The 72,089-nt window shown below is 45.9% G+C and overlaps 1 protein-coding gene across 1 annotated transcript; it reads right to left on the reverse strand.

Moving 5' to 3' along the window:
- Positions 1-10,960: 10,960 nt before the first annotated feature.
- On the reverse strand, positions 10,961-31,450 carry LOC142583321 (uncharacterized). Its single transcript, XM_075693745.1, has 3 exons — positions 31,278-31,450; positions 25,643-25,808; positions 10,961-13,860 (listed from the first exon to the last, which is right to left on the reverse strand). Coding segments are annotated over exons 1-3 (2,691 nt in total). The 5' UTR covers positions 31,280-31,450; the 3' UTR covers positions 10,961-11,337.
- Between the last annotated feature and the right edge of the window lie 40,639 nt (positions 31,451-72,089).

A 72,089-nucleotide genomic window follows, 5' to 3' on the forward strand; every position in this document is an offset into this window, starting at 1 on the left:
AAATTTCGCAAGAACAATGGAATTTGCGCATCTTCCCCTCAGTGCTGAGGAGTAAAAAAACTTGAAGTTATCTTGTGAAATTGTTTTTTAACGAAAGAACAATGTTCAGACAACGCTATACCCATAATTTTGAAAAATGCGCTAAACGGCCAATTTCGCAAAATATCTTTCTTGCACCTGGTTTTCCATCATTCCGTGAAATTGAAATGGCGCTCATAATCATCATCATCAACAGCCTGGTTGCGCCCAGTGCAGGGCAAAGGCCTCTCCCATACTTCTCCAACTACCCCGGTCATGTACTAATTCTGGCCATGTTGTCCCTGCAAACTTCTTAATCTAATCCGCCCACCTAACTTTCTGCCGCCCTCTGCTGCGCTTCCTTTCCCTTGGAATCCAGTCCGTAACTCTTAATGACCATCGGTTATCTTCCCTCCTCATTACGTGTCCTGCCCATGCCCCATTTCTTTTTCTTGATTTCGACTAAGATATCATTAACTCGCGTTTGTTCCCTCCCCCAATCTGCTCTTTTCTTACCCCTTAACGTTACACCTATCATTCTGCTTTCCATAGCTCGTTGCGTCGTCCTCAATTTAGGTAGAACCCTTTTCGTAAGCCTCCAGGTTTCTGCCCCGTACGTGAGTACTGGTAAGACACAGCTGTTATAAACTTTTCTCTTGAGGGATAATGGCAACGTGCTGTTCATGATCTGAGAATGCCTGCCAAATGCACCCCAGCCCATTCTTATTCTTCTGATTACTTCAGTCTCATGATCCGGACCACCGTCACTACCTCTCCTAAGTAGATGTATTCCCTTACCACTTTCATCGCCTCACTACCTATCGTAAACTGCTGTTCTCTTCCGAGACTGTTAAACATTACTTTACTTTTCTGCAGATTAATTTTTAGCCCCACCCTTCGGCTTTGCCTCTCCAGGTCAGTGAGCATGCATTGCAGTTGGTATCATCAGCGAATCGCAAGTTATTAAGGTATTCTCCATTAAATTTTATCCCCAATTCTTCGCAATCCAGGTCTCTGAACACCTCCTGTAAACACGCTGTGAATAGCATTGGAGAGATCGTATCTTCCTGCCTGACGCCTTTCTTTATTGGGATTTTGTTGCTTTCTTTATGGAGGACTACGGTGGCTGTGGAGCCGCTGTATATATCTATCAGTATTTTTACATACGGCTCGTCTACACCCTGATTCCGCAATGCCTCCATGACTGCTGAGATTTCGGCTGAATCAAACGCTTTCTCGTAAACAATGAAAGCTATATGTAAAGGTTGGTTATATTCCGCCCGCGCTCACGCGGGCAAAAAAAGTTTTTCCCGTGCAAAACATTTGGCGGAAGTGCTGTTCAAGTAGCGCTTATATACGTGTCATTTTTGAAATTTTTTGTAGAGAAATGATTTTTCCCGACCGACACGGTTGAGACAGTTGGTGTATAATGACCCAAATGTGTACCACGCCTTGCTTGAATGTTGGGAACTTGAAGAGCAAAGAAAAAAGAAATTTGCGTTAGCATACAGACAACGCCTTCTGTTATATATGGTAATGTTTATCGGCAAAGGTCCGCTCTTAGACATGAAATCAGTCTTAGACTTTTTAAATCATGTTCGTTTACAAAATGTTATACACACGAGTCATCCGTGGCGCGCCCTCTCAGTAGAAGCCTATGCCGGGGCATTAGTATCGATAGCACACGCCTTCGGGCCCTTGCGCACAAAGGTGATGCAATAGTGCTGTTTGGAATCTATGAATAATTGAGTTTTAAATATATATCATTTACATACATAGCACATCTCACTGCACTCATTGTCATAGTTTTATTGTAATATACAATATACAATACACAATATACCTACTTAACGCTATTCATCCATCGATCACTCTCTAACATTTCTTGGCGCTCTTTGGTCATACCTGGCCATTGTGCCACCAAACACTATACATCATCATCAAGTTATCCTGGGGAATATTTTATACAATACTGAAAGGAAGCTAACGGGCCCTATAATTGTTAAATTCTTTAACGTCTCCCTTCTTATGGATTAGTAAAACGTTGGCATTCTTCCAGCTATCTGGTACAGTTGAAGTCTTTATTCGTTGCGCTAAAAGGGCCGCAAACTTTGAAGCATAATATCTCCTCCATTTACGAATAACTAAACTGTTATACCATCTTCTCCTGCCGCTTTTTTTCGGGCCGTGTCTTGCTCATTGTCACTTGTATGAGGAGCCTCTGTATGTTGTTCAGGACCACTGCCAGTGAAGGCAGCACGGCAGCGCTAGGTACTGTACAAGTTAGTATAGAATTCTTCTGCTGCTTTTACTATATAGTCGAAATTGCTGATGACATTACCCAAATTTTCTGCCAGTGCCTATATCGTGTCATACGCCAAGTTTTCTTCTTGCTTATTTCATGCTGTTGCTATTTCTTACTGCTTCCTCAAACTTTTTCGTGTCGTAATTTTGAATATGCCTTACTTTCTTCTTGTTCATAAGTTTTGACAGTTCAACGCATTCGATTGCATTTGTTCAGTTACTGCACTTTCGTGCGTTGCTGTTTCTTTATTGTGTCATTTGCTACTTGAGAGAGTTTACCTACTGGTTGTCTTGGTATCTTACTTCATACTTCTAGCGCTGCCTCGGAAATAAGTCTAGTTATGGTTTCATTCATTACCTGTATGTTACCTTCATCTTCCTGCTCTAAAGCTCCATGTTTGTATTCGTCGGCCTTTAGAATTACTGCGTCTAGATTGACCTGCTTCTTCTTGAGTATTTCTATCTTCAAATTGAGAGAAATCATAGGCGTCACTAACCTATGGTCACTACCTTCTACCCAATTTAACACTTCTGTATCTTACACTATCATGGGATAAGCAGAGAGTATGGGATCCAAGTAACTTCTTGTTTCTCTATTAGGACTTTTCGATGTCCACTTTCAGTTACTGCGATTCCTGAAAAATGTATTCACTAATCGGAGTCTATTGATTTTCGCGAATTCTGTCGACATCTATACTCTAGTGTTCCTAGGGTCGATGCCGCAGTTGCCAATTGCTTGTCCCCTAGCCTATATATTGCATTGAAGTTGGCCATGGCTACAGTAAACTGAATTTGCACCTTCCTCATTGCGAAGTCATCTTCATAAAACGCTTCTAGTTATTGATCATCATGACTGCAGGTTCAAGCGCAGGCTTGTACTACCTTTAATGTAGATCCCTAATTTAGCTTTATCACGACAACTCTTACCTTCTCATTCACGCTGTAGAATTTGTCTATGTAGCCCGCTATGTGCTTATAGATTAGAAATCTTTACCTGTATTTACTTTTATCTCAGAGGCCTCTTTAGCAGAGGACGTGGCGTTACTCAGCACTGTATAAGCCTCTTCAGTTGCTCTAACCTGACTAAGGCCAATAATATCCCAGGCAATGCCTGAAAATTCTTCAAAGAGCCGCGCTAAGCCATCCTCACGCGAGACCGTTCGCGTGTTAAACGCAGTCAAGTTCAGTTTCCAATGGCGGCCCGTCCGGATCCAAATATTCTTAGCACCCTCTGCCGCGTCGCCGATGTCACCGCCGCCTTGTTCAGGTGCCCCGTAGCCACTGGAGAATGAAGGCCTTCGGTGAATTTCAAAAGTATGAGGGAGGTAGTGGCCGAATACTACACCAGGGAGGCCAAGTCTGGTTCTGGTGAAGGAGCGTCGCCGTTGAAGCTTAGTGAGCCTTCCCAATGTTGTTGCAGATGACTACCAACTGGCTTCCGGCAACTTTTTTAGCCAGTGTCAGGCACTGATACAAGCCTGAAAATGTAGCTGACTGCTTGATGATTCAAACTTACCACTTCCAGGTTGAATTAGAGTCAACAATAAATCTTCCTAAACAAACTTGGTGTTTGTCACCTTTCCACTGGGAGCGCATCCGTCTACTTTTTATAGTGACAGTAACTATATGGACTCTCCAGGTGAATTTCCGTTACAGTCGTCACCGTCGTCACCGCCGTCGTTGTCGGCGTCGCCATGATGTTCCGTGTAAAATTCATCTGCGATAGCGTCGTGGCAGTGCGCCGTATGCTGTAGGCTTGAGCGAAGGCTTGCGAGGGCGAGCCGAAAGGGATGCTGGTTTTAGGCAGCGGTGTTTTCTCGTGCTCGCAACGGGAAGAAGTGAGCGCGCGAGGAGGGGAGAGGGAAAGGGGCAGGTTAGTGCGCATCTCCTCTTCTACTGCGGCGGCTTAGCCCGGCCGCGTGCGTCCTATCTTGGTGGCAATCTGCACTGGGCTCGAAGGCTAGCCTACCTGACAAAGCTGATGATTCCGTGTACGTTGTGTTTTTGTGTGCCTAGTTGTAGTGAAACGAGATGCAGTATGAAGGGGAATTCGCTCGCTACTGCTGCCACTCTTGGTCACTCTAGCGCTCTGACAGCGAGTGTACGCGGTCATCCACTGAGATGCGTCCGTGTTTGCCTCTGAGCGCGTGACAACGTGCTTGTAAATTCAGTTAGTAAAAGAATGTTTGCGGAACGTTATGGAGCTCATAAAATCACTAACCTCACTTAGTATGGCTGTCTAATGATTTGCTATCGCAATCAGTGCTTCACCTGTCGGGCCAAACTATAACTTTATTTACCAAATAATCCGCAGCGCCATTTGAGCATTACATACATAAACCTTACGCACAGTAGAATCCTCAAATTGTAGGATTATATACAAGGCACTCTGAAATGCAAAAGAAAGCAAAGGAGAGGAACAACAGCAAATAACTAGGAACAGTAATAGTATATTTGCAATTTAAAATTTCAGGAAGTGCTTAGGAGTTTTAGTAAAACGACAATGGCCTGAGCAATACAATGGCCTGAGCAACACTGAGCAATACAAGAGCGCTATAACGTAAAGCTATTACAATATGTTTCTATGCAATGTTCCTCGTTAGGTCACCTTGATTTGTCAAATATTTTAGCGTCTACGCCCACTTCACCTGTCTGTCACGAGACAAACCGAAAACCTTCGAGAACATCTCGTATAGGGATTGAACAAAAAATCACACTTGTTCCGATGGTATACCTTTGTGAGCGTTAGCCTCCTGCGAATGGCCAAAGTGCTATCAGGCCATGCCTAGATGGTGGGGCCACGCCTAGTTCGCCTGCTGGTCACGCGGCGTCCTGAAGCCGCTGAAACTAACCACCCCAAAGTGACGTCTACGCACTAAAGACGCATTAATAATCCGAAGAAGACCGAAAGTGTTTTGGCGTAACCGGAGACTATCCCGCGCCCAAAGGAATAGAAGATGGTTGTCCACTGTTTACTCCAGCTGTGTGTAATCAGAACTGATTGCGAAAATCGATCTCAGTGAAACATTTTGAATAGCAGCGATGCCTTGCCGAGCCCTTTCGGCATACATATGAAATTGCTCTGCCAAATATTTTTCACTAACATTCGTTTTGGAAGCACTGTGAACGCACCGTTGCACGAAGCTGCGACCATTGACAGCCCCCGCAACCTAAGCAATTAAAATCGGACCAATCGCAGAAGCCGGCGCCGCTCTCTTCATCCAGTGATCTACTTTCACCGCGCTAAATTGGCCCCTCAAAACCTTCTCCTCTTCTGTGCGGGCTCTTCGCTGCTCGTCAGCCAGTTAGATAAAGGAAACACGTGGTGGTAGGCAATGCTATTCATTTTGAAACCAAACAACAGTTATCTTCTATAAACTAGGAGAGAGGGAGTTTGAGCGTCGCCGTTGAAGCTTAGTGAGCCTTCCCAATGTTGTTGCAGATGACTACCAACTGGCTTCCGGCAACTTTTTTAGCCAGTGTCAGGCACTGATACAAGCCTGAAAATGTAGCTGACTGCTTGATGATTCAAACTTACCACTTTCAGGTTGAATTAGAGTCAACAATAAATCTTCCTAAACAACTCCAGTGCTTTCGTGGGTGGTAACATAAATTTGACGACACGGGGTTTGAATGAAGTCAGATAGGTACAACTTTATGTCGTAGCACCCGTGGATGATGTGCTAATATACTACGTTCTTCTGAATAATTCTTTAAAAATAATAACGGTGAGATAAATTAACTATTTCCTCTTGATTTCCTTTACCATAAAATACTAAATTTGCAAATGAAGGAATATAGTAATTAGATAAGTAAATATGCATATTAGACTAATTAACATTGAAGGCATAAGATACATGTCATTGATCTTAACAGAAGATTTGAAGCGTGCCATCCGATGAGTTCAGATCCGTTTCCATATATAGAAAGAAGTTAACACTTCTGATATTGATAGCACAGTCAATTCCGACAAAGTTCGCACTAAATGGCGAAACTGAACAGCCGAAGGGCACAACTTTCCCGATGTTGTTAACGCCCATGAGTGGCGTGATTGATGGTACCTCTCAAGTATACCAGGTGTGTGAGCATCAAGCTAGCTTTGTTATCAAGCCATGATCCCTGTCGCTTCATGCTCGCCCGCTGACGAGGCGCAGGTAACCACGTATTTTATAGGCATCTACGAAGGGCGTGTCAGTTGCGTTCTTTGGCAGGAATTCATTACACTGTAAAATTTGGCACCGTTAACTTTTTTTTGTATTTGCTGGAGACGGATCAGAAAACAGAAGGTGCATTTTGTCTTCTGTTGGGATCAATCGCATAGTTCTATGAATTAAAAAGTTAGTCTATTTAGGCTAACTACTTTTCTAATTACTAGACGAAATCTTTTTGAAGAATAAGACCGTATTAACGGTGATGGTACACGTTTAAGGTTGGAGGATCTCGGCGTTTTATATGAATGCACAGAAAGAGACAACGGCCGAGCGAAGCGAACGCGAGCACCAACAACCGTCTTCCTCCTCTTCGTATTCTGCTAGCGCCCGCATTTCTACCTGCAATCACTCCCCAGCAAAAAAGGAGCCATCCTGGCGACCTATGGAACAGGCAGCACTGGTGGGTTGTAGTGCGGGTTCAGTCTGTTGACATGAACAGTGTCGCGTCCACGACGCCGTTGGTCCGTGGATGGCTGAATAGGCTCGATGACGTAGTTGACCGGGGACGTCTGTTGTAGAACCCGGTAAGGGCCGTCATACTTTGAGCTGAACTTTGTAGAAAAGCCAGGAGTAAATGAGGGAACGCGGAGCGTTACCAGCGTTCCAGGTGAATATGATGGAAAAGTCCAGCTTGCGTCACTGCCATGTTTCTGGCTAGCCTGGTCTTGCGCGGTAAGCGAGTGAGTGATCTGACGACATTCTTCGGCATAGCTGGTTGCTTCGGAGAGAGGCGTGGATTCGGAATCGTCGGGATGATACAAAAGAATTGTGTCCATCAACTAGGAAGGTTCGCGACCATAAAGAAGAAAGAAGGGAGATAATTTCGTGGTAGACTGAGTGGCGTTATTGCAAGCATACTTAACAAAGGGGAGGATGCTGTCCCACTTAGTGTAGTTAGCGGAGACGCACATGGCGAGCATGTTGCCGAGAGTATGATTAAAGCGTTCAGTCAAACCATTGGTCTGCGGATGATAGGCACTTGTAGTTCTTTGGATAATGTTGCATTCGCGAAGGAGGGCTTCTACAGCTCCGGATAGAAATGTACGATCACGGTCGCTCAGTAACTCGCAAGGCACACCGTGTCGAAGAACAAGGTTGCGAAGGATGAACAAGCCGACTTCAGGTGCTGTGGCCGCCGGGAACACTGAAGTTTCGGCGTATCGCGTGAGGCGGCGCACGGTGAAGGTGACCCAGCGGTTTCCATCTGGGGTGTACGGTAGAGGGCCGTACAAATCAATGCCAATACAATCGAAAGGCGGGGAGGGACAAGGCAATCGTTGGAGCGTCCCACTTAATTCGTGAGGTGGGCTCTTGCGGCATTGTCACTTGGATCACGAGTGAACGTACTGCCAAACGAAGCGGTACATTCCTCGCCAGTAATATCGAATCCGTAGGCGTGCATACGTCTTGAGTACACCGGCATGGGCGCATTGCGGATCCGTATGAAAAGAGGCACAGACATCGTAATGTAAATGGTGAGGAATCACTAGCAACCATTTACGGCCATTAGATAGGTAGTTGCGGCGGTACAGGGGCCCTTCGCGGATGGCAAAGTGGCGAGCGGTGCGACGGAGCGAGCGGTTGGTGGTGGGTGGTGACGGTTGATGTTATATACTCTAGAAGGGAGGCTATCCATGGATCCCTGCGTTGCTCTGCTGGCATGTCGGCGAATGTAAGAGAGACGAGGAATCGTAGCTGGAGACAGGCGGAGTAGCATCCTCATCGGGTATTAATGAGCGCGAAAGAGCGTCGGCATCCGAATGCTTAGGCCTGACCTGTAAACTTCATAGATGTCATAGTCCTGTAGAGGAAGCACCCAATGAGCTAGGCGACCAGATGGGTCATTTAATGACGGCAACCAGCACAGGGCGTGGTGATCGGGCACGAGGTCAGATAGACGGCCATATACGTAAGGTCGAAATTTGGTGATTGCCTACACGATTGCAAGACGTTCTTTTTCGGGGAAAGAATAGTTGTTTCCGCTTTGGTGAGAATGCGGCTGGCGTAACAGATGACGTATTCTTTAAAGCCAGGCTTACGCTGGGCAAGAATAGCGTCGAGGCCTACTCGACTAGCGCGCGTGTGGATTTGGGTAGGGCCGCCCTGGTCAAAATGGCGTAGAATAGGTGGGGACATGAAAAGATGGCGTAATGTGGCGAATGCGTCTTCACAAGCGGTAAGTTCACAAACGAATCACAATGGGAGGCACGCGCCGCGTCTGCCGCTCAGTTCCTCGCAGCAGCACCAGATGGCACTCGCCTCCACGCATCTGCGGCAGCGTGTGCACGGAGGCAAAAAAAAGAACCCCCAAAGAAAAATAGAACTAGACAGCTGGCCTTCGTGTACAGCGTTCACCGTAAGCGTTTCCTGGTAAGGATTGCGGTTGCATAAACTGCAGTCGGCAGGACGCGTCAACTGTAGTATTCAATGCATGGAGTGACGTAACTACACTTTCATATGTAAAAGAAGAACCCGCCTAGCAAGTTATTTCATTTGTTTTCTGTTAGCCCTATGGAAAGGCCATGGATAGTTAAGACTACAGAAGAGCATCGTGAACACGATGAGTGGCGGCGGGAGCAGCAACGGTAATATGCACAATGGCGTTATGGGCAGGCTAGGTTTGGGCGAAGCGGTTCCTGCCCATAACAAGGCACGCACATTTAGGGCGCCTGAAGAGCAGCTCGGATGTATGAGCGACGAAAGGAATAGCATCGCCAATATCCACAACGGCGTCGTGCTGTGGCTCGACAAAACCCAGTTCAAGGCTTCGTTACATTGGTCCATCGGATTAGGTGATACCGCAGCTTTGCTGGCCAACTACCTTCACAGCGTGGACTGGAGCCAATATTTTGTTGTCTAATCGCTCAGTTCAACTTCGTTTTTGCAACAGTGCCTCTCACTGCCGCTATTTCTTGGATCGGCTGCGCCGCATTTCTGCGGGAACTAAAAAAAAATCACAGAGGACAATGAACCCAGTGCTCTGCACCGCACAAGCACTGCAAGCTTTTGCGAACTTGTTTGTTTAAAGGTTTCTATTGGTCTTATTCATCCAGCAACGCTTCATTATTTGGCGTCCTGATTGTCTTGCCCCGTGTACCCGCACACAGCCAAGCCTGCCGCCCATGCTATGGTGATGACCTAGTTACTGAGGACTTATTGAGAGTTATTGTGCAAACGTTGTAATACAATCTTGTGAATTTTGGGTTAGCAAGCACTGTGATCACGTTGTCAAATATGTTTTAGTTCTATTGTTCGCAAGTTATGTCACATTGTACCTAGTAGCATTGCTCGTAGAAAAAATACACGCATCATAGATGACGCTTTTTGGCAGTGAAAATACGATGTATCTCTGCATTGCTTGAATGCTAATTGCATTAGCGTCAGCAGTCATGAGCTTTGTATCGTCGGAAATTTAATGCACTTGACACTCTGTAGGAACTTCACCCAGTGGTGGTATGTCTATTTGTATCTATTTACGAGGATGCATGTACGTCCGTGCTTAAGGTGGTTCTCGTCAACATTGGTCACTGGGTAATCTATCGTCAAATGGGTAGAACATTGGACTGATGTGATGAAGGAACCCAGTTCGAGACCAAATGTCGTACCAACTTGGGTCATTGTCTGTATAACACATGGCATGTGCCGCTCTTAAACGAACCCTTCTGACGCCTACTTTGGTCGCGGTGCAAGGGCCGTTATTTAATGAACCTCTTTGAAGGGAACTTTGGTACGTGCCGCTGTGTATTACCCAACCTAAATGAGAAAAACAATCTCTTACATTTCTTCGGTGCTACTCGGAAGCAAACCAACGTCAGAGATATTGAATCTTGTTTCAATGTATTGTTACTGGGACAAGCATAGCTGTAATGAAGTTTTTAATTGCTGAGCCAATGTGCGTCGAAGCGCGTTAGTTCCAAATCTTTCTCGTTATCGTCGAGAACACAATCCAAGACCTCTTGGAGTCTGGACACACACGCATACATACATACATACATACATACATACATACATACATACATACATACATACATACATACATACATACATACATACATACATACATACATACATACATACATACATACATACATACATACATACATACATACATACATACATACATACATACATACATACATACATACATACATACATACATACATACAGTCTGAATTTGAATTCCTTTTTCACCTGCAACCTCACTCCCCTCTTTTAATGCACATGAATTCCGGTAATTGCGCCAATCTGTGACATTATGTCCTGCAGATATTTTATTGTGTACAAAGAAGAAGGATATCAGGAATTTTGATATAAATTAAAGTGACGTAGATGGCAACACAAGCATAATTTTAGCTCTGAGTGAGCAGCATAGCACGCACGTGTTTAAAGCTGTGACTAAATAAGTAAACAATTAAATATGATGTTAATCTCTGGGCAGCACAATACACAATTTATTGCATTTCTTCAAACAATGCTCGAAGGCCCTGAGCTATCGACTTGTTCAGTGATCAAATAAGCACTGCCGCGAAGCTATACCTATTTCAATGTCGTTATGACATTATGCTTCCCTGAGCAATCTGTAGAGTCTATAGATTTTGGTATTGATACCTACCCTGCTACGCTGACAAAACACACATGAAAATGCTGCGACCCAAGCCAATAAAACTGTATATGTTCCGGCTTTAGCACTTTTCCCGTCAAAATAAATAGTACCATAATAGGAAAAGTAGGGAAAGCAGAAGAAACGCAATTTAAGCGGTTTCTTCTGTCTTACTTCCATATCAGCACTGCTGTCACTCTGCATTCACGTGTAGTAGTCAATCTCAATGGCGTTGCTTCTTGTTCCTTCTTCGTCGACGTCATCGAACACTGCAGGCTGTTCTGTTTCCTCGTATGCGTTGTCGGCTTTTGATTGCTCTTCAGCCACCGCTTTACCGGCGGAGCTTTCGGGCTCAAGCGTCGGCTCGGCGACCTTAGAACCTTGCTCCGCTGCGTCGGTGGGAGCCGGCTCAAATTGAGCAGTCCCAGACGGCCCTCCGCTTGCCTGATGTATTGCGTCCTGATTGTGGGCATTTGGCTCACTGGTACTTGCGTCGTCTTGGTGGCTGAGCGCAGTATCGGAACCTATTTCAGTTGTATTGCCTTTGTGTTCAAGCGGCTCAGGTGCCTTTTCTGACACTGGAGGCTCAGTTTCAGCTCGACTCGTAGGCTCAACGTCATCCTCTGTATCGGAGGCAACTTCTGGATGTTTTGTTTCTATCGATTTGACCGTCTGAATTGCCTTAATCTCATCCGATTGTCCTGCTGGGGCTTCTTCTGACCTAGCTTCTACTGGAGCCTCATTGGCTGAAGGCGAGTGCTCAACAGTGCCGTCTGCTGCTTCTGGTTGAAGTAGCTCGGCCTCAGGTGCTGGTTGTGGTTCCTGAGTTACTTCTGTAAGCTGTGGCTGGGCGTCGGCTGATTTAGGCGTTGCTTGCTTTTCAGATTGGTCGAGCTCTGTAGAAGATTCTACGCGCTCTTGAGTTAGCTGTACCATGTCGGTACCCGAAGCATCTGAATTGGGTGAAGCTTCATCTAGAACAGACAGAGGTTGTTGCGTAGGTCGCAGCTGTGGTTTAATTTCACTTTGCTCAGCCTTGTCCTCAAAGGGCTGTTTTGTGATTATTTGTTCTGGATCAGGCACAGACTGCTCTGACTGAGGTGAAAGTATGGCTTCGTTTTTTGTAGTGTCTGATTCTACTGTCTTTCCTGTGGATTCATACGCAGATTGTAATGGTTCATGTAAAGGCTGCGCTATCTCGGTGGTCTGATCCTGTTGCTCGGGCCCACGTGCAGGTTGTTGCCCTTGGACGGTCTCGGAAGGCTTACGCACAATCCCAACTGGCTCTTCCACGGCTTCTGCCTCAAGTTGAGGGGCTACTGCAGTAGGCTCCGGGGCTGCTTCAGCTAACTCCTGTGCTGGCTCCACAGTTTGCTCGGCTGTTTCCTCTGCCGTGTCGTGCACTACTTCAGATGGTTCATTTGGTTGTTGTGTTTGAGATTGTGCTGGTTCCTCTGTGGATTCTGGGACTCCTTCGTGTCCAAATTCAGTAGATGTGGGCTGAAAATCATCCGATTGCCGTACTGTCTCTGCTGCTGCTTGTCCATCAGTGGGTTGTGGTTCTGGTTGAAGTGTCGCAGCGGCCAATTTTTCGGAAGACGCTTGTTCTTGCTCGCCTGCAGGCTCAACATGCTGAACAGCGGTCTCTGTGTCGATCTCACTCTCGGCTGGCTGTTCCGTTAGGTGCCGCTCAGATTCAGTTGTGGGTGCATTTGGTTCAGCCACAGGTGCCTCTTCATTTTTAGTTTGAATAGCCTCTCCATTAACTACTTTCTCACGTTCAGGTACGGCTTTCTCTTCTGAAGGCCGTGGCTCTGACTCAGGTGCGGACACAACCGACTGTAACGCACGTTCTGTAGTATGGTCAGTCTCATTCAGCTGTTGGGGATGCACTTCCCTCGTCGCATCACCTGACTCAGCTGGTAGAACCATATCCTGCCGTTCTGGCTGGCTTGGATCTCGTGTTGGACGTGGCTCTGGTTCAGGCGTGGAGTCTGTTCGTTCTATAGCGCGTCCGAATTCCTGTTCAGAATGAGCATTTATATCACGTTCAAGTTCAGGTTCGGCTTGGTCTTTTAAAGCCTGGGGCTCAGTTTCATGGTTGGATTCGGTTGGCTCCTGTGAAGGCTCTTGATTTGGCTCATCAATTGACTCAGCTGTGATTACTGTGTCCTGTATTCCCGGTTCTGTTGGGTTTCCTGCCGGCTGCAGCTCGAACCCAGGCGCTCCATTTGTTGGCTCAGAAACAGGTTCTAATTCACGCTCACTTTCATCAGACCTTTCGTTATCTTTTTGCTGATGTTGAGGTTCAGCTTGTTCTTGGGAAGTTTGTGGCTCTGGTGTACCAATAGATTCGAGCGGCTCCACCAAATCGTCTTTATTGACTTGTTCCTCGGAACGTGTTTGCAATGGCTCATCAATCGAATTAGATGGTACCACCATGTCCTGCGGGTCAGACTGGGCTCTCTCCTGAGCATGTTCTGTTTTCAGTTCAGGAGTGAGCACCCCTTCCTCTGACGTTGGCTCAGGCCCTGCTTCATGTTCGGACTTCGCTGCTTGCTCTGGAAGGAGATGCTCAGCTGCAGGTTGAAAGACGGAAAGATTATTCGCCACCGGTTCAGGGTACTGCTGGAGTTCAAAGCAGTTGGCTTGCTCCGGGTAATCGCATACTTGTAGTTCGTAGTTAAATTGCAATATTCCCGGACAAAGGAAGAGCAGTGGCGTGCCCTGCAAAAATAGAAAAAGAAAAACAGATTTAAGCGCTTGCGTTGCTGTATTGCTGAGTTGCTCACATTTGAAACGATGCACCGAACATATTCGGTGCCTCGAAGCAGCACATGACTTGCTACTTGTGAATCACATATTGTGTGAAAAAATATTGTTTGCAGGTTCAAGTTCTGTTTTATTTGCGTTACAACTTTGCGTTACAACGTATTTGCGTTACAACGCGAGCTGCCAGCTGTTGCAGGTGTTGCCTTCATGCTAGAGGCAATGTCTTGGCTTCAGTTCGCTTAAGATGAAATGTGATAAGTTGGTATTTTCGCGTTTAACAACCAACCATGACGAGTTTGCTCTCGCTTGAGAGCAGAGCTAGCAGATAATGTTTCAGGCGTATGTATGCTTTCATCAATATGTGCGCGCGTAGTTGCTGAGGTGACCGTTTCCGCTGTTGGGAGACATCCTATTATCTCTGATGTGCACCTATGTTTTTGCACGCCTATGCAAAATTTTAATTTTCTTGGCGGTGAACGGCATAAGAAATGCTTCATTAGCGACAGTAGGTAACCATGCCGTAGTAGCGAAACTTCTAGAACAACGACCATGATTCCTAGCCGACCAAGACACGGAACAATAGAGAATCTGTTTGTTTATATAGATGGTATTCAGATCGCAATTATATTAAATCTGAAAGACAAAGGCATCCACTACTTAATAGAATTGGATGGATGTCCTGCCCTTTATTTATTTATTTGTTGGGTCTCTTGAGGTGACCGAGTGGTTATGACAGTTAGCTGCTTAGCATGATGTTGCGGGTTTGATTAATGGTAGAATGCCGCATTCGGCTACGTACAGCGCGTAACAACAGTGTTGCATTGAGATTTCTGTGCACATTGAAAATACTAGGCAGTCACAATGATTCCAGAGTCCTCCACTACCATGTTTCGTAAGCGCTTCAGTATTCCGGAGCAATAAATATCATCAGCTAAATTATTGACTATTACATACCTTGCCCACATCTTTAAAACATAAACACTGGTCTCGAAAACTACGACTGCCGTTTCTCACATTTCCGACTCTAAAACAGGAATATAGGTAAAGTCTCGTGCGACTTTTTAAAGGGCCATCACAGGCGGTTTTTTAGCATAAATTATGCGTCGCATGTTAAACCGTATGCGTCCAACAACAAGCTGCCAAACCTCAAGTGCATTCGGTGCGGTAGAAAATTTGTAGTCGAATTTCTTAATCTTGCAGCTGAAGTGACTGATGACGACATGAATTGGCAGCCCCAGAGATGACTCTACTTCACCATATAGCAATCTAGGGGATGAACGAAATTGAAAGTTAGACATAATAAAAATATTCAAGTTTAATAATAAACCGAGCAGCATGTTCCAAAGTCACACAGGCAATTGTTAGGTAGATTTGGTTTATGGTCTGTGTTGTTTAATTTCACTTTTTTAACAAGTGAACATTATTTGACTTTTGAGTCCGTGGTGACGGAGAGATTCTCTTCGCAGTTTCTTGCACTTTTTTTCAACAGTAATAAAAAACAATTCACTTTCTTCAGTATCTGTGGCGCGGTAATGGAAAATGCTTCATTTCATAAATCTCTAGCACCACTGTCTGCGAGTGAAAAGATGCATTCTTTTATGTGAACCGCAATATTTCGCAAGTGCTCCGACGAAGCAAATCGATTAGCTGAGATTTGTGCTTTAATGTCCGAACCATGCTGCGTACAGCACCTGCCCGAAAATGCAAACAAAATGCGCTACTTTTTTCTGTAGGGCAGCTGAATAGGCTGATTTTCAGAGAGATTGTCACCACCAAGCAACAACCTACTTTGACCAGTGCGCTCAAATGAAAGCGGTATTGCGAGCTGCTACTTTGTTTTCGTGGATCGCGGCACACGACCGCAATATTGGGAGCATCCGGGCCATAAATGCCAACCCAGGAAAATGTTTTCTTGCACAAAAGAGTTGGGAAGAAAAGGCAGAATTTCTCTTTTTCTTCTTCCTTTATTTAAAACATCTCTTTCTTTAGAAATATGACTACAGATGTACATGAGCGCCTAACCAAAGGGCAACCAACTCGCGGTCCACGTTGGCCCTTTGTAAAATCTTATAGCCTACAAGCACTTATCTTACCATATCACTCTGCCAGCAGAAAGTGCACAAACACCTTTTCTTTTACGAAGCCACGTATTATTTTTTTACGAGCTGTACGCCTACGCAGCATTCTGCTAACAAAGTTTTAAACGATAGAAGCCATATGCTTACAGCAGACCATAGCTTTCCGCGAACTGGTTGCGACTCCATAATAACGCATAGATTTCGTTATTAGAGAGTTTAAGGAGAGGAATGCGTTGGGGCCCCCTAGCGCTTGGGGCCACGGTGCTGCGCATGGTCAGACCCTACTGCGCATGCGCAGTACCATCGCCCCAAGTGCCACTGGGCCCCAACGTTGGCGTCCCCCTAATCTGAAACTCTCTATTTATTTCCCATTTCTCGCGTAGAGATACACATTTAAATGGTTCTCGGGACGTGTACTTATGTCGCGAGGAGCGTCAAGAAAGAAAGTTCCAGCTTGTTCTCTCTCCAGTTCTTTTTATTTCTCTCTCTCTTACTGCCACGGTGCCAACGCTGCAAACGGGTGGCGGCCGACGGGCGAGCCTGCCCGCTCGACGTACCCTCTTTCCCCACAGTGCACCACGTTCCCAGCAGGGCACTGTGGGATTGCCTGGAAAAAGGTGTATTGCTGGCATAATTCAAAGGCGACGCTCTTCTGCGCTGTTGAGTGCCACAGCATGCGGAGCAAAACGTGCAATATGCCATCACGAAATATTTCTAAGCAGACGACACAGCAGTGGCCCCTCATTTCCCGACGTCACAGTCATGCCAAAATGGCGGTCGCTGTTGGCCGGAGATGTTTAACGGTAGTGATTTCAAATTGAAATTTCGTGTTAAAATTTTAATTTAAACGAACGAACGTACGAACGAAAGAAGAAAGAAAGAAAGAACGAGCGCAGGTGAAGAAAGAACGGACGAAAGAACAAAGAAAGAAAAAATTAAATAAAAAACGAAGAAAGAAAGAAGGAAGGAACAAAGAAGGAACGAACGAAACAACAAAGCCAAAAATATAGAATAAACTAAACAATAAGAAACGAAATCATGAGGTAAAGAAAGAACGAGCGAAAGAGCGAACGAAAGACCGAAATAACGAAGAAAGAAAGAACGAAAGAACAAATAAATAAATAAATAAAGAACGAATGAACGATAGAACAAAGAAAGAAAGAAAGCGAAAAAGAGCGAACGAAAGAACAAGGAAAATAGAAGGAACGAACAACCGAAAGGACTAAGAAAGAAACAACGAACGAACGGCAAAGAAATAAAGAAAAAAGAACGAACGAAAGACCAAAGACAGAAAGAAAGAAAGAACGAAAGAACAAGGAAAGAATAAAGAAAGAACGAATGAAAGAACAAAAGAAGAAAGACAGAAAGAAATACCGAAAGAACAGAGAAAGAAAGAAAGAACGAATGAAAGAAGAAGGAAAGGTAAATTGAAGAACAAAGAAAGAAAGAAACACGGAAAGAAAGAGAGAACAAAAGAACCCTTAGGTAATGCATTACGTGCTCGCAGGTGTCGTTGAGGAGGTTGACCTACTGTGCCACACGTTTACTTCACACTGTGGCTTGGAAAAAATCTGGCTCCTCCGATCCCTTATGTAAATGGATTACCCCGTGTGCCGCTGGCTTTTGCCTTTACGTCTTACAGGAGTATACCATGCTTCCGAACTTGTATATAATGCGGCGCAGGAGTTTAACGCCTAAAAAAAAAACTAAATGAGGCTTGTCCTCTAGGGTCCATCTATCTTGGCGGCGCTGCTTCACCTTTAAATATATAGTGTGGCATTATTCTTCTCTAACACTGGAAAAATGATAATGATAAGTTCGTAAGACTTTAGTTTTTTTTGTTGTTACGTTTCTCAACAGGTCCCAAGAAAGGAACCTAAGATTGCGATGGCTGCAGCGGGCAGGGCAGTTCGTCGATGTAAGCAGCGTCATCGCATTGGCGGTGCAGTGCGAAATACGCGCTTTTATTCATCCATGCCTTTGATGACTTCTTTGACTAGGGTACGCATTTCAATTATGAAATTCGTTATTGCTCAGTCGTAGCGCGAGCTCTTGTGTGTTGTGTTGTCTCAGCGAAAGATATGGTGCGAATAAAAATTGCGCGTGGCCCTGTTTAACGTCATATACTTGTCTGTATGACATCAAGTCGTTCTTGGTCATAAAACGAGTTGCCTTTCTGCTCTTGGATCGTTGTCGCTCGTCTGCGTTAGTTCATCTGGCGACGAGGATAGGATCGCCGTGACCTGGCCTACTGAACACCATCAACGAGGATTCGGCGGCTCACTGAGGCCACGCTGCTACCGGAGGTGTCGCTACCATAAGCCAGCGAGGACTCGCATGTCAAACAAGTAACACGTTTACTTCACCTACCAAGCAATGTCCAGGCTCGGCAGACTAGACGCGTACGCCCCGAAGATAAAAACTTCGAAACCTATGTCGAAGGGATTGAGGATTACGTCAGGGTAAACGAAAAAGCTGAAGAGATGAAACTGCCGGTTTTCGTGACAGTAATTGGTGGAGAAGCATATGCAATTCCCAAGAGCTTTTTTGTTCCATTGCTGTCAGGAGATAAAACCGTCGCCGAAGTAATTGAGCTCTTGTAAAGCGATTACACCTCGAGGACGTCTGTAATTGCTGAGAGGTGCAAATTCAACCGTCGAGTGCACCTCCACCATGAAAGTGTCGAAGACTTCGTAGAAGAGTTGAAGCACCTAGCCTGGAAATGTAACTCCGGAGAATTTCTCTTCGCCGCCCTGCACGACAGATTGACAGCTCGGATTCAGAGTGAAGAAACGCAGAATGCATTGTTCAATGCTGGTGCGCTCCCATTTGAAAGGGCATGCACAATAGCTCTTGCCTGTGAAGCAAACAGCCGCAATGCAAGCGGGAAGCTGGGTGGGGAGGGTAAACGCAGTGAAAATGAAAACTAACAATCATCAGCGCAGCGACCGTGACCCAGCGCAGCCTAAATGTTCGGCGCGAAGCAAGGCCAAGAAACAAAAATATTATCACGTTAGAAAAACACACGCGTCAGAATATTGCTGGTGTAAGAGCTGTTCGTGCAAGCTGTGTTCAAAAGTTGGACATATTCAAAACATGTGCCGAACGAGCAAAAGTGAGTCGAAGGCACATGCAGTAATGAAATCATCAGAGGAAGACGTGCACACCTAGTACAACTGCGCAGTCTATACATCGGTGCAGAACGCCTATGTAGTGACTGTAAACGTGAAATGCCAGGAAGTGTAGATGCACGTGGACACAAGGGCCGCAGTGACAGTTGTACCTGAGAGTGTGTACAGAAAGCTTTCGCGCGCACATTGTGAACCGACTCGGATTGTTCTGAAAACGTACACAGGCGAGAAAAAGGATGTCGTAGGGCAATGCAATGCAATGTAACCGTGACCTGTGAAAGGCAGAGTGCTTTTCTACCAACCTTTGTTGTCAAATAACGTGAAAGCGTTATTTGTATTGCTGGGATGAAGCTGGCTTAATAAGCTTCGGCTGAACTGCAAACCACGTTGAGGTGTATGCAGCGAGATACAGTAGATAAGATTCGCGCTAATGTTCCAAGCGGCTTTTCGCAATCGCTTGGTGCTATCAGTGCGAGGCACAAATTGTTTTGCAGCCGGGTTGTACGCCGGGATTTCGCAAAGCATGCCCGCTTCCCTTTTCTTTGCGTGATGAAGCGGGAAAACGCCTCGCTGAGCTTGAAAGCCAAGGCATGGTCACTCCAGTGAGTAGAAGCGACTGGGCAACTCTGCTTGTTTTGGTCCCAAAGAAGCAAGGTGATCAAATACGTCTCTGTGGTGATTACAGTATCATTGCAAATCCTATACTGAAAATAAACCACCGCCAGCTACCACAATTAGAAGACAAGTTTAGTTATTTGTGGAGGCCCAATATTTCGTCTTAGATATGTCATCGGCATACGAACAAGTGGTACTGAGCCAAGAATCAAGACTGATTCTGACAGTTAACACGTATAACGCTTTTTTTTTCAATATAACAGACTTCCTTATGGAGTAGCCAGTCCCCCTGCTTTGTTCCAGTGTGTGATGGATAAAGTTATGCATGGTATTCCAAATGTTGGTTGTTACATTGATGATGTCGTAATTGCAAGCCAGAACATGGACAATTTCCAAGAAAAATCGCTCGAGTGGGTGCTATGCAACCTTTCATAGCAGAACATTAGGTTAACGGTAGAAAATGGAAGCTGTTCCAAGGTTCTGTCTCAAAGCTTGGGCACAGCGTCAACACCGATGGCATCCACCCGACACAAGAGAAAATGAAGGCCATCCTATACACTCTTGAGCCAACAAATGTAACCCAATTGAGACAATTAATAGTTAGCGCTGCTCAATTTCTACAGCAAATGTATGAAGGATGTGTCATCTTTAGCAGAAAGAATGTACACCTTTGCAATCTTTTTACATTATAACGCGAGCGTCAACCGCACGGCGTGTCAGTGGTCTTGTAGCGACGAGGGACGACGGGATTGGCAGGTTTACGTGAGGTCGTTCAAGGCGAATTCTAGGTCGAATGTATTCTGCGGCGCTGTTCGCTTTGGGAGGTGCCCCTCGCCGCTACAAGGGCACTGACACGCCATGCGGTTGACGCCCGCGCGATATTGTTAAAAAAATTAGAGAGGTGTACAGATTGTTACGTAAGGTAGAGCATTGAGTGTGGACGAGCACTTTTGTAATGCTTTCAAAGCGACTAGGCATCTGCTTGTAAATAGCCGCGGTCTTACCTACTGCGATGCACGCAAGTCGCTCGGGTTGCAATGCGACGCGTCAACGTCGCGTTGGAGCGGTTACTTCTCACGCGCCGCCGAACGGAGAAGAGCCTCCGCTAGCTTTTGCTTAGCCAACTCTGACGTCATATGAGAAAAATTAAGCGAAAGAGAGGCCCTAGCACTTATGTTTGGACCTAAAACGTTCCAGAACTTTGTGGCCGATGGAAAGTTTACGTTGTACACGGGCCATCAGCCACTCGTAAGCATCTTTGGACAAAAAAAAAAGCAAGCCCGTGGAAAGCAGCTGCCAAACTGTAAAGATTGAAAGATAGCTCTTGATAAAATGTTAGCAGTGGCGATCGCCCTCGCTCGCTCAGATCGTTCGCAAAGGGACACGGTTGTGGTCACGGACTCCCGGGAGACATGTCACATGTTTCTCAAGAGGAACGTGGCTGTCGCTAGCTTTGCGATAATTCCCAAGTATTTCAACCACCGTCATCGCCCACTCTGGTGCCCGGGACACGCGGGGGTGCAAGGTAACGAACAGGCTGGCGCGTTAGCTCGACGATGCACCAGCCGAGCGATGGCGCCCTCTTCTGGCCCCAAGCACTCGTACTATCCCTCTCAAAATCCCATCAATTTAAATGCCGAAGACATCTTTGCTCATCAGGGCGGAGTCCGAAGAAAATACGCGCCACCTCACCCACAACTTAACCGGGAAGAGGCGGCCGATTGGCGCAAAATGCAGACTGGGGTATTCTCTTATATAAAATTGCTATGCAAAAAAGAGGTGAGGCGTGCAGACAGGACACAAGAGTAGAGAAGTGGACATAACTTCTCATGTCCACTTGAAGTGGACAAATTTTATCAAATTTTACAAATTACAAATTTTATCACTCACTACTTCATCAGACCGACATCACGCCTGCGCATCGCACTTCATCCCGTCATGGCCATTCAAAGGCTGTTTATCCCCCTCCAGCTCGCACCTCCGCTCATCTTAACTCTTTCTTCATTCAAACAGCGAAAGACTGGAATCATCTACCTTCTGAAGCGGTGCACCACTCCAGTCATTCATCGTTCAAGGCATTTATTGAAAATATTATGTAAATATGCCCACCCCTCATGTAAAACCCCAAATGGGGTATTTGAGGTACCAATAAATAAATAAATAAAAAAAAGTGGACATCAATGCCGGCGTTCATGTTGTCCACTTCTTCACTCTTGTGTCCTGTCTGCACGCCTCACCACTTTTTTGCATAATGAATCCTTACCAACTAGCTCAGCTTTCTGTAGTTCTAAAATTGCTAAACACATTGTATCCCTCTCGCTATAGGGCCAGCTCCCCTTGATGCGGTGACATACCCACCCTAACATATGTAACCTGGCAGTGCGCTAATCGCCCTCATAGGCCAAGTAACATTAAAGCAATGGAGCAGTGGGAGGAACAGCTCGCCCATTCCGACGTCGCAGGACAAGCGTCCTTAATTGGCGAGGTCAGGCAGGAGGCAGAGGCCAGCGGGGCCCTGGACTGGAAGGCTCCGACCACCCCTCCCTAAAATCTCTTCCTGCCAAATATATATATATATATATATATATATATATATATATATATATATATATATATATATATATATATATATATATATATATATATATATATTGTCCTTGATATTTTCAGCGTACCAGTATACGCATAATTACCGTAAAGGAGCTGAAATCGAAGTGGCTGATACTCTGACTAGTCTACCCTAATCATCTTGTCCCAAATCTGAGAGTTCTGATTGCCTTTCCGTATTCGAAAGCACTCCGTTGAACTCTTCTCACGTAGAGAAGGCCACAGCACGCAATCGCAAACTGTGCAGAGCCGTAGAGTACGCGCCATATGGCTGGCGTTCAGAGGCGCTTAAGAAACTTCAGCTATACTACTTCAGACAATTTTAAGAAAAAAACTGCCTGGAGAAGACGTGGACGAGCTAGCGATAAAAGACAAGAACGACGAACGCCCGTGTCTGTCATTTTTTTAACTAGCTCGATTACGTCATTTTCGCGCAGTTTTTTTAAAGATGGAACCACACCAACTCGTGCAGCTTTCAGTTTTGGAGAACTACGTTAGAAGTTTAGAGCTATCGCTCGAGCAAGGCTCTGTCACGTGGGGCACAAGGGTGATCGTACCCGATGCATTGCAGTCGGCTGTATTGTCTTTGCTACATGAGGACAACCTAGGCACCTCAAACACGAAAATGCTGGCTAGAAGCTTCATTTGGTGGCCATATTTCGATAATGCAATAGGAGGTTACGTACGAAACTGTCGGGTTTGTGAAGTCGTTCGACCGGCCGCGCAGCCTGTACCACTACACCCTTGACCTTATCCGTCCTAGTCTTAGTTGATGCCTATTCTAATTGGATTGAAGTCTGGCTACGGACCTCAACCGCCACAAGCCGAATTATTTCAAAACTTCGCAGTGTCTTCGCGGCTTACGGATTTCCCGACACAATTGTGAATACTAATGGGTCTCAATTTGTATCGCAGGACTCCGAGAACTTCTTGGCTAAAAACAACGCAAAACATAGAAAAACGCCGCCCTATCTGCTTATTTTGAACGGGACCGCCGAACGTCCATTGCAAATCGCGAAACCAGCATTGCTGAAACAGCTGATATCAGATGTCTCGCAAAACAAAGAATCGGTGTAAGCAGGATAAGACAGCTTTTTAGTGAGGTATCGAAACACTCCTCATAGTGTGAGAGGAAGCACTCCTGCACAGCTATTCTTAAAGAGGCAACCGAAGACCAAATTGTCATATCTCAAACCGGATTTTCAGCAAGATATCTTCAAAGAACAGCTGAACAGCAAGCGGCAGAAAGATAAGGACGAGGTACTGAGTGTGGATTCCTAGTCGGTGACAAAGTGTTTATTAAATGTGTTCGCGGTGAAAATGCGGCTTGGGAAGATGGCGTAGTCCCCCACAATGTATGGCGGGTGAAATACGATTTGTGCATGCTGACCATTTGCGTCATGCTTTTGCGAGACCTGTTTCAGCTCAGCTATTGCACCTACTTCCCGAAACGATGCGCCAGGCCGAGCCACAACAACCGGTCACCAGATTAAGATCCCGTAGTTGCCCCTACAAGACTCCTGATGGACGCCACAAGACCCATGGAATCTCGATTGCGGAACCCTATTTCAGGGTCCAACTTCTCTGGCTTCGGTCGCGGTTGGTGCCATTCTACGAGAATGGCACCAACCGCGACTTCACACAAGGACGCCACCCCACCAGAGCAGAGCACAGCGATCCCAACAATCCCGAAGTCGTGCATCGACGAAGCGGCCATGCGTGACGTCTGCCCGATAGTTTGGACATTAGGCATTTAGAAACTGAAGTACGTACTTAATCTACATAGGAAGGAACGTCATAGCACAAGCTCTTGTGTGTCGTGTTGTCTTTTCGATCGATATGACTAGCACAAGGGACATAAGAGTGCATTCGTGGCCCAACGGTTAGAACAAGGGGTGGCTGTGGTAGGAGTCAAGCTTGAATGCCACCGCTCAACACTTGAGTTTCCTTTATATTGAAGAAGCCTGAAACGAGGCGAGACAGCCACCTCCCTGCCTACTCACCGCAGAGTGCCGGAAGCCAGAGAAACAGTGCTTGGAAATGTTTTATTAAGTTGGTGTTCCCTTTAGGAGGAAACAACTTTGTATGCTGCATACTGTATCAAAAGTTTCCCAAGGAACTGCGCTTTCTGGAAAGCTTGATCAAAAATTTTCCCACAATGTCGTCAACAACAATGCAGGTGCAAGAACGATGAGCCCATGAAAAGACGGCGGACTAGCTATAACCATGATGCCATCAGTCAGTCGTGCCGGGTTTGCGCGTGACATGCTTACTTAAGCGCTTTCTAAACTGGCGGATTTCAGCACGCTCTAGACAGCGCGCATGAGGACTCTACAAATTCAATCGACGTAGTGTCACAAGGACTTCAGAAGATATTCTGTCTGTGATATATTGTCATACTTTTTCACGATAAATGCGTAAAACTGTTCTCACTGCTGCCGAAGAACCATCTTGAAATATTTGTATAGCCGAGCACAGAGCTATCAAGCGGATACTGTTTAATTTTAATTGATCTTTTGAGTGAGCCCTGTTGTCTTCGTAATAGCCTGTTTTCATTGGGCGAACGAATTATCTTTTGTATCTTCTCCACAGCCGCAATCTTGAGACAGCGACATATCGGGTCACTTCGTCTTTGTCACTCACTTTACCACCCACCGTACACAGCGAACTTCAAGTTAAACAAAATACAGCTGAGAATGGTAAGGTTGTACCAAATAAGTTAACAACAATTCGCACATGGCCTCTGTGTCATTTCTGACGTAATCGCCAGCAGTACTCTCTTCATAGAGATCGTTTATCATGCACACAGAATCTCAATGTACGCGCACAGATGTGAGCTTGAACCAATCTTTTCTGTTTTCTTCTGATTCATTTTCAGCGGACTTAGACTTTGCGCATGTGTATTGGTGCACTCTAGTCTGTGCAGCGTGCAAGGATTCTTTTACTTTTTTTGTGAAGAGATTGTATTGATATCGTGGTCATTCGTCCTATAATACCTGCATGTTTATGGGTTTCTGTATGGCGAGCTGGTTATGCATGGAGCATAGAAGGTTCTGCTTTTCTTGTGTAGTGCTTAATTACCTCAGTATTTTCCAATGTTTGTTTCATTCTTCCTGCTGTTCGCTGGAGTTTATTTCAGTTTTACTTGACATGATTGTTGGACACCCAGCCCTTGGGTGCCTCTTTCTCTGAGATAGAACCCTTTATTAGACATAAATGAACTGCATGCAACCGTGGCTGCCTTCTTATTTTGAATTACTGGACGCGACATCTTTTGGGGCATAGCATTTGACTCGGAGTTCCTACCTGTGCGCAAATGTAGAATGTAGAACAGTTGAAAGGATTCGGCAGTATCGTGACTGTGTCATGAACGTCATCCACAGGAGGACAGCCAAGGAAGTACTCGCCGTTACTTGCTGGGCAGATGGCGAAAGTTATCGCCACCAGCACAGCGGTATAAACGCCGTTTGTCCTGCAAGAAAACATGCGCGATAAGTTGCACCTATAGTGCGTGACTAAGCATGCGAGCGAAGCTTAGGGCACTCAGCTGACCAGCTTGGCTTGCCCAGCAATGACAATACATTCTTATATGGTAATCAAAGCTACAATTTTGGCGCCCGAAGGCCACTTGTCTGCTCGTGGCCATGTTCAGAAGCCTCCAAACAAACCGTCCTTGAGGGAGACTCATGAACAACATAATATGAAACACCAATGCAGATGACTTCCTCAGCACTCTCAATATGACAGTCACTATTTTGAAACGAAGCATGCCTATACAGGGTGTTTCCGCGGACGCTTTCAAAATTAAAAAAGATTGCCTGCTGAAGATAGCAGAATTCTGCCCCATGAAATTTTCTACTCAAAGGGGCTGACATTACTTCAACAAGAAATTGAAACGAATATTCGAGTACCTAAGAAAAAATTGCTAATTAAGCTGCTGATTACCTTATGGAACACATTGCAAATTACAAATTCTGGGGGCCGGAGACTGCAAGGCACATTCGCTTGAAAATAATTGTGTGGATTGCACCGTTTACGAGATATGCGCCATCAAATTTGCGGTAGAAATGCAGTCTTGCTCAAATTTCATAACAAAACGTTGTTTTATGAATTGAACCACAAAAGTAACCAAGGCCCCAAAGTTGGGCAATTGATATCTCGAAACTGGTGGCATGCTGAGAATTTGTTCAAATGGGATCCTCCTTGCGAACACCCCGGCTATAATTTCTAAGTTGCAATATGCGCCCGAAGGTAATTAGTGAAAAACTTAAGTGAAATTTAGTTCACTACTTGATCGTGCATTTCAAGTCTTTGTGCAGGCAGTGCCCGCCTCTTCGAGTAGACCAGCTGATGTACTAGAATTGTGCTATCTGCCAAAGGTTATTTCAATAGAAAAAGAATTGATGGTGTTTCCTGGAATACCCAGTACATATCTCATGTCAAGCAATATTTTTGCAAAACATCTCGTGCCATGTTTAAACTGACCACTATCAGTTAACTTATGAATTCTATTAGTTTTTTGAACACACCTTTTTCCGCGACATCCATGACCAAACGCTCCGTAGAACTCAAGCCATAAGTTAGGACATAGAATACCATAAATGTTCTCACACGTTTGAATCAAAGACCGCAGTCGAAACTACATGATACTTAGTCATCCCCACCACAAAGCCCCGAACCACTCTCACATGTGCCATTATTATTGTTCGCCTCCCGAGTCATCCACTGCTCTGCGTGGAACCAAACATTGCACGACATGCCGCAGAAATATATATCGGACCTCCTTTCTAGTTGATCCCTCTCTAACTCCTTCCCATATGAAACTGGATGACATCTCTGCCGTTTACAAGAACCAGGAAACCTACGGCGGCACCTGTGCATGATCTCATTAGCTTCAGTATAATGAGAAGTTGCCTTATCACAACGTTAGCGCTAGTGTCACGCCTCTGCTACTATGTAACCCTTTGACGTGTTCGATTTTCTTTCTGCGATAAGCTCGGCTCTGTTATCTTAGCAGATCATTGTTTACCTCTCCAAGGCATTCCTAGGCTTCCCCAGCTCCTCTTCTTGCTCCTAATTTCAAATAAAGCAACGTCTACCCAAATTTAGTCGCCATGCAATGATGATTTAAAATGCGTACTCCTCCTTTTTTATTTAGCGGCTTTTATTTTCTATTGCCGTATTAGTTGTGTGTTCTTAGGTTTTCTTCAAATTTTTCTTCTTACCTGCGAGCTTTTCTTTCGTTAGTTTGTACTGGTATAATAGAAGACATCCTTGAATAGAGCTCTTTGGTGCACGGCTTGCGTATCCATGCCAAATGCGCTGAAACCAATTATTGCTCTGCAGCTTTCCTTCCCGTGATCTTAGGTCCGCGTTTGGGTTTTAAACAATACAAATGTTTTATACTGAATAAACAATTCACTACCAATCACAAAATTTTATTTCCTTGCACCCAGATAAACGTTAAATTCTAGAACATTTTTTAGGTCCACTTTATAACAATGCTTCTTCAGGCTTATTTTAATTTTATTTACATTTTTTATAAAGTGTTCAGTGCTCGGATATGAATTTAAATGTCTACCCATCTTTATTATCAACCTAAAATTTTGTAAGCTTATCCCAGACGTCCATTGAATACCAGTATAGATATTTCCTTACATCATCATACGTCTCTCACCACTATTCTGGTTCGTTTCTTGTTATTTTTCAGGTATCATCCCTGTAGATACGTTATAAAGTGGAAATATTTACACGTATCTTTCTAACGCTTTGATAACGGCTTGCCTGCTCTACTGCTGAAATGCCTAGTACCTGCAAAAGGATTGTTTTTGAGATTTGGGAAACCTTATAAAATTGTCTATATAGAATGGACTTCTTTATAATTTCAATATGGACGTGATATGTTGGTTAGCAATGATTGTCGCTGTCATTTTTTTCATAGTTGCCTTATGACATTATTGAAAAAAGCGCCTTTTTTGTACACGATGGCCGAAGTCCTAAAGGAGTAGTGTTTGGTGCGCAGGGTTTCTCTGAATGTCTAGCTCAGGTAACAGTGATATTATAAAACAATTATTTAGCGTAATTGTTGTGGATAATCGCTAACTGCGGTACAAATAAACAAAGCAGGTGTTTTTGCATTAGAATACGGCTAGAACATCCGACCATGTTAAACCTAGCACTTTGGAACTATGAACTGCATATATTTTCTGTCTCGACAAACTTGGTTGCGGCAGCCACTTCACCGTTTCTTCGCTCGAGCTTACCACTATCGCGTGTGAGCAGTGCAAGGAATATTAGATCACCTCCCTTACAGACTTGCTTTCTTGTTCATCAGCACCACCAACCACTCGCGCGCTCCTTCGTCAAGCTCACCATCTCGCCAATGCTGTACTACTGTACGCCAATACTTCACTTCACTTCACTTCACTTCACTCTATTACCTTAAAGGCCCCCAGGATTGGGGGTATTACATAAGGGGTGGGTAGCTATTAAAATAAATTATATACACAAGGGAAAGATGTTTAGGTACAAGTTTGCTCGCTGGTAAATATGTTAATTATACAGTTCAAAAACGTCGATGGGCAGGTGATTGCGGCGATGTCGTGTGGAAGGCCGTTCCAGTCCGAGGCTGAACGTGGGAAGAATGATGTGGCAAACGTGGTAGTGTGCGTACGTGGACGGGCGACTTGAAAGGGATGACCAATGCGGAGAGAAATGCGTGCAGGAGGGCTGATGTAGGGTGGATGATGAAGTGAGCTGTAAAAAAACCTATGAAATAAGTACATAGTAGCGATACGACGCCGACAAGTCAGGCTTGTTAAGCCGGATTCTGCTTTTAACGATGATATACTGACATTATATGAATAGCATGAATGGATGAATCTTGTGGCACGATTCTGCACTGATTCTAGACAGTTTGTTAGATATTTTTGGTTAGGGCTCCAGATGGCAGAGGCATATTCCAGCTTAGAGCGTACGAGTGACTTGTATGCAAGCAATCTTAGGTTTGGTGGCGCTAGACGTAGATGACGTTTTTTTTTTAGCAGATGATATCACTCTAGTGACATGCGCGTTCCAGGTTAGATCGTTAGACAACGTTACGCCTAGGTATTTGTAAGACTGTGTTAATGCTATCGTGACGTGCGAAATTGTATAAGGGAACAGGAGAGGATTACGTTTTCGATGAAATGACATGAGTTTGCATTTATCGGGGTTTAGTTCCATGAGCCATTGGTTACACCAGTCCTGGACGCAAGTTAAATCTCTTTGAAGAGTTAGTTGATCAGAGGGGTTACTGATTGTGCGATAGATAACACAGTCATCGGCAAAGATGCGAATGTTACAGGAGACCTGTGTTGGTAGGTCGTTAATATATATTAAAAATAGAAGGGGACCAAGAACTGATCCTTGCGGGACGCCTGATGTTACTGCAAGAGACCTAGAGGTCTCTTGCATACGGTACTATTGGCGAGGCATTGAGAGCGACGTTCAGAAGTTCGTTCGCTCTTGCCCCGATTGTCAGCGCCGACAATCTCCACCCCTTCTGTCTGCAATTTTTGACTTGCCCTACCCGGCCGTTTGGGCGCGTCGGCATTGATTTGTATGAGCCCTTTTGCCTGACATGGGCTAGAAACCGCTGGGCCATTGTGGCAGTCGACCGCTTCACGCAATACGCGAAAACTGCCGCGCTTCCAGCAGCTACAGCGTGCGATTTTGCCTCCTCCCTGCTTCATCGATTCATCCTGCGCCATGGCCCACCTGAGGAACTACTCAGTGATCGCGCACTTGTTTTCCTATCTGAAGTAGTTGAAGCCATTCTTAAAGAGTGCCACGTTGTTCATCGTACAACTACGTCGTACCATCCTCAAACCAATGGCCTTACGGGATACTTCAACCGTACGCTCGGCAACATGCTTGAGATGCACGTAGCCTCAATGTACGTCGTTCTGCCCTTCGTAACCTATGCGTAGAACACCGCTACGCAGAGCACCACCAGCTACTCAGAGCACCACCTACCACCACCGGTAGGAACCCGTCGCACACCATCGACACAATTCTGCCATACCGGCTCGATGCATCTGAGCGTGCGCCCATTTCTGCCACGGCAAGACATGCTGAAGAGTGTCGCGATCTCGCACGGGCCTTTACCTCCAATAACCAAGAGGAACACTCGCGCCCCAGAGGAACATACGCGGTGACGCCACCTCTGCAGCCACCTGCGTTCCTTGAGCGCTTGTGTGGCTTTCCGTTCCTTCCGCTGCACCTGGGCTCTCTTCAAAACTGCTGACCAAATATGAAGAGGGCCCTACCGTATCGTCGAGCGCGCCTCCTCCATTAACTATTTGATTGAACCCATTGAACCGTGCTCGGACATGCGCCATCGTGGACGCGACATTGTCAACGTTGATCGCCGCAAGCCGTACTATGACCTACTTGTAATGAGGAGCTGTTAGGTCGCCGGACGGCTATTATTTCGTTCCAGGGGGTAACCGTAGCGAAGAAGAGGAAGGTTAGAGTGGGTCAGTCTCTCCAGCGCTTTCTTGTGGGTCAAGCTCTCCAGCGCTTTTCCCGGGGAACACCGCTCATGCTTAAAGTCCGCGCCCTGCTCTCACGGTCGACCCAACCACTGGTGGCTAATAACCGCCTTTGCAATATATATATATATATATATATATATATATATATATATATATATATATATATATATATATATATATATATATATATATATATATATATTCACTTACTTAGGGAGGTAGAAGTTGTCAACCGGTAGTTCACGTATTCGCCTTGAAGTAAATTAGTTCTTTGGCTATGGAGCCCTTACAGTGGTATTAACGTAGCGCTTTCGCCGTATACGCACGTTCCATATCGTGCATTATTTAACATTATACTGAGATGTTGCGCAGTGAAAAGAGTAAAAGTCAAACGTAACACTCACATGCTTCCTCGTTACTTCTCAAGTCTCGTGTTGATGGTTCGCGGTCGGCAGCAGGATCTGCTCTTATTTGTCACCGCTGGCAAGAGCACCCATAAACGTGCGACCGTCGTACAGGATCCAGCAGATAAAGGAGGCCCCCACACCGGCCTCTTGCCTTTTCGACGCTCAATTCCGGAGGTTCGGGAAAGAGGCAGCAATTTGGCTGGCTTCTGTTGCTTTACGACTGCTAACGAGCAGCCTATAGCTGATAAAAAGTGCGGGGGGTTCTCACCGAGGAATGTGGGGGTGACGCCGGCCGGGCCGCGCACGACCACGTTTAGGGCCATGAAAGGTGGCACGTCACACGTCAGCAGGACGACGTTTACGGAATTATGCCGCCACGTAGTTTTTGTGACAAGCATCGGATTACGCTAAGTAGCGAACGTCTTATATAAGATGATCAGTGATCAAAATGCAGTTGCTTAAAGATGTTTGATCTCGTTTGGAAGCACTGTTCTCACGCTAGATAAACCAATGGGAAATGGCGTCTTTTTCCCCTTTGCGTTGTCCTCAAACGCAGTCTCTATTTATTGAATATTGAATCCTACGTGGTTTATCAGTGGCTATGGTGTTGGGCTGCTGAACACGAGGTCGCGAGATCGAATCCCGGCCACGGTGCCGCATTTCGATGGGGGCGAAATGCGAAAACACCCGTGTACTTAGACTTAGGTGCTCGTTAAAGAACCCCATGTGGTCAGAATTTCCAGGGTCCTCCACTACGGCGTACCTCATAATCAGAAAGGGGTTTTCGCACGTAAACCCCCATAATTAATTTTTTATTGCATATTGGCCAGAATGTTTACACTGGATAAATGAAGGTTTGTAATTTAAAAAGGAGAAAAGAACAATCGTTCAGTATACAACTGTGGAAGTGGCTGTTAGCAGGCAACGTTTCTAGCTTCTATATTGCGAAGCTTTCGGCTACATTCTTCGGGTTCTGATGCACTACTTCAATTTTCACTATTGTTTGGTGCCCTCACTATTTTTTCACATTAAGTTCTTCTAGGGATTAACGCAGGCCGTATGGTGAAAGCACAGAGGTTGTGTTCTTCGGTGACTTTTACACAATAACCTGCATGGTGGCGTCAGGTGATCTGGCTTCTGAATTTATGTTTTGCAGTACAACATAGAAAAATACGCTACATGGCAATACATTTCAGCTGATAGAACAGAGATAAAGTCCTCCAATGTACAAAGAAAACACGCTTACGTGACTTAAGTGCTTAAGGTTGATAAATCAGCCTGCTTAATTCCGTACTTTCTCGACACTTTCGACAAAGTATAGGCTCACCTAGGGCCCCAACCATGTTTAACTGTGTCTTTGTGCTGAACAATAGGAATCATCAATGTTTCTTGAAGCAGTTAGCTAACTTAATGTATTTATTTGAACTGTACATACACAGTATGTAAGTAGCTATTGGCCCAATAGCCGAAACTAGTGTAGGCTGTAGAACCACGTTCGTGTACGTTTTGCGGTTAATTAGCTTGATCCTTAATTATGTTAATGATAATTTTCTATATAGAAGACTTATAAGAAGAAAAAAAAAACGAAGGGACTAAATGCAAACTAGGTGATCGCCAGTTTGACCTTACATTGGAGGTAAAGGAAATGACTATCGAAAGCTTAGAAAGAAACCATGTGGCATAGAACATGTTTGAATTCTGTTTAGTGACTTTGCAAACATTCTATCTAAAGTTGTGTTAACCTTATCCAGAAACCGCATGTGCTAGAATTACCATGGGGAGGTTCGGCCTTTATTGTAGTTGCAAAAACACCTTTATCCCAATCTTCCTCGGGCTGCAGTGCTTAATCTGAGCCGAACAAGAAGTTTGGTTGCAATAGTTGTGGTAGTTGTCATATACAAAGAGGAAGTGAGCCTTGTGTGCAGCAGGCACTAGGGCGCTCAGCGGGACTGCAATCGATGACAGAACTCACTGCACTGCTAAAACAGCGGTAGTGCACGAAGTGCTAGCTGCGCCAGTGAAGAATGTCCAGGTAGGGTCTCAGAATTTTGTTTCGGGATTTCGGGAAGTACCCTGAGTTTTTCAACTGAAGAGAAAGCTGTAGCCCGGCACCAACTACGATGTAGTCGGTTCAAATATGTGTAAAATAAAGAAATGCGATTATGAGGCAACAGCTCGACTGAGTTGAAATATATATGCTGCATTCTGAGAGAGAAAGTTAAATTGTAGTGACTGTTGGAAGCGGAGTTTTGATTTACGATCTCTTATATGTTAGCAAAAATTCAGGAAATTGATACGTTTCAAGAAATAATAAGGATACAGTTTACACATTCGTTATTGTGCGATCAAAAAGCAGATACCGCATTTCTGTAAACTGCAACCGTTAGAACAAGGTATCGTGTACGAAATAACAGCTGACGTTAAATTCCTACACAGTTTGCACGCTTCCTGGAAAAAGTCCAACTCACAAATTACATGCGTACTTTATTGGGCTGTATATTAAACAATTTTTTTCTGCTTTCGATGTAACATTACGTGCGCTTTACAGAATTGTGATATCCCGTTACATTGCTGAATTATAATGTTGCAAACTTCAACATTGGCTTATGTGAAATTTTGTGACGTTTAATAAATCGAATTTAAGAACGCGACCGCCTCAATAGGGGTCAACTGTTGCTTCCTCGCAAAACAAATTCCTTCCTACAGCCGTTGAATTTCGATATTTCATTTTAAGTGCAACGTACCTAATCCAATTTGGTGCCATGGTTGCAGAGAAAAACGACCTACTGTCTTCCCGTGTATTTAGATTGAAGTCTTAAAGCTAAAGCGTCCTTTTAATGGGGTTCTAACCTTGGTGACTCCCTGTGGCAGCCCATGCAGGGACTCAACTCGAGAAGTGTGCGAAGCGCTCTCTCCCGCGGGGCCTCAGATCGGGCATCCCGCGCTGCCACGACGCACTCGCCCGCTACCTGAGGGGTGCTTGCGCGGCCGGTCGACCTTGCGCTGCTCGAGTTTTACAGCTAAGCTGTATATAGCTGCTACCCTCCGGCGGTGGCCGACGTCCGCCGTCCGCGCGTCGGCAGGAAAAAAGACTTTTCGTCCCTGTAGCTTCTCGCGAATGCTCTGTGGCTCTCAGTCTAGTGTAGGTATCATAGAACAAAAATACATACCGAAATTGACCCCTCAGACGTGTCTATCAGTACGCAGAATTTCATTTGCGTGTCGTAATTAGTTACTTCGCAGTGAAGTTGTAAACTTTACAGATTTCTTGTGAGCGCTCAATACATGGCCGTCTGCGGATGGAGCATGGTAACAGAAAACGGCTGTAACTCTCGCCGCTAAGACGACTCTAGCATTACGCCGAGTTTCATCTACTTTGCATAATTCACAGTGAAGTTGTAAATATTGTGAAATTCCCGTTTCCCATGTGGCGGTACTCGCACGCGTCACTACTGCACAGAAGAATAAAAATAAATCACTCCACAGTCAAAAGATCCATTGGTTCTCTTTGTCCTTTAGTAATAATAATAATAATAATAATAATAATAATAATAATAATAATAATAATAATAATAATAATAATAATAATAATAATAATACGCCGATGTGTCGATTAAGGTAAAACACAGCACAACTACGCTGCTCATCCTTCTTCACAGAGTGGAAGGGCTGATACACCTTTTTGTAACCTCTTGAGGCTGAAATTTACTACAGTGCACGGAATAATAGTGCAATAGCAATTATATGGACACTCCAGGCACATTTCTACCATCGACATCGCCGTGAGGTTCCGTATAAGGACCACGGGTGACAAAATCGTCTCCGTGCACATAGAGCGCATGTGCTAGTGAAAACGTCCGAGGCTGAGCCGCCGATCGCGGTTCAGTCTCACGCACGCGACAGTGGAAAGCGGCGAATAAGCGTGCCCCATTCCGCGTAGCGCCATCATGGCAGCTGCTTTAATGCGCTGCGCAGCTCCACGGTGTTGCCAACTGCAAATCTTGATATCGTGTCGATCGCACTGCTGCGGAGTGTGATCGCCGGAATCAAAGCCTGGAAAGTGAGAGGTTGAGTGGCAAGGGAAGGCGAATGCGGCCAGGTTACTCAGAAAAGGTGAGGGCAAGATAGGAGGAAACGTCGCTGCCTTTGCTTATTGAGGACGCTTACACCTAGCCATTCGATGCGAACTACTGATGTCTAGGTGCTTTTAGTGGGTATACTGTGCGGCAAAGGGAACTCATTCACATGCGGAATCTTGATTCCAGCTGGCTGGCGCAGTCACATTGCTTAGTGATGTCCTTGAATAAACCACTGGCGTGAGCACTAACCATAGCACCTGGACAAATTTGGCGGAACATGCCTTCGTCATTTCACGGGCACCCAGTGCAACAAAATCCGAGGGCACCTAAGTACTTATCAGTTGTCAATGCGAAAGCATTAATGTCCAGTTGAACGCCGCTGAAGGGTCCTTCGAGTTGTAAACTCCTCGTGGGCAAGCGAGCGCGATGACATGCTTGGCGTGTTTTGATTTGGCCTTACCGAGGCACTGTTACAACGTAGGCGAGAGCTTAAGCGCACAAGGAACGCGCGGATAACATAAGCTTGCGAGAGGGAAAGCGAGGGTGACGGGCCCACGCGGCTGCGCCCTATCGCCTCAAGCAACCCCTGGCTCGCTCTCACTGCAGCAGGTGTTCCCTTCCGACCGCTCTGCTCCGTGGAGCCGCGCAGGTGGCGTGGCGTCGCAGCCTATGAGAATTTACTTACGCTTTCGCTGCTACAGCGGACAGACGCCGGCTTTTTCGCTCAACAGGCCATTCAACGCTTTCGCATCAATACTATGAAAAATGCCTTTAGGCTACTCTTCAACACTCTCTGTGGCTGTTAGCCTGCATAATTATAATTATCTACATTAAAGGGTCCATGTTGCAGACTACTTCGATAATAAGGCATATGTGCTGCAAACGGCTCCAAAGTCAGAATTTGTCTGTTCCAATCTGTTCCAGTATGAATTTTGTCGGCCTCCCCTCCCCCCCCCCCCCAGAGATATAAATGCTACAAGATGACCCTGGGCATTCCTATCTCCGACAATATTTATTTGCGTAATAGTGCCGACATTCATAAAGACACACTAGCACACACATAGAGAGCAATTAAAGAGTGCCAGGCTAAACGCTCGCGCAGCGAGTGTGGCATCGAACCAATTGAAGAGCTATTCGAGCTAAAACGTAGGAGACGGCAAAGGCCCGTATTGCTGCTGACGTCATCGAATTGCCGTTCGCAATGTCGCTATCGGTCACACACGAGGTCCACAGAGGGCCAGTGCACTAGGTGCAGGATATGTTCTTCAGATCCTCACGTGTGTCGGTCATGTCAGTAGGGTAAGAAAAAGCGCTCGTATGTGCCACACATAGCCATAGGCGACAAAATTACGCTGCATCGCCGCAAGAGGGGCTAAAGTTGGCACTTGCAGCCGTAAGAAAAAGACCGAGTGTGTGTAGCCGGCAATTTGTCGTTTGGATAACCTGGTGTCATGGAGCGAGCAACCAAACGAAGTTGTTTTCAGCACCCCAGTTGTTTGAATGTTGTCGCACGCGATTTCAAAGCACTGTACCAAAGTTAAGTTCTGGGCAACTCAGACGCGAACTGTTCGAATTGTGTAACTAGTACTTTGATTGAACATAACTGGCGAAGAAAAAAACAGGGATAGTTTTTCCTGATTACAATGAGGAACTTTCATTCATTAGCGCTAATTGGGAGGGGCCAAGTCGCACACAAATCGACAGTTTTATGTATTTATTAAAAGTGTTTTGCGTTGTCTTTAGCGCTGCAAATTATGACGTGGAATATTCTTAAAATCGATGAAAACTTTTAAGAGTGCTAGAATGAATCCCTGCTGGACGCCTATAATAGAATAAATGCCCTGAAATAAAGATTCACAACACAGGGAAATCTGGGCAGATACGTATCAATTCAGGCCACTATCAGGGGACCGGTGCCTATTGATTTGAGTTTTATACTACCGTACAGTGTAGAATAATGCGAGTAGTATTCGCAAAATAAATGAATTTTACGTCAGCTTGCAGGGCTGAGGTAATAACTATGGAAAACTCATGCGAGTTTCCGGTAACGTTGAGTCACAGGCCATCAACATTTTTGTGTTGCTGGCTATAGAGTAAGTTGTCGTCTAAGTAGCTTGCGATTCATTTAATATTGACGTGTCATATCGTTTTGTAGGAAATGCTCGTTAAATTTATCGGTTGGCACATATACATCGCTGCTTTGAAGCCGTATTTGCGAATAGGTATCATGTTTTAAAGTGCCAGTTTGTAGGAAGAATGCTCCTATCTAGTGCTACAGCAAATGACAAGCAAAAAGGTCAAAAGCTGCTTCAAGTATTCTGCGAAAACATAATTGACATTGCAAGGGCCACGTTTGCGTTATCGTTTTACGACTTTAAAAAAGAATAAGTGTTGCAGGAAATCTGAAGGTTTCATTCACACTTATAAGAAAAGTATATGTAGGAAGAGACATTTACAATATATTCATAATTATATGTGACTCGACTGTATAAAATGGCACATTCACGAACATGTATGTCATATATTTTCAAGGCTACGGTAAGAGCTTTATCTGTATAACAAATTTATGCAAGCAGGGGCCTCTATTTATTAATAGTTGTATACACTGTAGTGCTTAAAAGCACAATATTCCAAAGAAGCAAAGTCACCAATTCTTTGGCGTCACTCAACCTTGTCTGGCCAGAAGCGCAAATGGTCGTCCTTGGATTTCGCGGTTGTGCTCGCTGAGCTACTTGTGTCGGCGCGGTGTTTGCGTTGTCACGGATATTGTAACCTCGTTGTGTCGTCGCTTTCCTCATTATTTTTGTAGTCGAATTTCGCAATGATTCTTTGGTATATTGTTATTTGACCAATAACATTGGTGACGAGAATAACGTATATTTAGAAATTATGGCTACTTACTAAGTTACGGCAACCTCAAGCAGCGACGACGGATTGCAGGCTCTCGCGTGCCTCTGGTTGCTTCGTCCCCGTCGTCTTCGTCCGACCGACAATAGTATTCCATTCGCTGTCTCGTGGCACTAATCCTTCGCCCCCTCCCCCCCTCGGCGGGCAAGACCGCCGAACCGATGCTTCTTATGAGGGACAAGAGGAGCCCGTCACATACGACTTAACTCTCTCAACATGCACGATACCAGAGGGCGGTGGTGTAGACTGCGCTGGCCCGACGACTGGTTTGATTTCGTATGTGACGTCGCTGATTTGACGTAGCACGTACACTACAAGCAACATCGTAGCGGGACAATAGCTTTTCGGAGAGACCGATACGGCGGGATGGAGACCACAGTAGCACGAGGGCACCTGGCGAGTAACAAGCGTCTCTGAGGCGACTGTCATACTGGGCTTTTCAGCACCCTATGATGCGTTCACGAGCGATCTGGCTAGCTGTGTCGGCGCACGCTACGGCATCGCGAACGTATGTAGTGGGTCAGATTAGAGCAGCGGGAAGTAAAGGGTAGAGAGGCCGAGTAGGTTCGCGTTCATACAGAAGTCAAATGGTGATTAGCCATTTGTGTCATGTCTGGACGAGTAGTAGACAAAAGTTACATACGGCAAAGTATAGCGTCCCAATTGCGGTTGTCGGCGGAGACGCACACTGACAGCATATCAGCGAGTGTTCGGTTCAGGCGCACTGTGAGTCTATTCGTTTATGGGTGATAAGCAGTTGCAAGCTCGTGGCGGGTAGAGAATGAACGAAGGATGTCCTCGATGGCGCGAGACAAACAAGTACTAGCGTTGATCGGACACAATTTGTCGAGGACCACCGTTATGCAAGAAGATGTCATCAAGAAGAAAGTCGGCGACATCTGTAGCGCAGCTGGTTGGGAGGGCGCGAATTATGGCGTATCGCGTCGCGTAACCCGTCTTGACGGCTACCTACTTGTTGCCTGGTGTTGAGGTTGACGAGTGATCAAGAAGGTCGAGTCCTACACAAAAGGATGGTTCGGCGGGAATATTGATAGGATAAAGCAGACCAGCAGGTAGCACAGCTGGCCGCTTGCTGCGTTGGCATTGGTCCCAGCTTGCGACATATCGTTGCATGGAGCAGTAGAGACCAGGTCCAAAAAAGGGAAAAAAAGAAAGCGGCTGACGCGATCATAAGTGCGCGTGACACCAAGGTGACCAGCAGCGGGCTCATCCTGAAGCTGGCGGAGGACAGCTGACTGCAAATGGGCAGGCACGACGAGGAGGCGTTCAGGGCTGTCGGGATGTATATTGTGGTGGTATAAAGTGCCATCGGGAAGGCAGAACAAGTGTAGTGAAGGTCGGGTGCAGCAGAGATAAGACTGTTGTTGATAGAACGTAAAGCCGAGTCGCGACGTTTTTTGTTGTGTATATTAACGAGGTCCGAGGTAGACAGGACACAGGTGTGAGCATCTTGCTCAGTGACGGGAGGGGATCCACGGGATGCCGTGACAGGCAATGGGCATCTTGATTATGCTGACTGGACTTGTGCACTAAATGAGACGGGTATTTTATTGTGGCGCAGAGGCCAACGACGAGGGCGGCCTGTAGCGTCTTTGAGCAAAGAAAGCCAACAGATGGCATGATGATCAGTTACGAAGGCAAAAGTGTGGCCAAACAGGTAGGGACCAAATTTGGCGACAGCCCAGTCAATAGCAAGACACTCTTGTTCTGCGATAAATTTTTCTCCCGACGGATAGGAGGTGGCTAGTGTACGCAATACCGCAGTCGTGTTCGCCCTGACGCTGAACGAGGAAGGCACCTATTCCATGGACGCTGGCATCTGTGCAAAGTTCTCTCGGCGCAATCAGATCAAAATGCGCTAAAATAGAAGGCGTCAGGGCATCGCTAAGCAGCGAAAAGGCCGCAGCTTGGGGTAAACCCCATGTAAAAGCAACGTCTTTTTTGGAGGAGCGTAGCACGGAGACGCGCAATGTCGGCGAAATTACGAATGAAACCGTAGGAAATAAGACCATAATTCAATAAAGCTGCGTTCATCTTTTGCCGAACAAGGTACAGAAAAATTATTCACGGCGCCATTTTTTTCAGGATGGGGCTGGACAACCGCCGCGTTGAATAGACGACCAAGTATGATTATTTCACGAAGTGCGAAGCGGAATTTTGAGGCGCTGAGTTGGAGGCCGCCATTGCGGAATACCTCGAGAATTGCGGAGAGGAAGTGAAGATGGTTGTCAAATATTGGTGAAACAACAATAACACGGTTGAGGTTGCACAAGCAGGTTGACCATTTCAAGCCACGAAGAAGCAAATCCATCATGCGCCTGAATGTGGCCGGCGCATTGCAATCATCGAAAGGCATGACTTTAGGCTGGTAGAGACCATCTGGAGTTACGAATGTGGTTTTTCCGTGGTCTAATGGGTCATTAACAACCTGCCAACAACCTGAACAATCGTTGACATACATTTGGCCTCGTGAAGACAGTCGAGTGCGCCGTCCATACAGGGGCAAGGGATAAATGTCTTTCTTCGCTATGTTGTTGAGGCGTCAATCATCAACGCAATATCGCCAGGTGTTCTCCTTCTTCTCGACCAGCACAACAGGAGTGGCCCATGGATTAGAGGATGGTTCGATGATGTACTTGGCCATCATTTTCTCGATTTGTGTTATTGCGTGTTCCATGGCGGAAATGCAATAAGGACGCCGGTCAACCGGCTTAGCATCGCCGGTGTGCATGTGGTGCTGTTTGACATGAAGGGCGATTTTCGAGATCAAAAATATCGGTATCTGTCAGGAAAAGAAAACAAAGATCTGCTTGTGCAAGGAGACCATGATTTCACACACGTCATGATATCATCTCAAGACCGATCATTTATGTTCGTCATACCCTCCTGTTATACTAGAAAAATTTGTGTGCACCAAGTTAGCGAAATGACCATGAAAGCGCCAAAGCGTAGGGGGCTGTTCATGACCTACATTACGCACATGTCATGATAGTCATGTCATAGCCTATCATTTATGTTCATCATACGCTCTTGTCATACTATGCCCATTTTGGTACCTACCAACTTAGCGATCGTTAAGGACTATGAGAGCGCCAAGATGTAGGCTGCTGTTTCATGACCTACATGACACACATGTGATAGTATTCATCCCATGACCGATCATTTATGTTCGTCGTACACGCTTGTCATATTATGACAATTTTGGATCATACCAAGTTAACGACACGACCGTGAGAGTGCCAAGACTTTGGCGGCTGTTTTATGACCTCCATGTCACAGATGTGATGATATTCATTTCATGAACTATCATTCATGTTCATCGTACACTCTTGTCATACTATGGCAATCTTGGTACCTACCAAATTAAAGAGACGACCATGAAACCGCCCCGACGTAGGCAGCTGTGTCATGACCTTCATGACACACATGTCCCGATATTCATCTGAAGACCCTATGGACGTGCAGCCATCTGGCGGTTCCACGAATGCAGCCAAGCGAGGTCCCCCTATCAACGTGCTACAACAAGAGGCCATCGCATCGGAGCAACCGGCGAAAAAGGTAAGGGCCACCCCAGACAATTCCTCCACGGCCTCCCCTACGCCCGCTCCCTCTCAGTCTTATCCAACGCCCACCCCTTCTCAATCATATCGAGTTCATATACGCCCCCTTTCATGCTACGACATAACTTCAGTAGCCACAAAATATGTCCAAAGGGTCATCGACCAATCTCTTGAAACCAGTGGATACAAAGGGTTCGCAGCATATAAATCTACCAACTCGATCACTGTGCACTTGGCATGTCTCAGTGATGTGCAGAAAATGTGCACTTTAACATCTATCCCGCTGTCAGAAGATCAACACCTACCATTGCAGTGCTACTTTGTATCGGGCACTAATATACAGAGGTGTTGTCTATGGCATTGACCCTGAAGACACCCCTGAGATAATATGTCGTGAATTGACCTCCACGACACACAGGGTGCTCGCAGCTAGATTCATGGGCAAAAGCCGTACATGCTTAGTGACGGTACAAGGCCCTCAATGTATCCCAGAACGGTTTTGTTACTATGGTTGCATATTGCGACCTAAACCCTACCTCCCTCGAGCAATATCCTGCTATCGCTGTTTTCAACGTGGACACATGCAGGCATTTTGCCCACAGCGTACTATTGATCCAGAAAAGCTCACACCAGAAGGACAACCACGATATCGATGTGGCTTATGTAAATCTGATGAACACGATATGACAAGCACAAATTGTCCGACTAAACAGAAGGCCACAATACGGATACAAAAGGCTATACCAAAAACGGCTATAGTAACAACACGCAATCGTTATGAGGTTCTTGCAGAAGAGCCAGAGATGCTCTTGGCAGAAGAAGAAAAAGCCCCAGAAACACAACTGCATTCTTCTGTTATTAAACGTGGCAAGCAGTCGCAGACAAAGAAACAGAAATTACCGGAGCCCCTGCATCAGTCGGATGATGACCATGATGACATTGACGCTCGGATAGACGCACTGGCCAGAGAGATTGAGCGACTACGCAAGCATAAAGAATTGGTAATTCTGCGTCGTCAGAAAATAGGACCAACACGTGACGCATCAACCACTGCGAATTCCACCGTTACGCCTGGATCTCGTCCGGCACCACAGGTCAACCAAGCTGTTTGGACAGCAGTTTTAGACCAACTTGCTCAACTAACGTTGCTCATTCAGAATTGCCTGCATCATGGCTAATTCTCTGCAGCAGCTGTCACAGGATGGAATTCTACAGTGGAATTGTCGGGGCTTAAACTCCAAGTTAGGAGAAATTAAAACCAAGCTTCAATACAAAAAGCTACATGTATGGGCACTGCTTATTCAAAAGCAGAATAAGCTATGCTACCTGTCCAATTTTAATGGGTATCATAGCCCATCTATTAGAGATAGACGTGCAACTACAATGGCTTCAGCTCCGGGAAAAGCTGCAGTTTATATATCATCGCATATTTCTCACACAGTGATTGATCTGGAGCCATGGTGTAATGGTAATCAAGAAGTTGTCGGGGTCCTGACACGACCAGTGAAGACTCCTGTCATTCTAGTGTCATTCTACGCCAGACCCCAGCGCACACGTTTGAACTTGGGGTGGATAGCCCATCTCCGGTCTACGTACCCGGGAATTCCTATTCTCGTGGGTGGAGACTTCAATGCCCCACATACAGAATGGGGGTACAAGTACAACTCCCGAAGAGGATACCAAGTTAAAAAACATCAGGAGCGATGCCACTTTTACACTGCTGAACCATCACGCTGTGGCTACCTGTACTGTACCCGCAGTATCTAGAACAAACGCTCCAGACCTTACGTGGTGGTTGGGTCCTGGAATGCCGCAGTGGCGGGTGGAACCAGATACATGGGGCAGTGATCATATGCCAATAATGATTGGTTTGCACAGAACGTGCATAAAGAAAATTCAACGACGAGTAACAGTCACGCATTGGGATGAGTTTCGGGAATCATCGATTGATAAAGTACCCTCAGAGCCCTCAGAAATTCTTCCCGGTTTGCAAGAACTGCTACGGAGGAACACCACTGTAACCACAGTTGACGAGGAACAACCTCAACCGGACCTCACCCTTTTGCAACTTTGGGCAAAGCGACGTCAGGCAGAATTTTATGCGTCGAGGAATCCCGATGCACCAGGTAGCCGTGCACGTGCTAACCATATAGCGGCGAAGGCGCTTCAGCACGAAAAACAACTTTTTTGACGACGATGGTGTGAGTGGTGCGAGAATCTTGGATCGGGCATTGGAAACAGAGCACTTTGGCGCACGTTCCGGTCAATGGAACGCGGTCATAAGCAACCTGACTCTGCAGCGAGCGTTAGGTTAGCGATGCAGAGTTCGCCACACCAATTTGCAGAATACGCTGCTAGAGCGTTTTTCCCGAAATACGATCAAGCGTCACCTATAAACTGCCCCGAAATTGATGAGTCTGACACAACCTCGAAATCCGACATATCCAGCCCTTTCAGCATGGCCGAACTAATAGCGGCGATTGAAAATTCGAAGCAACGAACGACACCTGGTCCCGATGGTATTCCTTATGAGGTTTTCAAGAACATGGAAGGAGCAGCTCTCGACGCACTTCTTCAGGCTATTAAAAAAGTATGGGAGACTGCAAACGTTCCATCTGATTGGAAGCATTCAATTGTTGTCGCGAGTCCGAAACCAGAAAAGTCTCCAAATAGCCTGCAGTCGTTACGCCCAATTTCACTAACCTCAACTGTCTGCAAACTCGCTGAAAAGATGCTGGCCACACGAGTTTCCTGGTGGCTTGAACGCCACGATAAAGATCATCCTGCTCAAATTAGATTCCGTTCTTACTTGGAAACTGAAGACGGACTTTGTATCTTATCAGACGATGTTTTACAGGTTTCTCCACACAGTCACGCGTGCGCGCGGTAGTAGCAACAGACATAACGAAAGCTTATGACAATATAGACCATGAAATCATTATATCCAACCTCATCGACCTGGGACTTCCACCACGGGTGATAAGATTCATCTACTCATTCCTTCAGTATCGCACATTTGCGATTAGAGTAGATGGAAGGCAAGAAGCATACTTCACATTGAACAGAGGAGACCCACAAGGTTCGGTTTTGGCTCCTCTTTTCTTCATCGTTTCTCTAATACCTCTAGCCTGGCAACTACATCGGATTCCACATGTGAGGTTCTTAATCTATGCAGATGACGTCACTTTGTGGTCCGTGCATAAAGATATATCTAGACAAACTCAACAGCTTCAAGAAGCCCTTGATGTGCTGAACAACTACGCTCGGAAAGCAGGGTTGGAGATTTCCGCCCAAAAATGAAGCTATGTTGTGGTGGCCAACAAGAAAGGAAGCACAAGAATCACGCAGCACCCCGTCCCCTTTACATTTAGACTCGCCACAGTGACAATTCCTGAGGCTTCTGAGGTCCGCATACTGGGTCTCGATGTTCACCACTCCGGCAGTGGTGCACACTGGCTCCGTAAAACCAGACAGAGTTCGACAAAAACACTTGACCTTATTCGTCGCATTGCAGCAAAAGCAGCTGGAGCTTGTACTGACGTAGCTCGACGGTTGGTGCGTGCAGTCTTGCAGCCACGAATTTTATACCAAGCACAATTTAAACGGCTGACTTTGGCACAGCTGGCACAGTTGGAGATGATTAATCGCGATGCTATGCGCACAATCACAGGACTGCCCCGCATCACTCCGATACCAACCTTACAGGAACATGCCCAGCTCAACACAATTGCAGAGCTAATTTTGCAGCGTGAAAAAGCACGGGAAATAAAAAAGCAACTTAATCCGGCTGTCGCTGCGTTGCATGCTCACTTTCACCGCGGCTTTCGGATTGACAATCAGCCCTATCCAATGCCTCCCTGGGAATTCACCAGCATCACAACTAATAAGCCAACGAAGTTATGACGCACCGATACAACATGAATTATTGACGAACACAATATCGTCGATGCATCATGCGCTCACACCTGCAAAGTCAATACGGATGCTGCCATTCTCCCAGACGGCGGAAGGACATCATTCCTGAGTACTACGCATCATTCCATCAGCGGCCACCAGCGCTGTTTATCTGCGGAAGCCAGCGCTCTAGTAATGGAACGTCAAGCCATCCACGACACTGTGCAAGATGCGACATCTAAGCTGCCTACCATCAAGCAACTAGATATCTTCACTGATATCAAGGCATTTGCACTTTGCGGCAGCAGCGGCGTGGCGCTAGTCCTGTGGCTACGTTCCTAACCGGGGAATTCTTTCTGTAAACGCAGGTCCCTACGTCTGCGCATCTCTGCCAGGCGTACAGTTTTTTTTCCTTCTGCAAGCTGAATTGCATCACTGCCACGTGCCTTGACTGCCTTCGCGGTGCCTGCGGTTGGGCGGGACTATCTACTGGTGCGCCGTGCGTACCTGCTGTGAAGTGCATCGCCTGTCCGCGGAGCAGCTGCCACTCGGGAACCAGTATATGAAGCCACGTCGACTGAAGACCGACTGCATTTGCACTTTGCGGCAGCAGCGGCGTGGCGCTAGTCCTGTGGCTACGTTCCTAACCGGGGAATTCTTTCTGTAAACGCAGGTCCCTACGTCTGCGCATCTCTGCCAGGCGTACAGTTTTTTTTGCTTCTGCAAGCTGAATTGCATCACTGCCACGTGCCTTGACTGCCTTCGCGGTGCCTGCGGTTGGGCGGGACTATCTACTGGTGCGCCGTACGTACCTGCTGTGAAGTGCATCGCCTGTCCGCGGAGCAGCTGCCACTCGGGAACCAGTATATGAAGCGACGTCGACTGAAGACCGACTGCATTTGCACTTTGCGGCAGCAGCGGCGTGGCGCTAGTCCTGTGGCTACGTTCCTAAGCGGGGAATTCTTTCTGTAAACACAGGTCAGTATACACCACAACTTGAACCTCCTCCGCCGCTACTTGATATTGCCGCCTGCTGCTGCTGCTGCTTCCGCGAGTGTTCTTGTTGCATGTGTACAAATTTTCTGCAATGGCCGATACTGCTCAGTGTGCTTCATGTAGCCTAACCTTTCCCGACGACGCACCTTCCATTTTATGCGTCAGTTGTGGTTGCAGGTATCACTTAGGAAGTTGTTCGGGGGAGGACGAAATAACCATGACTCGAAAAAGGAAAAAAAAGTGGAACTGTGAAGCCTGCAAACCTAAAGCAACGACTGATCCTGACAGCTCAGCAGATGCACGCTCTATCACTGATGTGTTCAATGAGCTAGCTGCCATAAATCAAAAGCTGCTAGAAGTAAACGTAATAAAGAAAAATGTAGAGTTGTTACTGGATCTGAAGGCCACTGTGGATGGCATCGAGTCCTTGGTGACACTTGTTTCCGAGAAGTATGGTACGCTACTGGATAAGATGACAGCTCAGGAAAACAAAATTGGCACGTTAGAGAAAAGAGTTGCCGCCATTGAAGCGTCAGGGGACTGTGAAGAAACGAAAAAACTCAGAAATGACCTTAATCAACTTGATCAGTATGGACGACGACACAATATGGAAATACACGGCATAAGGTTCACCGAGAATGAGGACTTGCTCAGCAAGGTTAACATCCTTGCAAGTGAACTCGGTCTGCAGCCTGTGACTACAAGGGAACTCGATGCTGTTCATAGACTTCCAGCGAAACAAGAAAAGACACAGCCAATACTACTCAGGTTTCAGTCTCGAACTACTAAGGAAGAATGGCTCAGAAAGAGAGCTGTCTTGAGGGAGAAGAAATCAAATGTGGGTTTGCGTGAGAACCTTACAGCTACGAACAAGCGACTATTTTGGCTAATGAAAGCAAAGGCAACTGAAAAGGATTACATGTTTACGTGGATAAAGGAAGGAAAGCTGTTCGTCAGGAAACGTCATGGGGAACGCGCAATTAGAATTCAATCAGAAGATGACTTGTCCAAGATAGAATAGAAGCCGACAATGTCAGTAACACTGATATAAAATGGCAGAACTACTTAGCCAAAGAGACAACCAATACTATCATCAAGCAACGTTCCGAGTAGATGTGGGCAACTATGTTCATAACAAGCAATTCTTCTCAGTTTTTCACATGAATGCTAGAAGCCTCAGGAACAAATTTGACGAAGTTAACGTGCTTCTTGACTCTCTGCACTATAGTTTCAATGTCTTGGCTTTTACAGAAACCTGGTACAGTTATAATGATTTTATTCCCGAACTTGAAGGTTGCAGCTGTGTGTCTATTTCGTGATGTAAACGAAGAGGTGGTGGCGTTGCAATCTATTTTTGCAATGACGTATTGTACAACGAGTTAACAGAGTACAGTATGGTTAACGATGATTGCGAATCACTTGTGGTTGAGTGTGATGGCCTGCTTCTTGCTGTCCTGTACCGTCCGCCTGCAGGTAGTGTGAATATTTTTTTGCAAGTTGTTGAAAGGATCCTGGAGCACAGCTTATTGTTGAAAGTGCCCGTGTTACTCACTGGTGACTTTAATATTGACCTCCTTCATGAGAACTCTATTAAATATGATCTACTAGATGTTATTCACTCTTATGGCTGTCGGAATTTAATCGAAGCACCAACAAGAATTAATGTCGAAACATGTACACTGTTAGACTTGTGTATAACGAACCATTTAAGTGACGAAATGGTCTCAGGCATAATATCTGGCGGCATCAGTGACCACTTACCAATCTTTTGCGTTATACCACGCTCTAACCATCGTAGTGTTTCGCAGAATGGGAAAGAAGCGAGAGCAAGTAGAAAAATAACTGACAATAACATTACGAAGTTCCAGGAGCTTGTAACTAACACCGATTGGAGTGTAATAGAGAGAAAAAAAAATGTTGACCAGGCTTACAGTAAGTTTATAGCACTCTTTAAAGAAATTTACGACACTTGTTTCCCACTAGAAATGCGCAAAACGCACCGAAAAATTAGAAAGTCTTGGGTCTCCTACGAACTATATAAAGAAATTGAACGCCGCAAAAGGTTATTTGAAACATTCATTAAATCGAAAGATCCACACGTCCTGAAAACCTACAAGCAGCTTCGAAATAAAACAAACTCTAAAATGAAGAAGGCTAAACGCGAGTACTATCAGAATAAGTTCACCGCAGCTGCAAAGAATCCCTCACTGCTTTGGAGAACATTTCGAGAATTATTGACGGGCAACAAAACGAACTGTCCTCAGTCAATAGTTATCGACGGGATAACATTATCAGGGGAATGCCTAGCCAACAAGTTTAACTCGCATTTCCAGGTTTCTGCTGCGCTGTGTAGCGATGCTCCTGTGGGCCGATGTGAAGCATATAAAAGATGTTCTGATATGCCCACTATATTCCTGTACCCAACAAGCCCAGCAGAGATAGCAGACGTCATATCTACACTAAAGAATAACTTCGCATGCGGAGCGGACGAAATAAGTACAAAGCCCATAAAGAGTGTAGCGCAAGTAATATGTCACCCGCTTTCGCACATCTGCAACCTCGTCTTATCGACTGGTGAGTTTCCCGTGCTCATGAAAATTGCGAGAGTAGTGGCACTGCATAAAGGGGGTGCGTTAGATAACCTCAATAATTTCAGACCCATCTCAGTTCTTCCTATCTTTTCTAAAATCCCTGAACGCATTTTAAATAAAAGAATAGTTGGGCACTTGACAAAAAACAAAGCAATAGTACCAGCACAATTCGGGTTTCAGAAACAAAAGTCTACTGAGCAAGCGCTTTTGCATGCGAAAGACCACTTAATTAAGAACTTTGAAAAACAGACTTACACTATTGGAGTGTTTTTGGATTTCCGAAAGGCTTTTGACTCTATTAATCACGATATTTTGCTTCGAAAGTTACCCTGGTATGGCATAAGAGGTGTAGCATATACTTTAATTAAGAACTATCTCAGCTCCCGTAAACAGTTTGTTAACCTAAAAGATTCTAAGTCCCAACTTCTTGATTTAAACTGCGGTGTTCCTCAGGGCTCAATCCTAGGCCCAACATTGTTTCTTCTCTATATCAATGATATTGTTAACATCCCAAACACACCGTGCATAACTTTGTATGCAGATGACACCAGCGTTTTCTTCTCTGATCATAACATTCAAGAAGCATTTAACATAGCCAATAGATGGATGGGGGACCTCAACTGTTGGCTAAATTCAAATAGAATACAACTGAACTGCGAAAAAACAAAGTACGTCATATTTAGACCAAAAGGAAAGCAGCTGATGGTTCACTACGAGTTAAATTTTGGGGGGCGCATTATAGAAAATACGAAGTGCGTAAAATTTTTAGGCGTATGGTTTAACGAAAACCTGTATTGGTCCATTCATGTGGAGACCCTCAGAGCCGACATTCGTAGAGCGACGGGAATGATTAACATGTTAAAGCATCTTATTCCAATGAATTTAAAGACACAGCTATATTACACACTAATACACTCTCGTCTACACTATTCTCTTCTGGTCTGGGGAACTACTACCAAAACTAACCTTATGTCACTATATAGGCTGCAAGAAAGAGCCGTAAGGGCAGTTTGTAGCCTACCTGTTCTTGCACACACTAAAGCGTTTTTTGATAAGCTTGGCATACTCCATATAGACCACCTATTTTTGCATAAGCTATCGCTCGTGGCGTTCCGTCTCCGTCAGGCTGATCACATACAGTTTAATCAGACCTTCGCCACCAAAGAAACTCCGTATAATCTCAGACATGACCCAATCTCTATACCGCTTACTCGCACGAACTACGGGAAACAGGCATTACACTTTCAAATATCAACCTTACTAAACAATAATCCCACAATTCTGGAACAATAAAAAACCACGAAATCAAGCTTGAGGTTCAAGAAATCTGTTAAAACGTATTTTCTTCGCTGCTTTATTGTATAACTTCCTTATGTCCTACAATGTTACTGTTTTGTTTTCCTTTTTAACATGTTCTGATCGAGATTCGAATTGTTTATCGTTTTTTGTATGTTATCATATTTCGAAAATTGTAACACTTGTTGTGCTGTTGTTTGCTTCAGAGTGTCAACATGCTTTGGGTGCTGCAGCCTTTGTCAGGCAAGAATATTGCCTTTTGCTGCAGCCCCTGAGACAGCTGTATGTCTCAAACAACGAATAAATGAAATGAAATGATTCTTCAGCGGCTACTCAGGAACTCAAGAAGGTTGATAAAGCGATAGAAATCTGCGAGACAATACACGCTATGAATAGTAAGACAGCTACTTGCGTCAAGGTACACTGGATTGAAGGCCATTCAGCGAACCCTCAGAACATTGCTGCTGACCAGCAGGCACACTGCCCGCCTAATCCTGATCTTCCACCTATTCCGCTCCCACCTCAACCCCTTAACTCGCTCCGAGCCCGTAAAAGCATTCTCCGGCAGGACACACGTGCTCTTATCCCACCGTGTGTCTGCTCCCTCCCCCTTCACCTTACTAGGGCGGAGGAAGTTGTGCTTAGGAGGCTTCGGGCCGGGTTGGCGCTTACACCGGCTGTTATCTCAAGGTGGAACTGGTCGCATTTACCACTGGGAGCTACGTGTCCATACTGCTCCGTTCCTGTGATGGAAGCAGATGCATACCACCTAATATGGACATGTACTGGTTTAAAATCGGAACGCTCGCGTCTCTTACTGCAAGCCGGCCTCCGCTAAAGTGTGACAACCAGCTATGACCGCTGGATAGATGACAACAGATTCCACAAAACACTGCTTCAATTCGTACACAACACAGGCCTCACAGCACATATATAATACACATGTACGCATCATGAATTATGCCTTAAAAGCAAGTCTTTATCGCAATAAAAAAATGTCACAGATGTGATGATATTCCTTTCATGAACTATCATTCATGTTCATCGTACACTCTTGTCATACTAGGGCAATCTTGGTACCTACCAAATTAACGAGACGACCATGAAACCGCCCAGACGTAGGCAGCTGTTTCATGACCTTCATGACACACATGTCCTGATATTCATCTCGAGACCGATCATTTATGATCTTCACACACTGTCGTCATATACAATGAGGATTTCGGTACATACCAAGTTAACGAAACGACCATGAGAGCGCCAAACGCAGGCGGCTAGATACTAGATTTTCATACTTTCAATGTAGCAAATATTCGCCAAGCATTACTTCGCCTTTAAAACGCCGAATGTTGCCTCCGGGATGACGCCAAGACCCAGTGTTCCACTTCGAAGGTGATGACCAGCTACTTCGGCAATGGCGAGCAACGTGCCCAACGCAAGAGCAGTTTAACAAATATAGATGGATGGTCTGGCGTCCTCCAGCCAGCCGAGTTTCTGTAGCGCGAATGTCACACTTGCTTCTCGATGCTATTTGCAGGAGTGCCTTCCGGTGTACAGATAGAACAGATGGTGGAACCAGGTTCGCGAATTCCTGGCCCACGACTGCTTGTATGAGCGACACGTTGGGTGGGTAGGCTGACTAAACGTCCGCAAGGACGGCCGTAGGAGCTATTGCTTCGAGTGGGCGGCACACAATACCAGTTACGTCTTCCGACGCTGCTGAATGTGAACACATCAGCGGGTCTTCGCATGATGATGTTGCATGATGATGCTGCATGATGATGATGCAGCTGAAGGAATTGGCCGGTGATGCGGCGGCTCTATGGTTGTTCATAGCTGTCGAATTTCTTAACTACGGTGTTGACCGTCGTACAGCCCTTGAATACAAGCAGATTGAACGCATCGTTAGCTATCCTAACTAAATTTGCGAACTCTTGTCAGTTTCAGTCATTTTTGTGTGCGCTGTTTGAGAAAGGCGCAGTACGTCCTGAATATTCACAATGTACGTTTCACTAGTCGTCTGGACGCGGGATCCCTGCTACTTTTCAGCGGCTTGCTGATGACCAAATCTTTTTCTGAACAACTCAAGCAGCTCCGCTCTGCAAGCACTTGTAAAAGAACTTGTAAAATGTTCTTCATACGTCTGGCATCACAAGCGTGGCGTTCATTTCAGGTAGAATAGAGACGTTTAGCCTGTCCGCTATTCCGGCAAACGGGGGCGGTTTGGGCGGATTAGCGGATTTGCGGGGGCGTAAACGTGAGCGGCCATAGCGGTTCAGCCGCCTGGTGGCGTAGAGTTCAACCAGACAAACACAGCTGAAACTGCAATATCCCACTACATCCTGATTAGCTGCTGGTGCACATTTTTGGCAGCGGTGTACATGTGAACACAATTACGTCGCTGTCGAAAATTTACACCTGCAGCTAAGCGGAATATAGCAATTAGCTTTGTGTTTGTGTGGTTGAGCTTTACGCCATCAGCTGACGCCACCAGTCTGGCCGCTCACGTTTACGCCCCCGCTAAACCGGCAAACTGCCCGCGCTTGCCCGAATACCGGACGCACTAAAATTCTCTGATATCACGTCGCTAACAGCAGCGTCGGGTCCCACCTGTCATGGTCGCTGACGCGCTTCTACGTGTCCGTCCACTCTTCAACATCCCAGCTATCCGTGCCAAAAGAGGTAGCCGGGTCTCGTAGGTGTAACAGAGCCACAAGAGCCGGTGGCTGCTGCGCCGTCGTCCCTTCGCTGGTCATCGCGGAACAACCGAGACGGCGACGGCTGTGAAGTTCCATGCTTGTTTGATGGAGCGGGCACGCTGGGCATGTTTACCTAGCGCCTCCACCAAAAAAGAGGTTACAGGAATAACATGTATTTAGAAATTGTTAATGTTAAAAGGTAACAGCAGCCACAAACAATGGCGAGGGATGCAGGGCTCTCGCGTGCCTCTGGCTACTTCATCGCCGTGAATGGACTAATACATGAATGGACTAATAATGGTAATACATTCATTGTCTTGTGGCCTGAGAGCAAGCTTTCGTGCCAAGTGATTTTACAGCGAAGGTGTTAAGGGCTGGATCTCCAGGCTCGTGTGCGTGTGTCTACTCAAAACTCGAGCTTTCTCCGGCAGTAAACTGAGATACATGCCGGGATATATCATTAGTCAAAAATATATCTCATGCAACGTGGTAAAACTTGGAGGAGACGCTCGGCAACAATCACCGTCTCCTCGAAATCACCATTTCCGCTAATGCAGCCCGCAGAACTTGGAGCCAAGCCAAGCTCACTAATTGGAGAGCTTTTCGCTCTCAGATAATTCTCTCTGTTTTGGAAGCGGGAGGACACACATAATGGGCGAAACAGCTTACTGCAAACAACTCAAAGTGTCTCAAAATTCTACAGACCACGGCAGACATTCGCGCAGTAGGCAACCACTAGCTCCCCCATTGGGAGGCCCGCAGGAGTTTAACCAAACGCTGGCGGAAAAACAAATGCAGCCGCAAGCTCAGACTTCGAATAGATAAGCTTAGTATGCAAGCGGTGGAATACGCGGCGCAACTCAGCGACTCAAACTGGACCGAACGATGGAAGGCGTTAGCTAGGCAGAAGAACTCGAAGGCGGCAGGGCACTTCTTTCAGAGGCTAATCAACCCCGCGCAAACCAGAGGAGAAACACAAAAGCAGCTCCGGCGGGCCTTGCACGGCTTTCATGGAACCAACTCCCAGCTAGCTGATGGTCTTTGTGATAAATACATATGCCGCACGGTGGACCCGGACAGGACTGCATACGAATACGCGAGCAGGGAAAACCATCAACTCAATGCTCCATTTGTCATGCATCATCTGAAAGCAGCGCTGTACAAAATGCTCAGGGGCACCGCGCCGGGCCTGGATCATATCACGGTAACATTTCTAGTAAATTTGTAAAATGACACCTATCGGCACCTATTGGAATGCATTAACGTGATCTGGGACGACCAACCACTCCCAATCGATTGGAAAACAGCATTAGTCACCTTCATCCCCAAACCTGGCGAGCAAATTAGCGCAGAACCAACCTCGGGCCCATATCACTCACTTCGTGCGTAAGGAAACTCATGGAAACCATGGTTAGAGACCGCTCTCTCCGTACCTCGAAAGTAAGGAATACTTCGCGGAAACAATGTTTGGTTTTAGGTCGCGCATGTCTGCACAAGACAACCTCCTTCAGGTAAATCGAGTCATCATCCCACCCATCTGTTCGACGCACAATGACAGGGCAATTCTTGGTCTCGACCTTAAAGCTGCGTTCGATAATGTTAATCATTAGACCATTCTGACCAACTTAAGCGACATTTACTGCGGTAGGAAAACCTTCGCATACATCAGAGACTTCCGCTCAGATAGGCTGGCGACCCTCCGCATAGACGATGAGGACCGCGGTTCATTTAAAATGGGTACGCGGGGCACCCCGTAAGGGATGGTACTCTCCCCGATACTATTTAACATAGCCATGATGAGGCTCCTGCGGGCCTTGGCACGGGTGGAAAGGGTACATCATGCATTATCCACCAATGACATCACAACTTGGGCAAATCAGGGCAGTAAAGGGGAAATGGAAGACCGTCTGAAGCAGACCGCCTCCATTGTAAACGCCTATGCGGCTCAATGCGGATTGCGGTGCGCTCCAGCAAAATCCGAACTCCTACATATCCAGGCGAACTTGATAGGCAGGACGACCCTGGACTCGACTCTTTCAGAGAGTTCCATCCGGGTGGCCTCTGAGATCCGAATCTTTGGCGTTCTTATACATAACAGAACCAAAAACGGAATTACGTTGTACAAGTTACGCAAAGTTGGGGAACACGTAGGCAGTATGATCCGCCGAGTCTTAAACAAAAAGGGGGGGTTACGTGGTTGGGACGTGCTTCAGCTCGCCTACGTCTTTGTTAACTAGCAAGATTCTTTACTCAACTCCATATTTAATAATCGCTAAACACCAAGAGAACAGGTCTGATATAATCATCAGTAAGGTAACCAAACGCGCCTTAGACCTGCCTATCAGCACTTATAATCATAAACTATCTGCCTTGGGGGTCCTTAACTCTGTTCAGGAGCTCACGGAAGCCAACCTTACAAATCAATACACATGACCTATGCAAGACTGCCCCGTGGCGTCGCCTGCTGGACGGCCTGTGCATTCAACACGATTGTGAACCTGAATGCACAGAGCACAACCAAGAGGCTTGGTGCACCAAACTTTGGCTGCCACCACTCTCTCGTAGTATGACGAAGGAAACACATGAAGGAAAAAGACAGGTGCGTGCCGAAGCGCAAGAAAGACAGCTTGGCGCCCTTTCTGGGGTTTGCTATGTTGATGCAGCCGGACCATCGCCCAGAGAATATTAAACGGTGGCGGTTATACGTAGGGAAATTCGGGTGGATGGACTTTCATTTAGAGCCGCGAATCCAAACCAAGCAGAGGAGGTCGCCATCGCCTTGGCGGCTGCAGACCCGAAATCGCAATGCATACTCACAGACTCTCGAAGGTCCTGTGAAGCTACTTGGCAGGCGAAATCTCTCGGCTACCGAACAAAATTCTGAGACTTTGCATCAGGGACCGAGATGCCGCGCCAAAACGAACCTCCTTGTCGTCATAAACAGCATGAACGTCCTACCCTTCTGCTGCGGTTCAGTGCAATCCGAGATTACTTCTTCGAGCAGCGCTGGGTGTATCCCCCTCCTGTGAGAGGCCTATCCAAAATAGAAGAACACGTCCTACGGCGCTTCCGAACTAATACGTTGCTCTGTCCAGCTATAGTTAAACATTTCGATCCAAAAATCAATGGGCAATGCCAGCACTGTGGTGATTTGGCAGCTATATATCACATTTCCCCCTCCCTCGAGATGACTGGGAGGCGACCCTGTTCAATAGCTCCGGACGAGAGGAACAACGAGCTCTGGTCCAACGGATTCTAGGGGCGGCTTCGGCCAATGACGTCCCGGACTAAAGACGACACACAGTATTGTGGAGCCCATGAGCTTCACCTTCTCTGTTGAATAAACGTTTTCTCCCCAACCACCACCTCTTCCTTCAGCGTCCGCGTCAGTAGCCACTTGCGTTCGTGCCGTCGAGTACGCGACGAGATTGATGAGGCCCTACTAGAATAAAATGTCATTGTATTACCAACCAATCACGCGTATCGTGCGTTCCGTGACGTTGAGATCGCGCCAGAGCTCTTATCAGTTGCCCTTCAGACTCACGATGGCTCGGCAGCGTGCCATTTGTTCTCGGGAAGAAGATCGAGAACGCTAGGAAAGGCGACTTGCCCAGAAGCGCAATGGGCGCGCAAACGTCGCGAAAGAACTTACGCCGCCGAGCGTACAGCCAGCAGCATTACGTTCAGTAGTTCGGAATCCGTAGGCAACGACGAGGCTGTTGATCAAATACGGCGCGCAAGAGAGCAGCGGCGGTAATCGGAACGGCGGCGGAGGACCAACGGCACGGACGACGAACGTGCCACGGAAGGCAAGCGCGAGACGCGCCAACGGCAGGCCGTCACGCAGTTGTAACAGTTTCCAGGTTTGACGGCGAGGTTCCGCAAAGAATTCATGGAGAACAAGTTCGGCGCCACATGTGCAATTCATCACACACATATTTCACAATACACAGCTTCGCTGGTCTTCAATCTTCACCAGAGTACTGCCCGTGTGTGTGCTTTTGTGGTGCGTGCTGTATGATGGAGACGAACGAAACATTTAGGGGAAGCTATCACGCTGTTCTCAACGTAGGGACGTAGCATGTATGTATGTATGTATGTATGTATGTATGTATGTATGTATGTATGTATGTATGTATGTATGTATGTATGTATGTATGTATGTATGTATGTATGTATGTATGTATGTATGTATGTATGTATGTATGTATGTATGTATGTATGTATGTATGTATGTATGTATGTATGTATGTATGTATGTATGTATGTATGTATGTATGTATGTATGTATGTATGTATGTATGTATGTATGTATGTATGTATGTATGTATGTATGTATGTATGTATGTATGTATGTATGTATGTATGTATGTATGTATGTATGTATGTATGTATGTATGTATGTATGTATGTATGTATGTATGTATGTATGTATGTATGTATGTATGTATGTATGTATGTATGTATGTATGTATGTATGTATGTATGTATGTATGTATGTATGTATGTATGTATGTATGTATGTATGTATGTATGTATGTATGTATGTATGTATGTATGTATGTATGTATGTATGTATGTATGTATGTATGTATGTATGTATGTATGTATGTATGTATGTATGTAGAGTGCTGAGTGATTGAAACGCGATACTCGGAGCGCATGGCTGCCTGGCACTTGGTAGAGCGTGCGATGCTCTACCAAATGAGCTACCGCGGCGCCGTTTCCCCATCCACCGAGACCGCGAAATGCGAAGCTTGTGGGTTCGGTTCCCACCTGCGACAAGTTGTTTTTTCATGCACTTTAATTTCCATTAATTTATCGTTTCTTTATTTCATTTATTAAGCACAAGTTTTTTCCCCTACGTTTTCCTTGGTGTCAGCGTTTGTTGGCTTCCTATGATATCACTAATAAAGATCGGGCCCCTCGGTTAACCCCCTTCGTCTCGTTTCTCAAAGTAAGTAATTTACTTTGTGTACAGGAACCTCCCTGACAAATGTGAGGTCAATTCGATCATTAGTTGAAGGGATTTCACTCTTTGCGCTGTCGCTCACTTTTCGTCACGGAGCAGTTTCATCGAGGGCACCACCAGCATTGACATCTAAGGCTTTCGCCTTAAAAGAATTAGGAAGCATGCGTTTAAGTCTAAGCAAGGACACTTTATGATAACATGACCGGCGGGCCGACACGATGAAGGAAACGGCGATGATCTCTCCAAAGCAGTGATAGGCTGGAGTAGCGAGTCGGTGATAGCTGGAGCGCAGTTGTTCCGGCTGGTCCAGAAGAAGGAGGCGCCGCCGCGGAAACGGGCACCTACGTTCGGAGGTCTCGTAGTAGAAGTCCACGGATTGGCGCAGTCACAAAGCGCAGGAGCTGGTTGACAGATTTTCCCGGTCCGGTGAAGCCCTGGTGGCTCGGATCTGGAGGCTGACGGCTCGTGTTCTGCTCCTGGGCCTTCTTCCCTACGGTGAGTCCCTCAAGTCGGCCGCGCTCTACAACGCGCTTTGGACTTTTCCTCTCTACGTGGTTGCGTGGTGCTGTAGGATTGGTCCCTATCGACGCTTTACAATTTGTAACGATTGACTGCTGTGATGTGCGTGCATGTTGCTTTTCATTTTTTTGCACCGAAGCTGTGTATTGCTAGGGTTCCGTATATTTCTTGTGTGCGCCAACAAAAACTATTATCATCAATGTCTCATGCTTCCGTAAGCAAAGAAAAATGCAGTGGCTTACATCCCAATAGGGTAAAGGCTACAAGTACTTAGCAAATTGAATCGCACAGTCCTTAATTTTTTCCAAATCATGCATACCACATAGAGAACAGCATGTCGAAAACTGTCATCATCAGTCCATCTCAGGAATAGGGAATAAGTCTGAACTGTCGTCGCCTGTGCTGAAACAACTGTCTCTGCTTCCTCTACGCGAGAGGTACGCGGACAGTGAAGCCATTTATACTGATAGTTCTACAAACATCCAGTGTTCGTCCGGTGCTGTGGTTGTCCCAGCAAGAGCTATTACCACCAGCTTTAGGACTAACGCCCAACAACATCGACATCTGCGGAACTAGCTGCTCTTCGCGCAGCACTTTGTTTCGTCAATCGGGAGCCACCTCGACAATGGTCAATCTTCAGCGACTCGAAGGCAGACCTACAATCTGTGCTATCAGCTCTGCGTCGCGGGCCATTCAAACAGCTCGTAATTGATATAAGATGCCTACTCCATACATCACAGGAGAAAGGACACCACGTGACGTTTCAGTGGCTGCCAAGTCACTGCGGCGTCACAGGAAGCGAAGACGCCGATAATGCCGCTCGGGCAGCTCTTGAAGACGCACAAGAAGAGGCCATACCACTTTCACGGCCCGACGCAGCTAAAGACTTTGAGTGCTTGCACAGGAGATCACGCTGTCTCTATGGTGCACATCAAAGAGCGAGACGACTGGAGGAACCGTCAATACCACCTGCCCTCTTTGATGCATCTCTGTATGCCAACTTGACTCCGCCGAAGAGAGGCGACTCTGCTTTATCGCTTATGGCTAGGGGTGGCTTTCACAAAATCTTACTCGTTTCGCATTGGAATGGCCGACAATGCTCTCTGCAACGGCTGTCTTTGCGAGGAGACGCTGGAACACATGCTGTGCGACTTTCCTGAATATAATGTTCAGCGACAGTCCCTGGCATCCGTTCTAGCGCACCTTGACACTAGACCATTGGCCCTCGAAACGATTTTCACATGACACCGATAGAAGACATCGCAGCTGAAGGCGACAAAGGGACTACTTCGGTTTTTGAAAGAGACGGGATTGGACAAGCCGCTGTGAGAGTGATATCACCTACCACGCAAGAGTGATGGACTCTAACGGACGAAGTGTGTGCTTTGCTATGTGCGCTCTCTCTCTCTCCCTTCCCCATCTTTCATCCCCCCATCCGGCTTCCATGTGTAGGGTAGCAAACCGGTTGAGCTAAGCTGGTTAACCTCCCTGCCTTTCCTTCTCCACTTTTTCCTTCCTTCCTTCCTTCCGTCATCATCAGTGGCTCATACCCTCGTAAGGAATGGCTGGGGGTGCTGAAAACGTTAATAATTACATGAAGCCTTATGTCTAAATGCTAGTGTCGGCCCGGCTCTTGGTCGAGTGAAGTGGCCGCCAGTTTGTGGCGCTCAGCGACTTCCAAAGCTCAGCGCACGAGCTGTTTTTCGACAACTAGGTCGGAGGTGGACGCTGCTCATACCCCCGTAAACAAGCGAAAATACATTGTCGGGTACTGTGCAAGCAGCAATGGGATGAAGTGTGCAATTCTATTGATGGTCGCATTAAGAGGGGAGGCGCATGGAGTTTGCTCAGACATTTACTAGATGAGACAAACACTAAGTCTAATCAGAGGACTGTGATAGGTAAGCTGGTCCATCAGGTGTGTCGGGATTCCACGGAGCAGGAGTTGCTAAAGGATTTGGCTCAGAGATACCTTCCTTTGGAGACCTGGCACGATACACCTGATGTGGTTTTGGAATATAGTGGAGACGAAAATGCAGCTATGGACGCGGAATTTACTGAAAGTGATATCAGGATGGCGCTGCAGAATCTTAATGGTCGATCGGCATCAGGGCCGGATGGCATTACGAATAAAATGCTACGGAATTTAGACGATGGGTCAATTGAGTTCCTTACGCGGCAGATCAATTGCCTATGGAAGGAAGGCTCTTTCCCGGAAGAGTGGAAACTGGCAACTACTGTTCTGATACCCAAACCGGGCAAGGCCATAGGGCTTGAAAATCTCAGACCCATTTCCCTGACGTCGTGTTTGGGAAAAGTCGCTGAGCATGCCATTTTAAATAGGCTAACGCGTTATGTTGAGGGCAATGGGGTCTTTCCGCATTCGATGATAGGATTTCGGCCCGGCCTCTCGACTCAGGATGCTATGATCAGGATTAAGCATCAGATCCTTGACCGGCGAACAAGGGATACTAAGGCACTAATTGGACTTGATGTGGAAAAAGCTTTCGATAAAATCCGACATTCTTTCATTCTACGGGTGCTATCGGACTTGAATATGGGGCAGGGGCTTTTCAATTTTGTCAAGGCTTTCCTTACGGATAGAAAGACATGTCTCAGGTTTGGGGAGATAAAATCGGAAGTCGTTAAATTGGGTTGCTGTGGTACTCCGCAGGGATCCGTACTCTCGCCTATGTTATTCAATCTGGCGATGTCGAAGTTGGCTAATAGACTGGACACTGTCCAGGATATTGGCTATTCTATCTACGCGGATGACATTACTATATGGAGTGTCGGCGGTAGTGATGGAGAGCTTGAGGCTAGGCTGCAGCAGGTGGTAACGCTTACGGAGGAGTACCTGGGTCTCATGGGGCTCAAGTGCTCCACTAAAAAGTCGGAGTTGTTGATCTTCAAATCTAAGAAGCTAGGTCGTAGGCCGAGGGGTTGGGTACCGGAAGTTGAGCCTTGCATTAGAATTCATACTAGGGAAGGGTCGGTGATACCCAAAGTTGAAGCAATCAGGGTCCTGGGTTTTGTACTTGAAGCGAACGGATCGAACATTAGAACCATTCAGCGTATTACCAAGAAAACGGAGGAGGCTATAAGACTTATAAGAAGGATCTCTAATAGGCATAGGAGTTTAGGAGAAGAAGGTGCAATGCGCTTAGTTCACGCATTTATTATGTGTCATTTCTCGTATGTGATAGGTATGCTGAAATGGAATAGGGGGGAGAAAAATAAATTGGAAGCTTTAATCAGAAAAGCCATCAAGGCTGCGCTTGGTCTGCCTATGACTACGTCAAACGATATGTTGTTACGACTGGGTTTGCATAATACTTTAGATGAAATTGCTGAGGCTCAACGTACCGCACAGAGGGAGCGGTTGCTAGGTACACCAGCGGGTAGGTATATATTACAGTCAATTGAAGAATCGGTGGCTGTGTCGCACGATAGGGCGCCCCTACACGAGTTGAACGTGAACCTTAGGGCAAATATCATGGTTCGTCCATTTCCGCGGAATGTGCACCCCGTGCACAATGTAGGGAGGCGGGTCGCGAGAGCTAGGGCTTTGTTGCGAGAGGCAAAGGATCAGGAGGAGGAGTCTGCGTTTGTTGACGCCGCATGGATTAATGGTAAAAATGCTTATTCAGTGGTGGTAGTAGATGGCAAAGGGAGCGTTAGAAATGCTGCTTCCATTTATACCAAAGACCCGGGGGTTGCTGAACAGGTGGCTATTGCTCTAGCACTAATTGATTCTAGAAGAGTTTTGGTGTTTAGCGACTCGCGATCTGCGATTACAGCCTTCTCGAGAGGACTTGTTGCGGAACCGGCTAACAGACTGCTGCAGGGTAGGGATATCACTTCGCATACCGTTACTTGGTTCCCTGCGCACATGGGGACAGTGGAGGGAGCCCCGCGTAACCTCAACGAGGTGGCGCACAGGGAGGCACGAGGATTAGTGTGCCGTGTACTCCCTGAAGGGGCTGGATCTCCCGCTCCTGAGTACAGGGACCAACTGTTAACCTACAACGAAATCACCAAGCACTATTACTTAGGGCGCAGGGCATTCCCGTTTCCACATCCTAAATTAAGTAGGCCGCAGGCGGTTACATTAAGGCTTCTGCAGACACAGACGTACCCTAACCCGGTCATCATGAATAAAATTAATCCGGACTGCGGGGTTTCAGTCTATTGTAGTAAGTGTGGGGGTTTGCTCGATTTACAACACATGCTGTGGCGCTGCTTGGCGTTGGCCGGTGATGGTTCTCGAGGTGAACAGTGGTGGCAGCGAATGCTGCACAGTGAAGTGCTGGCGGACCAACTCAGGGCTGTCCAGAGGGCCCGTGTGATGGCAGAGGGGCTCGGCCTCTCTGTACCGACGTGGGAGCGGCCCGTATCAGTCCCAGACTGATCCCTCAGGACCTAAATAAAGTTCTTCATACCATACCATAGCCCCGTATATTCTGGTAGAGATCATACCTGGTCGGGTCAACCGAGGCAGCATATATGTTCCTAACATATATAGTAGTCCCAACGAGAAAAGGCAACGTTTTAAAACTCTGCTCCGCAAGGCCGTAGACATGGCAGGCTCAAGCCCTCTTATTGTCGCAGGGGACTTTAATGCCCCGCTTCACGTCTCGGGTTATAAATATGATACCAATAAGGGTAAGCATCTCTGGCAGAATGCCATGGATCTGGACCTGACGCTGATCACTGACCCTAACTTTCCAACCCGAATCGCGACATCCACGTGCAGAGACTCTACCCCCGATCTCATGTTCGTCAAGAACGTGACTGAGGCCAAATGGAATAACTTGGCTGAGAACCTTGATAGTGACCACTATATTTGTGAGGCCCAGCTTCCTATCGTCAGCGAAAATAGCGTGAAATCTAGTACACGGACTGGCATAAATTTCGCAAGCTTCTGGAAGAGAGGCCTCCCTCAGATTCCCGACCTAGCATAGAGCAATGGATGGTTCAGGTCCAAGAGGACGTTCGGCGTGCAACCTCTAAGGTCTGCACCGACCTTCCTGTTGAGAAAATGGATAGCAGGTTAGCCCATCTGTTAGAAGCCAAACAGTCCATTCTCAACAGATGGAAGTGTCAACGACTTTATTTATTTATTTATTTATTTATTTATTCAAATACCCTAAAGGCCCAGCAGGCATTACATAGGGGGAAGGGGGAAACAACAGTTAGTACAAAGCAACGCAGTACTACGATGTGTACAGAAGTCGCTGACCATTAACAGCATGTTGAAGAGGAAAACAAAATATAAAGGTACATAGCAACAATCAACAAACATTCAATTGTTACTGAGAGTAGCGTTATATATACACACACATGTATGAAGTGAGGAGAGGGGAAGAATGAAGGTTACAGCTCAAGGTGACATTTCAGGCCGGTTACAAACGCTTCGTAATCAATGACAGATGCAATGGTGGTAGGCAGAAGATACCATTGACGGATGGCTAGGAAGAGCGGCGAATGAAAGAAGGGGTTAGTGCCAGCAAAGATGGGTTCGACTTTGAGTTGGTGGTCAATGCGTGGGAATATGCGATGCGCTGGCGTGAGATGGGATATAGCAAAGGAAGAGTGGCTGTGATATAATTTGTGGAAAAGGGACAGTATGGAAAGCGTTCTACGTCTTTCAACAAGAGGTAACTTGAGAGCTTTCCTTATTTCAGTCACGCTTGCCGTACGCGAGTAGTTCTTCGATGTGAATCGAGCGGCTTTATTTTGAAGAGACTCTAATTTTGTTATTAAGTATGCTTGGTATAGGTTCCAAATCAAAGAATCGTAATCCAACTGCGAGCGCACTAATGTGGTGTATGCTAAATACTTAGTGTCTGCATTAGCTGAACGCAGATTGCGTCTGAGAAATCCGAGTGTTTTAGAAGCCTTGTTAATGACCGTATCTATGTGAATGTTCCATGAAAGGTCGGACGCTAAATGGATCCCTAAATATTTTATGACCGGCACCGATTCTACGGTCATGCCGTTTAGAATGTAATGGCAAGGTTCTGGGTCAGTTTTTTTGGTTAATGTCACGACTTTTGTTTTCGAGGTATTAATTTCCATTTGCCATTGCGTGCACCAATTGTTAATCTTGTCTAAGTCCGATTGTAACTGAAGTGAATCAGAAGGTTCAACTATTTGCCTGTATATCACGCAATCATCTGCAAACAATCTGACCGTAGAACTCAGCTTATTGCTTATGTCATTAATATAAACTAAGAATAAGATAGGTCCAAGTACAGACCCTTGTGGTACTCCAGATTTAACGTGGGAGAGGGTTGATGAATGACCATTAACAAAGACTGATTGGTAGCGATTGGCCAAAAAATTGTTAATCCAAAAAATAACCTTCGAACTAATGTTCACATTGTCAAGTTTTTTTATTAGACGTTTGTGTGGAACTTTGTCGAATGCTTTGGCGAAATCTAGAAATACGGCGTGTATTTTAGAGTGAGCATGAACAGCGCGATGAAGGTCAGTAATTAATTCGAACAGTTGTGTTTCGCAAGATCGACCGTGGAGGAAGCCGTGCTGATTCGCAAAAAAGAAGTTATGCTTCGCCAGATAGCTCATGATGGCCGATGAGATTATGCGTTCTAGTAATTTGCAGCTGATTTTGGTTAGCGAAATTGGTCTGTAATTTGACGGGTTAGAGGCATCACCAGATTTTGAAACGGGTATGACACGCGCAATTTTCCAGTCGTTTGGGACACAGCCCGTATCTATAGATTGCTGAAAAATTGCTGCTGAGATTGGACATATTACAGGCTTTGCTAGTTTTAGCAATCCAGGACATATTCCATCGGGGCCGGGTGCCGAGTTAATAGGGGGTGGGTCTATGGCAGAATATACGCCTTCTGGCGTGACAGTTATGTCAGGCATAGTTTGGTACAGCGTTGGGAATTGTATGTAGGTCAGTAGGTAAGGGGCCCTAATGAGTGAATACTGAGCAGAAAAATTGGTTAAATTCCTCTGCTACTTCAAGGGAAGTAAGAAGATTACCTTCTTTATTTATGGATGCTGAGGAGTTTGAACTGTAATTATGATTAACAACCCGCCAAAATTTTTGAGGATTGTTGTTTAACATGTGTGAATGGTCACTGTTATAAAACTTGTCCCTCGCTGATTGAATTTCACTTTTGCACAGTTGCTCATGTGTGCGGTAGTTGTTCCAATCGTGTTCAGATGCTGTCAGTTTAGCTTTTGCGTACAACCGTTTCTTTTTGTTTATGCATCGTTTCACATGTCTTGTGAACCATGTGCGTTCTGTAGATGTGGTAATGGTGACCTTAGGCACTTGTTTATCTTTCAGCAGAGTTAGTTTATCACGAATTAGGAACCAGTTCTCATTTGCATCCCGCATATTGAAAGAGTGGAAAACATCTGTACAGAATATTGATAGTTCATTAAGAAGAGCGCCAACGCTCTGGTATAATCAAATATAACTTTTTTCTGTTTTTCTGGTTTATTCCTGACTATTGTATAATCGCACTGCAGTATCATGTGGTCACTGATGCCATCTAAAACGTGTACAAATGTCTTCTTCGGTTTCGTTGTCAGTGCAATATCTAAAACCGAATGACCATGTGTAGGTGTGGAAACTATTTGGTGCAGATTGAAAAGTGTTAACACATCCAGAAAATTCTGGCATTCACGCTATCTTGTGCCGTGGAGGGGCCTGCATGTTTTCCAATCAATATTCGGATAATTGAGGTTGCCGGCGAGGAATACTGGTGCGCGTGGAAATTTGTTCTGAATGTGAGTTAAAGATTCATTCAGGTGTTCAGGGAATTCCTAGGGTGAATCAGATGGGCGATAACACACCCCAACGGCACAAGTTACAGAGGGTGACAGACGTAATGCAATCCAGAAAATTTCCACGCACGATTCCGTATCAATAACAAACGCTTCCAAGCTTTTCCTTACAGCGATTATTACCCCCCCACCGCGTGAAGTTATGCGGTCTTTCCTAAACAATAAAAACTGGCTGGACAAGGATAGTTCGGAATTATTAACATCGGGAGATAACCAAGTCTCTGATCCTAACACCAGGTCAGCTGAGCATGCTTCGACATAAGAACAGAAATGATCTTGCTTTGGAAGGAGGCTACGGAAATTTGTCACCAAAATTGACAACGTTTTTTTATTTTTTTATTTTCGTGATTCATCATTCATCCCTTTATTTTTAGTCAGTTGTCCTGAGTGGTCGCATCGCCTTCATGGGGAGTAGTCATTTCTTTTATACCGTTTTTTGAAAAAGGAGCCCTATCTGTAGAGTGGCGTTTGGGAAGAGCAGTCACTTCTCTAGTGGTGCAGTTGAATGACTACAGGGTACCATTAAGTACCTTAAGTACAGGGTACCATTAAGTACATTAAGTACCATAATCTTAGGCTACGCAAAAAGATATCTGAGACTAACAAACGCATTGAGGAGCATTGTGTAGCCCTCTCTAAACAGCAGTGGGACGAGGTTTGCAGTTCGATAGACGGCCAAATGCGCAATGGTAAAACTTGGAGCTTGCTTAAGCAGCTGCTTAGCGAAACCAACACTAAGTCTAATCAGAGTCATGACATTGGTAGAACCTTACATGAGGCCGCACGAATGACCTCTGAGGACAAATTATTCCGCACGCTTGCTAACAAATATGTCCCAGTCGGCTCAGGGCGGTCTCCTGTACATCTCGATTACCAGGGCCAGGCCAATTCCTACCTGGATGCAGAGTTTGGCGTTGAGGAGATTCGTAGGGTTCTACATGGACTCAATGGTAGGTCCGCACTAGGGTCGGATGGCATCTCCAACAAGGCGTTGCGAAATCTGGATGAGAAATGAATCGCATACCTCACAGAGGACATTAATGCAATTTGGAGGAATGGAACCGTCCAATTACCTTGGAAGACTGCTCTCGCAGTACTCATCCCCAAACCTGGCAAAACACCTAGCGTTGACAACTTGAGGCCCATCTCGCTTACATCCTGCGTGAATAATGTAGCTGAGCACGCGGTCCTGAATCGACTCTACCGATTCCTGGAGAATAACGACATTTACCACCATAGTATGATAGGATTCAGACCAGGTCTATCCACACAAGATACCATGAAACTGATTAAGCAGCAAATCGTAGACAACGACTCTAGCGACGCTCGAGCCCTTCTGGGACTTGATCTTGAGAAGGCCTTCGATAGTGTTCTATATTCGCATGTCCTAGCCTCGATATCTCGGCTCAATCTGGGTGAGAGATTTTATAGGTATGTTAGATCGTTCCTCTCGGATAGGAAGGCTCTCGAATTACAACTGCAGGAACTTGGCGAGAGGGGCACCCCACAGGGGTCAGTCATTTTCCCCTGTTTATTCATAATAGCCATGGTTGACCTAAGCAGAAAGCTTCTTGAGATTGAAGGCATCAAACACACTATGTATGCTGAAGATATAACTATATGGTGCACAGGAGGCAATGACAGTCAGGTTGAGGGAGCCTTACAGGAGGCAATAGACACTATTGAAACCTACCTCGAACCCACCTCTCTCAGATGCTCCCCTTGAAGTCGGAACTTTTGCTGTATAGTCCCAAGAAACGCGGTCCAAAGCTCAAGGGATGGACATCGTTAGAAGACAAAGACATTAACTTATATACAAGAAACAGTTGCCGTATACCCAGTGTCGATTCAATCAAGGTCTTGGGCATGCTCGTTGAGTCATGGGGTACAAATGGCAAGACTATACGCAAGCTTATTGCTAAAACTGAAAGTGCTGTTTGTTTAGTTCGGAGGGTATCAAATCGGCATCATGAACTAAAGGAGGATAACCTCATTCGACTAATGCATGCCTTCTTTCTGTGCCCCTTTAGATACGTGGCAGTAATGCATCGATAACTTATCTAGAATGGCATAGGAATAGTCTTTGTTGTATTCTGTTCCTTCCCACTCACTTGCCAAGTTGTAATAAAGGATGCATGAATCATCTTTCTTTTTAAATATTCTTCATATGATATCGAAATGGTTTCTACTTATCTAAATTTACTCTAACACTGCTGTGTATTTCATTGACTGAGAAGGCAAGAACATCGTCATCTTTGTCGGCAGCAAGAAAGGAACCAGGAGGAATAATACTAATTATGTTAATGTAATGCTATATACATTTCCTTCCTGCAACAGTCTGTGATGTTCTTGTAGTCAGCAAAAATATTTTGACGAAATTGAGGGGAAAAACATCGTGTGTGCATCGAGATCAAGCACACCCCTCTAGCATACACATAGGCCCATCGTACTTTACAAACTACACCTGCATTCATTTTCTTGCGACGGTATAAATATGTACTGTATATGGAATGTCATCCGTTCATCGTTTACGCCCTTCTTTTCGAAAACTAACCCTAAATATTCAGCTTCGAGAAGCGTATGCTTTGCTTGACAAAAAATAAAGAAGCTGCATTTAGAGCATCACTTGCTATGTTCAGCACTTTTCCAAGTTAGGCGTTGAATAGATCAAGCACACCATGCAGCTGACAAAAAGCTACAATACAGTCGTCTTCACAGGACCCTTTTTAGCCAAATGGCGTACCAAGGAACACTGTGTGTTTTGTCTTTAAATATTTACAAGTGAAAATGGTACTGTACTTTTAAATGCATGCTGGGCGCTAATGGGTTAAGGACGAGACGCCCGCTCACCTACACCTGAGAAGGTCCACTTGGACTACGCTGTCACGCGCTCACCTCCACCGTCTTTACGCGAACAACGCTGTGTGAGTAAATAGACGGCTCGAATCAAGCCACCATCTCTCTCTACTCATAGCGGCGCGCTTTCCCCTCCACATACAGCACACGGTGCACGGGGCGCGACACGGTCTTGTCGCAATCAGACTTTAGACGGAACCCTTATGTGAACGCCGATGCGATGGTCCAAATTCGCCCGTAGGGTCCCTAGTAATCCTATCCCAATAAAAAGACAAATTGCAGACAACAAAATGCGTCCAACTCACCCCTTTCTATGGGAGATGTTAAAACTCACCTTCGAGGAATCGGCGGCATTACACCTGGCGATATATATATGGCAACTCGGCACTATACATCCGTATTATATGTTGTAAGTAAGCAAGAATAAGATGGTGTCACAGGATCCGGCACACAAACATTTCGAGGAATAGAAGCGCCTAGGAAAGATACCACGGCATTACAGACGTTTCGGCCGCGGGACCGACATTCGTCGGAGTGATGCACACACGCAACGGAAGCGATATATAAGGTGGCAATGATGTATCGTTAGACGTGTCATAAATCATAAATATCATATCGTAAAAACGAATTGATAAAAAGACATATATAAAAACGGCGCGTGATATGACAAAAAATGCGCTACTACAGGAATTGCAAGCGTAAGAAGAGGAGGGTCGGGGCGGCGGCAATGGCCATGGGGCACCGGGGCACAAGCAAATGACAAAATAAAGAAATGCAGGGAAACAACAGGTAGAAATGAACGTGCACACATTTTGGAATCGTAGTGACCGAAACTGATAGGGTGAAATGTATATATAAAAATACAAGGGGTGATGAAACTTGCGAGTTCGCGCACTAAACGGGTAAAACAGAAAGTTTGCAAGCACTTTCACATATTCCACAAACTACCGCTTTAAATTCATGAATTAGATACAATTCACGAAGATCTGTTTCATGGTGAGAAAGAAAGCCAGATAGAAGGATTGTTCCGGTCATCTTATCAAATTAGTGGCCGGAATACCAGCATGTTTTGATAGCGGAATATTAGGGAGAATAGCAGCATGACAGTTATGGTTGCTACATAATAATAATAATAATCATCATCATCATCACCACCACCATCATCATCATCATCATCATCATCCTGGCTACCCCCACTGCAGGGCAAAGGGCTCTCCGACTCCTCTCCAACTACATCGGTCATGTGCTTATTGTGGCCATGTTGTCCCTGCAGACTTCTTAATATCATCCGCCCACCTAACTTTCTGCCGGCCCCTGCTACGCTTCCCTTTGCTTGGAATCCACTCCATAGCCCTTAATGACCACCAGTTATATTCCCTCCTCATTTCATGTCCTGCCCATGCCCATTTCTTTTTCTTGATTTCAACTAAGACGTCAGTGACTCGCGTTTGTTCCCTCACCCAATCTGTTCTTTTCTTATCCCTTAACGTTACACCCATAGTTCTTTCCATAGCACGTTGCGTCGTTCTCAGTTTAGGTAGAACCCTTTTCGTAAGCCTTCAGGTTTCTTCCCCGTAGGTGAGTACTGGTAGGACACAGCTGTTATACACTTTTCTCTTGAGAGATAATGGCAATCTGCTGTTCATGATCTCAGAATGCCTGCCAAACGCACCCCCAGCCCATTCTTATTCTTCTGATTATTTGAGTCTCATGATCCAGGTCCACCGTCACTACCTGCCCTAAGTAGACGTACTTACCACTTTCAGTGCCTCACTACCTATCGTAAACTGCTGTTCTCTTCCGAGTTTGTTAAACAATACTTAAGTTCTCTGCATATTAATTTTTAGACCCACCCTTCTGCTATGCATCTCCAGGTCAGTGAGCGTGCATCGCAACAGGTCACCTGAATTACTAAGCAAGACAATATCATCAGTTATTCGCAATTTACTAAGCTATTCTCCATTAGTTCTTATCTCCAATTATTCCCAATCCAGGTCTGTGAATACCTCCTGTAAACACGCTGTGAATAGCAGCGGAGAGATCGTATCTCCCTGCCTGACACCCTTCTTTATTGGGATTTTGTTTTTGTTTTTATGGAGGACTGCTGTGGCTATGGAGCCGCTATATATATTGTTCGGCAGCGTGCCATTTGTTCTCGGGAAGAAGATCGAGAACGCTAGGAAAGGCGACTTGCCCAGAAGCGCAATGGGCGCGCAAACGTCGCGAAAGAACTTACGCCGCCGAGCGTACAGCCAGCAGCATTACGTTCAGTAGTTCGGAATCCGTAGGCAACGACGAGGCTGTTGATCAAATACGGCGCGCAAGAGAGCAGCGGCGGTAATCGGAACGGCGGCGGAGGACCAACGGCACGGACGACGAACGTGCCACGGAAGGCAAGCGCGAGACGCGCCAACGGCAGGCCGTCACGCAGTTGTAACAGTTTCCAGGTTTGACGGCGAGGTTCCGCAAAGAATTCATGGAGAACAAGTTCGGCGCCACATGTGCAATTCATCACACACATATTTCACAATACACAGCTTCGCTGGTCTTCAATCTTCACCAGAGTACTGCCCGTGTGTGTGCTTT

This window comes from Dermacentor variabilis, chromosome 5, assembly GCF_050947875.1.
Source record: "Dermacentor variabilis isolate Ectoservices chromosome 5, ASM5094787v1, whole genome shotgun sequence".
Lineage (NCBI taxonomy): Eukaryota > Metazoa > Arthropoda > Arachnida > Ixodida > Ixodidae > Dermacentor > Dermacentor variabilis.

Bases quoted from the DNA above. Each gene is read 5' to 3' on its own strand.
- LOC142583321 (XM_075693745.1), bottom strand. The intron at 13,861-25,642 runs GTAGGAACTCCG...CTATTTTTGCAG, and splicing joins CATTCTACATTTGCGCACAG to GGCACGCCACTGCTCTTCCT.